Raw genomic sequence first — 72,089 nt, 5'->3', positions numbered from 1 at the left:
TGCCATCACATGCAGTCCAGACAAGACGTTTTCAGTGGGCATGGGTTTCCTATCAGTACTCTAGTATCTTCCCGCAGTGCAAAGAAATAGAAGTTATGCTTCTAAATTTCCCAGAAGTGTAAATCGGTTCGTGACTGACCATCTGTCCAGTGTGTGTACTCTGCTTCTTACCTGATCAGCAGAGATTAGCTCCATATCTGAATTGTTAAAATGGCAGTTTGATCACATGAACTGAGCTGTGCATAGTGCACGCTCAAAATATGCACATTTTTTTCTCCTCTCATTATTTTGAGCATGTTGCAGAATTCTGTATGTGAGAGAACTTCAGTCTCTGCCCTTTGAAAACAGCTCTCTCAGCACAACACATTGCCATGTGAATGGAATGAGCATGGTGAACTATGGCGCCTCTGTATTAAGTGGTATTGCATAGATCAATGTGCTCAAGCTCAGCTGACATCAACGATATTAGGTTGCATTCGAACCACACCACCCCCCCACCCCCAATTAGGTTAGAGCATAGGCTCCTTCACAGTCCCTGGTAGTGTTCTAGCTCAGTTTGATGCAACCATTTGAGGTGACAGTGGAACAGTATCTTGGGTCCAGTTTATTGATCATGTGGTGATTCTCCGCCTGTTACTTTGGTGAGCTCAGAGTGAAAATAGATGCTACATAATTGAGAAAAAGAGGTTGTGGATTGTCTTTTGATTTTCTGAGGAATGCATCAATACCTAATCTGCTCCCCTCAAGGTTTATAATGAAGCCCACTCAAAGTTCACTTGTTCACAAAGGCAAGCTTAGTGGGTCTCAAAATGGGAGCTGATTCCATAGTGCCAATGCAGGTTTTGCTCAGGCTTTGACAGGGGTGACATTCACCAGGTTGTATATTGATGTACCATTAACATAATCTTGGAGACATTATATGATATGAAGGTGTCGCTTTAAGAACAACAACAATTACATTATATTCATAATTAATACCAATATAACAATAGGAACTCTACACCACACACTAAACTTGTAACAACATCTTTATTACCTAACTAATAATATACAGTGGCATGAAATTCTCAAATATTACTCCTTGCTTTGTTACTCTATATTAACTTTACTTGTAATTAACTACTGAAAAAAAAAAAAGCTTTGAAAGCTTCACTCTCCAGACTCCCAAACTCTGTAAACTCTATAATCAATATTTCTCAGACTATATATAATTAGTCAGGTCTTGAATGCTTGAAGGTAACTTCCACTTTTTGAACCTTCTGTCTTCTCCCGTTTATTAGCCACTACATTACAGGTTATCACATCAATTGCAGTGTTATAAATTAGCCTTTAATTCAGATTGTCCTCAATGTCACCACTAACAGATCCTGTTTTTCCTACACCTGATGTAAAGCATCGCCCCATCAATTGCAATTTTGACTAACAAAAGCAATTTGTTCAAACGTATAAAACTTATGCTTTATACGTTGTGGAGTAATAAACTTACATTAGCCAAAATGTTTCCAATACTAAACACTGTGCAACGGACAAATTAATTTTGGTTGCCTTTTATTGACATCATCTGCTTTACCCATGTGTGCTATAACTTCAGGGGCAAACCCCCCATGAAACATCAGCGAGAGGAAGGAGGTATTCTGTACTATTAGTTAGCCATTGTGTTGTGTTGTTTTTTTTTTTTTCATTTTATAGTGTGTACTTGACACTAATTGATCAGGACGAGTCATTGCCATCAGCATGTCAGCTGCAAATGCACAGGATGGGACAAATGAGACAACAAGACAACAATTCCCATGACCCCACACTGCTGCTTCCCCAACAAGGTTTTTGTTTTGACTGAAAAATCCTTAGTGGCAGAATTTACATATTGTGTTTAAAGGCCCCATTATCAAGGCAGAAGTATGCACCCTTTGAGATCCCACTTCCACACACACACAGCCTCTCAGACCCCCTTCAGACTCACACTTTCCATGGTCTTTGACACGGGCTTCATGCCAGTATGGGCTCCGGCACAGGAACCAATCACCCACTGAGGAACCCTGTGGAGCCTACTCATCATATCATACTGCAGCATCAGCAGCTTCCAGCCCTTAGAGAGGAGAAAATGTTGTTGTTCCCTCACTGTCTCTTTGGTTGATCAGATTCACTTTCACTACACGCTGCAGTTGTCTGCAGGGTTTTGGCGTTACACTTTTGTGCCACATCCGCTGAAATCTGAGCGCAGTGGATGGAGCCTGAATAGTAACTACAGACACCTCTTAGCTGGCTCACTCAAACTTGTTGACTTCTCTGGAGTAACACTTGACCATGAATTTTACTAATACTGTCAGCTTTGCTCCGTTGCTTTATGGCGAGAACTGCAGTGTAATGAAAGGATGCCCTGTGCCCACAAATCATTTGGCTCAACATCTACTACAGCAGAATTGTATAAATCGTCCACTTGAACTTGGGGGAGGAGGAGGAGGAAAGGCCCTGTACATTTAAGGACACCCATTCTCAGAGGTTGAAACACCGTTCATTATAAGGGATGAGTGGTTAGTCACAGAAGATAACAGAGGCAGAAGTTAAAGAGAAAAATGCAAGCTGTCGGCTAACGACAGTCAAGCGTCGAGCTGTAAACAGTTGTGCTGCCGCCGTGTGTGAACCCACTCATTGACTGGCCTGTTAGTTATGTGAGTCAGTGTAGTGATGGCCTTTGTTGTGATTTAAGTCAGCCTAAAGCCTTGTTTGCCATGTTACACCAGCATACAGCCTCCCACATTAGCCCTCCTCACAGCATGTGGGAGACAGCCAGTTACATAGGTTGGCCAAAGTGATGCTACAGGAAATGCGGTGTCTGCTCTAATTATCCCTTTAGCCTGGAACAAGACCCACATCTCTTTTAGCCCTAAATCTGAAGAGCAGCTCCTTTTACCATGCAGGACAGTTAAAAGGAGTGGGAGCTGTGTTTTTATGCTTCCCATTACCAAATGACTCATATTTCGAGGAAATGCTGTTGAACTGGCTACATCGATTTTTATTTGGTTTAAATAAAAGTGGAAGTGGTTGTAGTATCGTGTTCTAAGTCTTTCATAGTTAATTAACATTTATGCGGCTTCTTTGGTTTTCTCTGGATTCTCCAGTTTCCTCCCCCAGTCCAAAAACATGAAGATTTGGGGATTAGGCAAATTGGACACTCTAAATTGACCGTAGGTGTGAGTGTGAGAGTGAATTGTTGTTTGTCTCTCAGGGCCGCAGAGACACAACCCTAATGTGGAGGATACAGTGGTAGAAGGTGGATGGATGGATGGATGGGGCTACTTTTGTTCTCATACCATTTGAAGCTTTCAGTTATACAATACGCCGACAGTGTTTCTTAAGAGCTGGTTGCACTGATATTAATTAAAAATCAGGTTAGTATTGTGACAAAATCCAGTGTGTAGAGGGAAATATAAATCTTGAGAGTGTTAATTAAAATGCAAGATAAATGTGAATCAATTCATGTTCATGTTAAGTATAATGATGTGAGAACTTGTACAGAAATTTGACTAACTACAGAAAGAGAACATCACACAAGGTTTACACAGCTTCAGATCCCCAGTTGCATTGATTCTTGATGAATAAATGCCATTATTATACATAATATACTGTTTTTTTTTGATTATGGTGGTGATTGTCCACGGCCCTTGTCTGGCTGTAGATTCAACAGCTTTACAGCCAATTCAGCATATTGGACAGGTGTCCCTGTCCATGTGAGACATTACTGTGATTTGCTGTTTGCTGATTTGCCAGTGAATCAATTTGCAAACAAGAAGGCAAACACCAAGGGCTCATACTTTATATGAACCTTCTTCCATACTTTACTTTCCTGATTGACTCAATTGACACATTTCTTATTGACTAGATTCTATGACATGGTCATCTGGACATGATTAACAAATGTGTACTGCTATGTTGTTTTCAGTTTTTTGCATCTTTGCCATCTAAGACAGCATTGCGGTCAGTCATCGTCAGTCATGCTGTTTGGACAGTGTGTCCAGGGCCAACGCATTGGTCTAAAATGTCCCATAATTTACCCTGGTTTGAGATTTGATGACGAACCAGTCAGTAACACCCCCCCGCCATATTTCCCATTTCACTTTATCCTGTGTTATAGAGCTCATAAAGCTGATTCTTTTGATGTTTCACTTGTCAGTATGTTTCCCCTCGGCCATCATAGAAAAAAGTGGCTGAAATGATGACAAAAGTGAAACCTTACTTTTTAATGCTGAAAAATGCTGAGTAATATAAGAACGTCCTGCTTCCTTTGTTACGTTCTTCAATATGCTGGGCGTATTGTAAAACAAGTTTTCTCTTTGGCTTGATATTTTATTGAACCGGGCAGGCATATAAAACACTTACTGAAGTAAGACAGCAAAGTACATAATGTCCTCATTTTTAGGATGATGGATGACAAAGTATTATTCAGTCTGGAGGCTGATGGATCTCAGTGGTAGATGTGAATTTTTCACTTAAGTTTTGTTAAACTTGGAATAAAAGTGTGGCATTAGTGGCAGAATTGGGCTGGTAAAGCCATAACTCACACAGGTCATTATTTTTAATTAGGCTCATCTTTGCACATCTTTGCAGTGTTACTACCCACTGCTGGTCTTCCCACCAGCACATATCACCAGGTCATGCTGGCATGAAACCACAGGCTTTGGGTTTAAAATAAAATTCAGCAAACTGACCTCATTAAAATGGCACTCATATTTTTGCATTTGTTTAACATGGCATCAAAACAAGGTTTGTCATGAGACATTTGAGCAACGTTCAGTGAAAAGCTGATGTACAGCTGTCACATCTGTAAGTGAGTTTCAATGAAGAAGAACCAGAACTATTACTATTATGAGCTCCCTACGATCTACAATATATATGTTATTACCCCTTTGAAACCCCATGAAAGGCTAGGTTCAGTTTCTGTGTGAGCAGACACCAGGGTGCAGTTACAGTCGTGTCATAGGAAAGGATTAACCGTGTACAAAAGACACAGCAGGGAAAATCCACACTGGATTAGTATTTTTCCCCAGACAAACCTTTGCTAACCACTGTGTTTCTTTTGTCTGGGAGCAGCGTTGTGGGCATTACTACCTTGTTCAGCATGGGTTGCACAGGTCAGCTGGCAGTAGGCCTGCCCAAAAGAGCCCAGCAGGTGCTGTCTTCTCTCATGATCAGTCCTCGTCTACACGGACGGGGGGGCTGAACAGATCAGATGTCAGCTTCAGAAGTGACTGACTTTTAAGGAGGAACCACATGAGTTAGCTCCATGCCTGCTGCGCTCACATCTGCCTGGGGCCACTGCTACACACACAGACACACTCCTGTACACTGAACAGAGGCAGTGGTAAACTATACCCTTGCATTGGAGTATGTGCACAACAGTTATTTATTTATTTTTGTTTACTTCTTACTTTTTTTTTTGATAACACTGACATATACTGAAAAATTTAGAAGCCCTGACAGATTTCAGGCACTCATGTGAGAAACATTCCTTACACAAATATCACCATTAATGACAGTTTCTCCATCGCAGGAAACACTTAAATGTCAGCAGAAGTTGTCAGACAAACGTGTTGCTCTACGCTTTGCTATCCTGACGCGTCCATGTGGAAATTTCTTATGTTGCAGACACTCATATTTTGTCATCACTGTCTCATTAAAGATTTAATTTTCAACTGCCCAACTGTCACAAACATATTCTCCTTGTTGTTTTCTTGATCACCTCCGTTTATCATGCTCCCATTGTCAAGTAACTTCAAATCAGTGGAATTTTATTTGTATAATGCCCTTTACAATATTATAGAGAAACCCAAAAATTCACACAATGAGCAAGCACTAGACATCAGTGGAGAGAAAATACTCCCTTTCAACAGGAAGAATTCTCTGACAGAATCAGACTCAAAAATGTGCAGCATCTGCCTTGACTGCTTATGGGTTATGAGAGGTGGGGGACAAGACAGAAGGGAGAGACCAGGAGCAGAAATATAACACTGGTATCAGGTTATAGGTTCATATGTACTATAAACATGTATCAGTTAGTTGTAGCATAGACTGTTTATAAAAATCACACTATCAATTTTGATTATAGCATAATAATGATGGCTACTACTGCTAATAATAATAATAATAGCCTCAAAGCTGGATCTGGATCCTGCACCGTGCACAATGAGGACACAGACAGATAGAGAGAGAGAGAAAGGACAGGAACTAAAAGCACAAATTCAAGCTTTCCTTCACTATCATATCAGCAACTTCAATTCAACTATCATCAAAACAAAAACCAATCAGCACAGTTGCAGAGACAAATAAACAAGCAAAACTGATCAGGATGATAAAAGAGTTGGCCAGTTGCCATAGAGACGACTTCAATGTTCCACCGGAGCATAAACTGAAACTGTTGTGTGACTTGTTAAATTTTCTGTGACAATTATCAAAACTATCGAGTGATTAAATAATTTCCCTGGAGTGGAATCAATACAGTTTAATCTGATCTAATCTAATATAATCTAATCTGATCTGATCTTTTCTGTACACCAGGCTTGCACTTGAGGCAAATTGTGTTTGGATGTTGGGCTGTATGAATAAAACTGACTTTACTGTATGTTCAGTGAACTGGACAAGCACAAGGCAAAAAGGAAAAATTCAACGAGTCAGTCAGTATTCTCTGTGCTCCTCTCAGCACAGGCTGCTGGTGGAAATATTGAAGGTATCGTTGCTCTTCTTTCCCTCTAACCTTCATTGCAGTCTGAACAAGCCAAGCTCATTTAGACTCTATCTAAACCACTGCCTTGACCTTCATGATCCGCGATGTTGTTTTTTTTTATTCCTAAAAACTCACAAAACTAAGTGAACATTCCCATATCAGCTTCAGCGCTGCTCCATGTTTAGTATTAATTAGCAAACATTTATGTATGTTTTCATGCTAAACAAATGGCGAACGAGCCAATCAATATGTATTATTTGACATCAGCACGTACATTGGTGTCAACCCACTGAACATGACAATAGACTCTTCACTCATTCATCTTCTACCGTTCTATCCTAGCCATAGAGACTAACAAACATCCACTCCCACACCTATGGTCAATTTAGAGTGTCCAATTTGCCTGATCCCCAAATCTGCATGTTTTTGGACAGTTCGGAGAAACCCAAACACACACGGGGAGAACATGCAAACTCCATGTAGAAAGGTCCTTCTTCTGACCGGGTTGCAAACCCAGGTCTGCTTGCTGCAAAGACAAGAGTCCAACAATAGACTCTTAATCTCGTTATTTAGCACTATGCTGGAGAGCAGAGATTTTCTAATGACAAGCGAAGCAACATAAGGACCTATTTGAGTCTGAAAAGAAAATTCTTCACACACCAAGTCTGTCACCCAAGCTCAATATAGCTGAGAACTCACAAGCCCAGATGAATATCAATAAACAAAGCAATGTAGAAGACTTAGAAGAGCATCCGCATTGAATTGTCTGCTGTTCGTTTACGTTGTAGACTAAGGATTTGTCACTAACCCTTAAATGTGGTAACTTTTACTGAACTTGTTGTGTGACTTCCTTAGAGACCCTGTAAATACAGTAAACACTGCAGTATCTCCACATTTCGTCTGATGCAGATACAGCAAAGATGCCAGTAGACGAATAGTTAATATTATTGCACTGCACGTTGGTCAGAGATGCAAAACAAGTCATGCTAATGGGTTTTCTCTTCGTCTCTCTCTCTCTCCACAGTGAACTTTGATCACTTCCAGATACTGCGGGCCATTGGGAAAGGGAGCTTTGGAAAGGTAATGTAACCTTCATTTTCCACGCAGTTGGTGTGTGTATGTGTGTGTGTGTGTGTGCGCGTGCTCTGTACCTTCAATTACCCAGCACAGTAATTATCTCTGCTAAAGAAGCAGCGAAGGCCAGGCAAAGCGGGGCTGTGAGAGATTGCACATGGGACCTAATCATATTATGGTGCAATCATGATAAATAACTTTTCTATTTTAATAACCGTCATAAGTATATGGCTGGTAATTGTTTCTTCCTTTTCATCTTTTGCCAGTCACCTGTTTGCAGTTTTGACCCCTTGTCTCTGTTTAATTACAGAGCGGTATCATACTGTGACTTCAGTTGTCATCATGCACAGTGGTTTGGCTGAATAGAGGAGGGAGGACGTAACTTTGGCATATAGCCGTGTGCGAGCTGCATATTGTGAAAACACATTACTGGGGTTCCTTTCAACCTTGTCACAGGTGCCAATATCATCCTTGGTGGCCATTGTTGATAAAACAGATTTTTTCAGATTAACTAGTGGGCAATTTATCAGTTGATGAACTCCTTTGTGTTCATGTTAAATGCCTGTGTCAGACTCCAGTAAAGAATTCAGTGCCTGTGTGTGTGTGTGTGTGTGTGTGCATGCTTTTTGTCTGTTGACAATTTTGAGCTCATGAGATTGGAATAGTTTATATTCATTTGGAATCCCAAGTATCATGGCTAATATTTGCTCATTATACTTATGTCTGTGCACGCCTTTGCAAATTCTTTCTCCTTTTGCTCTTCTCAGAACATAATCTTTTTCAAAAACATGTCCCTCTGTTATGTGGAAAGTCATTGCCCGATGCTGAATACATTACCATGTGAATTTATGTTAATTTTAACTTATTGCTTTGTTCCCTCAAGCTGTTGTCACTTCCCTTATGATACAAAAGGGAAGCTGCAGTAAGCCCGGGAAATACACTGTGTGCACGCTGGGGTTCAGAGACTGAAGCAGGACAACTCAGATGATTTGAATATTGATTTTGCCCTGATCTTGTTTTCTTACATCTCTTGAAACGGCTTGCCACATGTAAAATAATGTACAGTCATGTTTTGGGGTGTTAGTTTCGAACATAAGGGGTTTGACACAAGGTGCTGTCCTGACTAAAAGAGAAAATAACGTTGATATGACAGTTATGCTGAAGGTAATGCTGTAATTTCTTCAAGGGCAATTCATTGTCTTCCTCATTGGAAGAGACGCCACCTGTTTTATTGAAGACGCTGGGGAAATAGAAATGGTCCGTGTCTGAAGTTGAGATTCCAACATCTATAAAGCAGTCATGTTCATACTCGTGCTTGCAGAGGCACCCTGATGAAATATGTCCTTGTTGGAGGTCAGATTGCCTGTGTTATTTGGCCCACTGTGGACTCACTCTGTTTCTGAATACTTAACAGCGTGAGTCTCTAGTTTCCCGCAGATAACGCCGACGCCTGTTTGTATGTATTTGAGCAGAGATGTTGTCTGAAATTAATGTGATGAGTAAAGCTGGACCTCTAATTTGCATCCATTACAAAACAAAACAAAGCTGCAGTGTATTTTAATGTAAATAGGTTAGAATCACTAATATCAGTCTACAATTAAGCAGGATACAATAAAACCACAACATTAAGACATTGTGTGTGTGTGTGTGTAAGAAATGAAAAGAAAACAGAAAATAGAATTGAGATTCATTTACTGTATCTCACACTGTAGCACTGTGGACCATGGTGAAGGAGCGCCAAGTAATTGGTGTGTAGTTGTATACATATATGTGAGTGTATTGTCTGTGTGTGCACTTGTGAAAGTGAGATTTTGTTCCGTGACTCCTTCTTGCACAGCAGGCAGTCGTAAGGTATGTTGAATCCGAGAAAGAATGCAGAGGATAATCTTATTAAAAAAAAGGCTGTTTGCAAATAGCTAAAACCTTTATTCTGCTATTCCTCACTCTGCCTGTCTCTCACTACCAATATCCCTCTTTCATACACATATAGAATTAGTGTTGCTATTTTTCTTAAGCACTTTTCAGTCTGTCACTCTTACAACAGAAGAGCTGCAATCTTCCCCGGTCTTAAAGCCTGTGTAGGCAGCGAGACTTTTCCAGATCGCTCATAAACTTGTCACACTGACTAATCTCAAGGCTTCCAGTTATACTGCATAATCTTGGCCATCCCAGATAATAATTCACATCTCAATAGGAAGTGCCAAAACTTAAAGTCATCAGTTTAAAAAAGAAAAAAAAAAGGCTGTTCTACTCCAAGTAAGTCCAAAATTGAATGCCTTCAAATGGTTGAGCATTAGTAGGAAGTCAGGTAACACTTTATAGTACAACAGAAACAATATGGTGGTATGGTAATATTTGAAATAGGGAAGCAATATTATGGTAATACCATCATATTTCTAAAGTAATTACCAAATAAGCTTGGCACTATGACAAAGTAATATTATGTAATCATAAACTTTTGTTAAAAAACATTTACATGTGAATGTATTAGGCTCATGTAGCCTATAAACTGTCTCACTAACAAACAATTAACATTTTATTCTTTTAATATTACCTCTTCATTACAACACTATGACCATTGCTATTGGAATCCGAACGTGTCTTTGGCTCATGAATTACAGATGACAAAACAACACTGATTACACTAAAACCAGAATAAAGCACATTCAAATAATTTAAAATCACAGTACATTTCAAAGTAAGAGTACAAAAGTAGAGCAGTCCAAGTGAATGTCTGTGGGTTGTGGGTTACCAAGCCCGGAAATTACATTTGAAATAAAGTTGTATTACCTCTATTTATTATTATTACCTCCCTATATCACATTGATCACAATGAAAACACTCAAATTAAGTTAAAGTGGTTCAAACACTTTAGTTGGAGAGGTTGTTTTTGCAGTCAATGGTTTACACTCCAACTTTTCATCAGTGCACTATTCGCTGCTTCATTTTTCTCTTTTTAATACATCAGGCCTAGTTTCCCTCCTCTGATCCTCTCCCAATTTGAGTCAAGTGTGTTTTCTGGGCTTCGCAGTAAAAAAAAAATCCATGTCAGCAAAGCAATACGGTACCATTCTAAATTAAATACTGCATTTATATTATTCTCTCTTTACTTTTCTTTCTAGGTGTGGGTGTAGAGTGAAGGGGGGGGGGGGTGGTGTTTTCACAGTAGTGGAGGTTATACTCAAGCTAACACATTGGAACATTCCTGCAGAAGGATGGATGGCCATATACAGAAAAGCCCCAGAGTTAGGATAATTGTCTGCTCCCCTGTCGCTCCATTGCTCCCCTTCGACCTTATCCCCATGAGTGACACGTCCAACCCCATTTGTCACCCCATCTTCTAATCTCAGGCTGCACAGGGATCTGTCTATTCCACCACAGTGCAGTTGGACAGGTAAACATCTAACCAGAGATAGAAGAGCAAAAGGGGGAGGCAGGTGGAGACAGACAGCAGGGTCAGAGGAAGTGCAGGAGCTCAGCTGGTGTCCTCTGCATCCTCATGCCCTGTACCATCCCAGTGGGAGTAAACCCTCATTAGGACCCAGTGTGATGGACATGAAGAGACAGACTCGCACAGATACAGACATAGTCTTGAGACTGGAGGTAAAGGGATGAGGGGGAAGAGGTCGGCGAGAAAGGCTGTGACACCCTCATACCAGGGGGAGACGTCAGCATCAGTGGAAAGGTCAACGGATGATGAAGCCTCTGTTGGGTTTTTCTTTGTCCATTAGCCTTGCATTGGCTCCGAGGCAACATACGGAGACTCCTCGTGCCTCTAAAGAGTGACAGCCTTGTTCATAATGACTTCCCTCTCATATTTATCTTAGAGCTGCAGGTGTGAAGAGCTCAGATGGTTCTGCACAGTGTCGCTTTGCAGCACAGCTCAGCTGCAGTATTGCCCACAGCAACCTATTAGCCCAAAAATGTATGCTCTTCCACTACACTACACCTCCCTAGGTTTCACAGTGCAAAGCTCCAGTGCATAGGCTGTAAAAGAAGCAGTGGCCATATGGATACTTTAGCTGCAGGGCTTGTATGCTGTTTTTGTGACTAGATTTTTTTATTGGCTAATCCAGTCTTTTATCCTTTTTAAATTCATTATCGTGGATGCAACAAGCAAAACAGAAATAAAAAAAGACAGATACATACTTGTGCCTAAGGTTCATTTTTATTTGTTAAATTTTACCCAGCTATCTTTTTGCAAATAAAATGGAATGAAGAGTGAATTCAGATCCCAGAGAAAGTAAGAGGCATTAGTATGCCAACCATAAAACATTATGTACATTGTCAGAAATGACAATGGCAACAATGTTCTCAGCCAGAAAGCTGTCACGACCCACTGCAGTGCATCTTTTTTTAATCATCCAAGTATGCCAAAGTTTGTCTTTGTACAGATAAGACATAACTCCACACATTAGTTAGAGAATGTGTCTTGAATATTTAAGCAGTTCCAACTAATAATATGGTCAAATTCATCTGTTTTATTATCAGTCCAACCATGTTTCCCCAGAGAATAGCAGGCCTTGCAGTGTTCACATGTACTCATACTGTAATATTCTCTAAATTCACTGTCTCTGCTAGCCAAACAAGAGAGAGTGGTTTGTTCCACCTCCACATTGTTGGTGTCTGTGCAGCTCAAAGGACAATGAATTTTAGTATCCAGTCTTTTTTTTTTTTTTTTTTAGGACAGGGTTCTTTTATTAAAATCTGCCAGTGAACTTTGATGAAATGACTCTCACTTGGTTTTTTAAAAGTTCAGATAAGAATTCCATCAGTCTGCCAACTCTGTGTCCTTTCAGCATCGGTGCAGCCGCCGTGGGCTGGACATCCGAACGGATGAGAGATTTTATCATTTGAAGATGTTTGAAAATTCTACAAATGGATATTTTATGCTTAAATGGCTGCAATTTCTCAGCTTATCAATTCTCCAATCAAAAGCAAGGCAGTTGTCTGTTAGCAAGTGTCATTGAATAGTCCTGAAGCGTGAGTACGGCACTTTTTAATGCTAGATTTAAAGACTTTAGAGGGTGGTATGTTTTGACTTAGCCTTAGACAAAAGTAAGACATACTGTATTGCACAGTTTCTTTTAGGTCTTGACGCCATGAGGTATTAAACCATTATAATGATATAGAACAAGATACCCGATTACAGCTTTTCTAAATTCCATCATGCTGATGAATATGTATGAGATGTTAATAAAATGTGCACTTACATCCCTAACACCTTCTGCAAAGTGAAAGAGATTACACTTGAGATAAGCCTTGGGGCACATTTTGTTTAGTGTCTTTTACATTCTCTGATGCATATAATCCTCATTATGCTCATATTTCACTCCTTCATACATGACTAGTTTCAAAGTCTGTGCAAATTGGAGACATGACACACACTGAAGGCGAGCTTGTTTATACGCAAGTGCTTTGAGAGCAATTATCTGTCATTTGTTGTATTTGTCTAGAATGTGTTTAGAGTCGTACATCAGTCGAGTCACGTCTGTTTTGTTGAAGGTATTTAGTGTTATATTTAGAAGTCTGCTCTCTTCTCCTCAGAGGGAATTTCTTAAGTTTTCTTCAGTAATTAAAACTGAATGTTAATAATGGATTATAAGCAACAGTTGTAGCAGTCCAATACACTGGAGGCTCAAACTGACTGGGTGTGATACATAACAAGTCCAAACCAAAGTTCATTGTTTAATTAGTTCAACTCAGTCACAGTTTTGATTGACTTGCTACCAAAACTCAGAAGTGGTCAGATCCACACAGTGAGGTGTGCAGGTTTTTAAAACAGACCTTTACAACTGACGTTTGATCTGTATTCATTGTGAGCAAATACTGATATCACAAATGCTGTTTCCAGCATGGTACGGTTTGGTACAGTTAGGGTGCTTTCACACCTACAGCATTTGGTGGACCAAAGCAATCAAACTATAGGTGTGAAAGCGCCCTTAAATATGGTTCGGAATGGTCAGGCTTGCATTTTGACAGGGAGAACTGTACCTTTACTTGGTAGGCAGGTTGTGGGCTGTATCCGATGGCTGTATTGTGTGACATCACACCTGTGCAACACCAACGAATGACGACATCAAACGCAACACAACAGACAATTTTAGGAAGGGTTATTGTAGGACGATAAAAAAAAAAAACAATAATTACTCTTCTAAATCTAACTGAAACTTTCCACTCGATGGAAAACAGCGTAATTGAAGTGTAAGTATTGGGAGAAAAACTCAAACTTGTTGTAAGTCGTACAATTTAACAGGAAACCATTACTCTACTACCAATTGTCGGGAGTTATGGCTTGAGATACTAAAGACCCCTCAGGATAGCAGATTGCCCTGTGTTTGTATATGTCCTTAAATCTTGATGTGACTCCATTGACCCTGTCAACACTGTCTCTTGTACATTGTATAAAATACATCTGTATCTATATGAGATGACTACCATTCTTGTACTACAACTCAAAGCAAAGGGAAGACCCTTCCTTCTTTGTTCTGCCAGGCTGATCCATGCTTGTGCTTATTAATGGTCATGCCTGCCCTAATGGTGCATCCTGGAGCTGTGTAAATGAATGGCAGAACTCTGTAAACACTTACATTTTCTGCAGGCTGACAGCAGCCGCCATGGAGCAGAAGACATTCAGTGGAATGAGACAAATGAAAGAGCAAATTATTCCTACTTCTCCCTAGATGACATGTTCATCAGACCCTGAAAGTGTGTGAAAGTGTGTTTGCCTTGCTTGCCCCTCTCAAAACACTCTTACTCAAATGCAGCATTATGCGAGTGTGCGTGTGTTTGCATGATTTCAGGTTGTCCTGTACTTAAACAGCACTTTTCAATCACTGCTGTTGATTAGCGCTAAAAGCTTCAGCGCTTAACTTTTGGAGATGTTTGTGATTTGATGATTTGTATGCTGCGCCCTTCATCTGAAAACTCATCACAGAAGGCTCTATCAAGCAATACAATCAGACCTGACTGAGGGAGCGTTGTGTGTATACAGCAGTAGCACAGGGGCGGGCGGTGGTAAGAAGAGTTCAAACTATCTGCTGAACAACCAGATTTTATGAGCAGTAAAATTAGCTTGTTTTCAGTCATACCCCAACCTGTTTGCGGCCATCTCACTTTACTAGCACGATGATGCTGTTGTCTTTGTGTGTCTTGACATAAAGTCACTTCCTGTGTGCAGTTGAGAATCAAGTTAATCTTAAAAGTTACATTCTGCAGTTTTACCCATAATAACAGACATCACACAAACTGGAAGTGGACATCTACAGTGGTCACAGTATATTTTCACTGACTTTAAGACTCTTTCCTTTCTTATACCCTTCCTCCATTCAGGCAGTGGTCTTCTATCTATTCATGTTTCAAATTCCTCAGCCAGATGCTCCTTCCCAACTTGGCACTTACCTGACCTAGAAAAAAAAGAAAATCCGCTGCTTCCCCACTGAGTCCACTAAATTTAACACCCAACCTTTTCCTCTTCTCTGCAATCCTCATTGTCCCAGGAGCTTTAGACTTTCTGACAACAATTGATGGGACTGCTAACTATAGCAGAGCAGGAGATGTGGAGGAAGAGGAGGGCATATTGTGATGGTAAACAACGTACAGCTATCCTTAGGATTAAACAGTGACGCGTGTTGCTTTGAAGCACGAGATGAAAGAGCATTTTTGTGCGTAAGTGATATGTTCCACTAATATGCATTTAATAAGTGCACGTGTTCAAGGAGCAAGGAACACTGAGATTAACCAGAAGGAGGTCTGGATAGACAGAGAAGAGCTTGAGACTAAGGCAGCAGAAAGGGAATTTATTTGCTGCAAATCTGCTGCCTGAAAGGCCCTATAGTACACAAGGACAGAGGGAATGAGTACAGGTCACCTCCTCTGAAAACTCACTGGAGATATAATGTTGAAATACTACCCGATACTTCATGAAGGGTGGCCAAGTGGTAAACGAGTGTCACAAGTCCTTGTGTCAACCTTTAGGTTTTAAAAATAATTCAGTACATTTTCCTGCACAGTCAAGTTGAGCTATGGTTGTGGCTAAACTATGCCGTTGAATTGAACTGCAGTCCTTGTCTAAGCGTACAAACGCTAGTGGGGAATCAACCAATTGAATGAAGTGTGTCTGCCTTCAGGGATCGAAAGGCCCTTTCAGTTTCTTAGTATTAGGCAGTTTCTGGTCACTGTTAGCATGTTGAGTCCCTTTCAGTCTTTCGGCCATCCATCCATCCATCTTTTACCGATTTATCCTCCACATTAGGGTCGCAAGGGGAGCTGCGCCAATCTCTGCTGACATAGGGCTAAAGGTGGGGTATTGGACAGTTGGCCAGTCCATCACTGGGCTCATATACTACTAACAACCACCCACTCTCACAATCACACCTACGGTTAATTTATAGTGTCCATTTTACCTAATCCCCATATTGCATGTTTTTGGGCTGTGGGAGGAAAGCGGAGAACCCCAGAGAAAACCCACTCACTCACACTGAGAACATGCTCCGGGCAGCCAATAACTTAAAATTGTAGATAAATTCTTCAAGCGATAAGGCTTTGTGTCCTTGTGTCAGTTCAAAAAAGCACTGTCCTGAATGTTTTTGTTGTGGTTGTTGTCGACTGTTGCTTACTCAATAATTGTAAGGTCTTGACCGTACCATGTAAAGTGCCTTGAGATATGTTAGTTAAACTTTGAGAAATTAGATTTTTATACTTCAGTTTGAATAACATGTTTGACATTGAGATGGCAGTCCTTTAGCGAGTCAAGGACAAGTAGAAGCCGATCAAACTTGTTTTGAAGCCTTGAGAGTCATGATTTGGCTGTGAACAATGTCGATGAGTGTTGTGTCCACTTGAGTGTGCCATGCTGTATTGTGGGAACATAATTTGAATGTTGGAAAACATTTTAGACCATTATACAAACCCAACTGTATGGAGATAAGGGATGACTTTTTGTGCCCCAATATGATATCACAACCCTAAATTTACATCAATACCGATATCTCTTTTAAACAATGTTTGCTGTTGATATGATATTTGTGCTGATGCATTTAACACATAGCAAAAATCAGCCATTCAAAAAGCATAATGCTCCAACTGCATAGTAGACAGTTGCAGCTCCTACTCATGTAAAGCTCCCTGTCTGTGTTAAGTGAAGCCTTAAAGCCATATTTAGATTTTTTTAAGAATCTTTTTAGGGTCAGTGCACAGACTGATCTCTTTTCGACTATACTGTCTATTGTATCCGTCCCTTATGAAGATGTACAATAAGGAATCTACGAAAGGTCTAATGTGCTTGTCTTAAACCAATCAGATAATCTGCATTTAGACTTTCAGCCAATTTTAATGCTGACCTAGATATAATAATGATGTAATAACCTTGTTTATTTATTCAAGGAAACCTCATATCATGTGCATTTTGCACAGTCGACTACAAACAAGAACTTTTTCTGCAGTTCCTATTATTGTAGAAATGGAAATATGGTGTGAAGAAAATAATGACTAATCATGACAAATGTGGCCTGAATGACCAGGCAACAATACAAAAAACAATATCAATCTGATATAATAACTTGTCCTCTAGCTCTCTACCATAAATCTTCTTGCAATGCTTCTAGAAATCACCAACTTCTGCAGTACTTCAGGTTCTGTTGCTGTTCTGTGTCATATCAACATCCTTCATCAAGACACTGCAGTCTGACCTTAGATTAACTGTTTAACTGTGAGATAAATCTCTTGAGTCGATACAGTCATATATGTGTCATAAAAAGCCATGAGTGAGACTGAAGTGGCCGTAGAGGAGTTGTAATATCCCCACTGTCATATAGGAAATACTTTATTAAAGGACAGTAATGAACTTCCAAGCCTGTTTTTTTCTCTGCTCCAGTACTTTCCACACCTCTAAACTCTGCCAGTGCAATTGTTATGTGTCCCTTGGTTAATTAAAGAATATTCAAGGAGCTGTTCATGTTGAACTCGGCTTTTTAAAAACCACATGTATTAGGAGTATTGCTGCCTCTAAACCAGATAATGTTTTAATGGCACGGAGGGAGAAAGCACCTCTTGAGTTTGATTAAACTATTCAAGTAAATGACCTCTTAGACCTAACAATTGGTATTCTTTAGGCATACTGGTACTTTTTTTCTGTTCCAATGCCCTATGGAATCATTATCCAGAGGCCACTCAAATTAGTATCATCCTGTCATCAGCAATCTTGTAAGAAAGCTGGAGTTGGAGCTGGACCGGTCATCTCACTGGAATATCTAATTAGTCTCATCATCTGCAGTAGATGGGTCGTACTAACAGATGGGTCATGTTGAGTCTCAGTGGAATTTGTCCTGGCAAATTTAGAAAGAAAGAAAGAAAAAAAATCTGCTGCTGTGAGAGAGGTTATTCTGTAGAACAATAAAGTGTCTAATTCTATGTTCAAAACTGTGTAATAACTGAAATACATAACACAGAATTTCTTCATTTATTCACAGTGGTGGTGATTCCTTCACTTTATGTTTGTGTTAGAGGCAAATTTTGAACAAATTATACTATCAATAATACAGTTACATTATTACAGAGTGACACAATGCAAGAGACAACACAATAAGCAAATGGCAAAGGCTGCAATATACAGCATGTTACTCTACATTAGACTGTTCTCAAACATGTTGGACACTGAATCTTTTATTTCTCGTCCTTGCAATAGAATATATACTAGGTAATTGTCTCATGGTGACATGCGTTAATGCTCTATTATATTTTAAATCTGTTATACAGTGAATATCGACCTCAACCTTGAGCATATAGTTTTCCCCAAATCCATCCATCCATCCATTTTCTACCTCTTCATCCTCCACAGGAGGGTCACGAGTGGTGCTGTGCCAATCTCAGCTGACATAGGGCGATAAGCGGGTCACACCCTGCACAGTTTTCCCCATATCATTCAGCCCTGTTGTAAATCAGCTTCCAGACCCACAGAAATCTCAGTGATCGTTTGTGGCAGCTACTAATACTCTCAATAACTTTAATAACTTCCAAAACTCTCTGTGTTCTGTGTTTTTGCAGTTTATTTAAACAGGTTAATCAACATGATTTATTGCAGCAACATAGTACACTATGTTTGAATTTTTTTTTGTATCAGTATCCACTATAGCATCATATTTACCCTTTCACTATGGCTGTGTGCAATTTATGATTTCCTGTGCGATCTTTGCTGCTCTGCTAAATATGAAATATTGAATTATTAATGAATTACCGTTGCCTATTTAATGGATTATTGCTGCTTCTAAATTAGAGTTTACAAGTAGCTGCTCCCATCACAGGCTATAGAGAACCTAGCACTGTTGTTCTGTAATTGCTGCTCATATTGCCTCATTAGAGACCATCAAAAGTTTTTAGAACATTTGGGTGAATAACTGTGGTGGCTTTATTTAGCATGGAGGCTGTTTTGTTGTATTGTTCAATTGCAGGAACCTGTCTCTGCGTGCCAGGCAGCCTAGGCTGACCCTATGGTGATTAACTTCAGGAAACAACATGCTGAGCTCCTCATTATCAGTGCCATTCTTCTGTCTTGGCCCTGATTAAATAATTATTCCGCTGCAAAAAAACAACAACAACAACAAACAGCAACAACAAAAAATAACAACAAACTAAGTTTGTTTCACACTTCAGAGCTCAAACCTATTAAATGTGAGCATTGGTGCCGGTGGGGTTGGAAGGAGCGTTTTGCTGTGGGTGCCTGATTAGGATGAGACAGAGAGGTGCTGTCATCATTCTTGCCTTTGAATACCTGCACATCAAATGACTTGGCATTTCCAAAAATGTCCATAGAGAAATCAATGTCCTGCACACGGTTTTCTCTGTGTGTGAGTGCGCGTGTCTGTCCGACCACCTCTGAAAAGCATTCTGCTGGAGGAGAGCAGGTGCTGTGTGCAGCTGGTGGTCACAGATTACAGCCGGCACTGTGACACCATCTTACCTCAGGACAGCACTGTCATCGTCCAGTCCGCCGTGTGTGTGGAGATGTAGATTCAGATGCCAAACATCAACCTTGGACGGATCCGATACGAGTGGACCATTTTCATGTTCTGTGTTGCATGAGACTCCAGCAGTTTGACAGCTGTGGTGCTGAATTCATCGTCATCTGGAGCGTAATAGTGAGTTTAGTTTTTTTCGTGTAAATACAGCTGGTCAGAACGCTGGTGTACATTCAGAGTCTCTCGTCTCACACAGAAACCCATCTGAATTCAGATTCAGTTCTATTAAACAATTAAACACAAGTGCACCCAGCAAGTGATGGTTATAAAAGTACACACCAACACAAAAAATAACATCTTTCTTCGTGTGTTCTTGTGTGGTGTCTTTGTGAGGAACAAAAAAAGTGTGAGTGTGGACATTTTGGTGCCATGAATAAACTCTATTTATGGCACCAGACTATGACATGAAACCTCTTATTACATACTATTATTATTATTATTATGTACTACTATTTTTTAAAGTAAGGAGTAGTAATAGTACATCTCAACAGCAAATTTACTGGACTGGTTGGACGGCCGGGCCACACGGTTGGCATAGTGGTTAGCACTCTTACATTTGCAGCAAGACGACCCAGGTTCGAGCCCCGGTTGCAACAAGGGCCTTTCTGCATGGAGTTGCACTCTGCATGTTCTCCCCGTGTTTGTGTGGGTTTTCTCCGGGTTTTCCGGCTTCCTCCCACAGTCCAAAACATGCAGATTTGGGGATTAGTTGAATTGGTCACTCTAAATTCACCGTAGGTGTGAGAGTGTGAGTGAATGGTTGTTTGTCTCTATATGTGGCTCTGCGATGGACTGGCAAATTGTCTAGGGTGTACCCCGCCTATCGCCCTATGTCAGCTAAGATAGGCACAGCACCCCCAGCGACCCTCTGGTGGAGGATAAAGCGGTAGATAATGGATGGAAGGACGGATGGTTGGACAGCAGATCCTTTCGTGGAAGGATGTTTTCCCGCAGTGACCTAGAGTGGAGTAACAGCACAAAACTCGTCTGGATACAAGGTTATAGGTCACAGGCTATTGTGACAGTGGTTTGCCATCCACTTCTTCTGGCTCGCGGTGTTTCCTTGTCGCCATGGTAGCTCCAGTCTTTTTTTGCTACGATGTCCTGGGGAGGTTGAATATGGAGCTGTGGCAGTAAAAACTAAGAGTAGCGTTTCTATTCTTATTCATGTGTTGTTTTATTGCTACACACTCTGCTGCTGTTTGAATTTGAATTTCCCTTATGGGGGATCAAACAAAAGTACGTCTTGGGCTAACGTTTGAGTCTGCAGATTTGTTCGTCACGTTGCCGTCTATGGTGTTGAATCAGAAATTCGTCCACACTTTGCTTTTTTCGGATGCCGTGGTTTCGTGATTGTCAGGAGGACAGATTAGTTTGTTTGTTTGTGCCCACATTTTAATTACTTCAAACAGTCTTGTGTGCCTCTAGGCTGTCTTTTCTTGACTTGAACTTGAATGTGTTTTTAAAGTTAGAGTTTGAATTTCCCACAATGTCAAACAAATATCCAAATTGGTTAAATATTGACAGCCTTAGCCAGGATATTAAGGGGCTTTAATTTGTCTATTGACAACCACCTTGACTTCCTTTTGTTGGTTTATTGCTGCTTTTAATGTAAAATCCAGAACACGTTTGGGTGAATGTGCCCAGTTTATTAGCCGGCTCTCTCCTCTGATGCACCAGCAGTCAGTCAGTGGAGAAATTTGGCAGCATCCGTTGACACTACCCTCGCTTCCACCCTGCCAGTTCAAAAACAAAATGACCTTTATATCTGGCAAATTTTCACAGGCATTTCGAATTGCTGCTCCCAAATTGGAATTCAAAAATGGAAACCTCACCAGCAGTGTGATAGTAATAGGATGGCTCATGGTGACCATTAGCATTTTGGAGATAATGTTACAGAATTAATTAGGGACACTTCATTGTCCATTACCGCAGAGTGAGCATCACTGGCTGCTTCCCTGGTCTTAAACAGACATGTCAAAAAGATGGAAGGAACCTTCCATCTCAATCTTGGTGAAAATGTTTCAATTCATATGCAAATAGTCTGTAAAAATCATTCAGCCTCTTACATCTTACCTCAAAAACTGTTGCCTTTTTTTTTTTTTTTTTTTTTCAAATACAAAACTAGTCAAATAAATTGAATTGCTAATATTCTCTATGAATATATGAATAAATCATTTGTTAAAGGCATCATTTCACTTCACTGACCGCTCCCTGAGGATTCCAGATAAGACAGTCCCAGTAGGAGACGAGCGACAGTGAATTGTCTTTGTTGGTTGAGAAACTCTTCCACACAGCTGTTACAGTCAGTCGTCTCCGCAATAGAATCAATCTATAAATATCTGTGTATGGTGTGACGTTTGATTGATTTGCGATAACAGAAAATATGATTAGCAGAACAGAAAATCAAGGCCTGAGCATGGGTGTTTTGAGGGAAACTAATGTGATATTTCAGTTATCAAACTTCCCCTGTTGTCTGTGCTGCTGCTTTGAAATCAGTTTTGATCAAGGACTTCAGCCTTATCGCTTTCTCTCTGCCTCTGGCAGCTGTCTTTAGAGTTACTAGAATGATACCAAGACTTGATTCTGATGCTTATATCTGTGCTTTGAGTATCCACCAATCAGATATCTGTATTTTAAGTGGTAACGACTGCCTATTGATCGGCTCTTCGGGCTGAGTTTCACGAGCTTGTTAAAAACATGTTGAATTCCTATATTTTGTTGGAAAAACCTGTAAAAGTGCATGCCTGTATCATAAGAAAGCTGTCAAACAAACACACTAAAAACAACTGCAGATATATGTTTTTATTTATGACTAAAATAATCAATATTCTACAGAGCCTCAGGCATAATATGGGGGGGGGGGGAACATTGTAGCCACACTGTGCACTAAATATTAATTAGTGCACATGAAATAACTAATACTAGTATAACTGTGGGTTTATCATTCTCATCAACAACTTGGAGAGATGGATAAGCAAATAGTGTAACTGTGACACTGAAGTAAAGATATTCACAGATTCAAATGTTGACACTTAAACGAAACATTGTTGAAACACATGCGAGACATATTTTGAATTATAGTGGTGTAGAAAACAAGCTTCAACTTAATTTTAATCAAAAAAAAGCTGTAGAAAGTACATTGATCTTTACGCGCAGTCGTCGTCAATGAGACTAGAGCGCAGGGACCGTGTATTGTCATGTACAGTACCACTGTTACATTTATTGAATGGACCCTTTTTGATGAAAATTAGGTTGTAGCTTGTTCTCTACATCACTATGATTCAAAAATATGTTTCAACAATGTTTCGTTTAAATGTTATTGATCGCCGAATTTTGAATGTCTCCAACTTTACTTCTGTAATAATGATTCCTTGCAATGTCAGTGTTTTTAAAAGTATCTCTGTAACTCATTCCCAACCTAAAATAAAACTCAATCACTAAATAATCTCTGTCCTTCTTGCAGCTTAGTCCTCTAACGCATTTATTTGGCTTATAAAGCTCTCAAGGTAATTGATGGGAATGATTATTAATTAGTATTTCATGTGCATGTCAGGCCTATAGTTCGACTGCTTTTGTCCGCACAAGTCAGAAAAAAGTACAACGTACAAAAGTACCGCCCCTTCATGAAGGTCTCGGGCCGGTTGATTTGGTGCAAATTTCTGATAATGACATCAGATAAAGGCACAAAACTGATGTGTTTTATGTTAATCCAAAGGTTTATTGTAATTCTTGTCCATCTAGAGGTGAAGGATTATTACGGAGCCCCAGACATTACATGGGGGGAAGAAAACTCTAATTTAAACACACCAAATGCTGTAGGTGTGAAAGCACCCTTATACCTACTTCGTAGCCACAAATTAGAGTTTTCTTCCCCCCATGTCATGTCTGGGGCTTCGTAATAATCCTTCACCTCTAGATGGACAAGAATTACAATAAACCTTTGGATTAACATAAAACAGCACAGTTTTGTGCCTTTATCTGATGTCATTATCAGAATTTTGCATTGCTATATACAACGTTTTGTTTCAAGCAGAGCAGCAAGGTGTCATATTCAAATCAATGAATCATAATCTCAGCAACACTAGATGAATTAAGTAAAAAAATAAAAGAATTAAACAACTACCCTTATAAGACTAATACTTAGATGTTGTTTTCTTGTAATTTGTTGCCACTGTCAGTCATGACTACTGAATAAAACACCCACACAAAGTAGGAGAACTTAATGTTCATTCACAGAGAACAACAAAGAAAAAGGGTTTTCAACATATCGTCCTTAAGCTATTAATGCTGACAGTAAAGAGAATGACTTGTTGAATTGGAGCTTGGCAGGCTTTGTCACAACAGCTCCTTTTGCTGCATTAACAGACTCTGGAGTCGTAGTAATTATATTCTTTTTGATCAGGGAGGTACAGCAACCAGAGAAAAGGGCAAAGAGGCACGAGATTGAAATGCTGAAACTTCCTCTCTGTGCACATTCCTGCGTTTGAATGAGTCGACATGAAAAATTCACAGGATAAGAAGGACATTTAAGGACGACGCGTAAAGAATACTGCACTAATGTGCATTATGCATATTATAATAATCATCATCATAAATAATTGTATTTGTCGGTGCCTTTCTTGACACTCAAGGTCACCTTACATACACTGCAAACATAAAAACAGACTAAAATATAATTCAAAGATTGGGTTTGAAATGCGGAAGGGAGTCAGTGTTGCGGAGGTCATGTATGTTTTACATTAGTATCTAAAGCAAGGATTTAGACTTATTATTACACATTTGTCTCAGTGTGCAGTGGCTTAAGCCTGAGTCATGTCCACAGATGTGTGGATTATCAGTAAACCCTGTCATTTCCAGTTGTCCAGATTGGGATCTGATTTCCATCAGCCATGAAAACAGAAGTCTCATGGTTACTGTGGACTGGAGGATTTATCAGCTAGTTTTTTTTGTTGTGCCATTTTTTTAATCACTGGCAATCATGGAATCACAGAAACATGATGCAATGCTGCTTATTGCACTAAAACCTTATGTTTTCTCCCAAAAGTTTTAACAAGTTAAAACAATTTTTTTTAAATTTTGATTACCTGGTCGTGGAGGTGGGCGTGGTTAGCAGTCAGTCACGAGGGTGAGCAGGTGTGACGATGGCTCATGAAAGCAGTCACAGGTGAGCTAATGGTGCCACTTAGTAATCAGGCTCTCTCTCTTTATACGCAGCAGCTCTGTGAGAGAGGACTGACTGCTGCACACAAGAAGAAGAGTTTACGACGTATTTGAGCCGAGCAATGCTTGGAATTTCATTAGGCTGTTTAAGTTTGTTGTTATGAGAAAATCCCAATACTAATATCACAAACTCGAGTCCGATACAGTCATTTTAGAACATTTATGGACTATGAAGCTGCGAACATCACATTTGTGCTGAGTCATTTCAAAGACATCATCCTCTAACTGTGTAACACATATTGTTCTCCCAAAAAGAAGAAATAAACAGCCCAAACATGATTTTTATTTACATCTTTACAGTGTGTGCCAAGCATATTATACTGTATATATATGTAGGTTATTTGGATTAGATCGCTTTTTACATTTTCATCTGGAGAATATCTGTGATCTATCCAGTGATTGTGACTCATGGTGTGTCTATGTTTTAATCTACAATATACTGTATTTGTGTATATGTGCAGAGAGAAAAGGCAGAAGGTGTTATTCAATAAATAAGTTAAGCATCTTTGTAGATCACATGTTATTGAATTGTTATATTTTAGCACAAAGAGGCACAAAAAAAAGAACATATTAACCCCAAATCATTTCCCCTATATATTGACCATCGGCTGCCTTGATTTTTATAAAAACCCCGGAGCGTAACGACCTGTGCCTGAGCTACTGAAAATGCAGCAGTGCCTCTAAAAATGTTCTTGTTCTCAGAAGACGCTGACATGGACAATTGCTTAAACGTAAATGGGTTAAGGTGCTTTGTTTTAAATAGGAAAGACCCTGTGGATTGTGTATGCTTGTTTGCTGGGTGTAAGTGAGTTTATGTCGTCTACCTTTACATCACGGTGCAGATTGGCACAGATTGGTTTGGCTGAGAGCAGAGCAAAACTGGCTCTGTATTGAACTCACTGATGAAGACGGAAAAGAAAATCGCTCGGAGGCTTGGAGTTTTTTTTTCTCATAAGAGCGGAAGAAGAGAAATGATGTGAAGCCAGAGCGTTATGGTTGAACTGCAGGGTGACTTGAAGTCCAGTGGGGTTGATTTTTTTAGATTTGAACTGACAAAAAGGAACATTTTCTGCTGATGTGATGCTGATTATTTCAGTTCAAAGACTGAATATACCCCACTCTCACCATTTAATCCCCAGTTTTAAATAGGTTTTCTTGGATCAAATTACTCTGCAATTCACTTGGGTCTTTATTGACTTTGGTTCCAATTGTCATTAGTGTAGAATAAGATTAATTTCTGCACTTATTTCTTCTTTGTTAGCTTCATTTTCTTTGCAGCAATGGAAATTCCTGTATCATTTCCACACACTAACACATGCATCCATCTTCCAGCAGTTAGTTTTTACAACTTGGGACAGTGCTTAATATTTTTTTAATTTCATCTCCATTTTATCAGCGTCTTCAAATCGTTCACTTGCTGTTGAGTTTGAATGACAGTATCAGAGTAAAAAATACAACACAGCATCTGTAACATTATACCTGAGCTCCACTCTGTGGTTAGAGTTTTCTGTCTCCTTGTTTTCATGACAACACATTTCACACACAATACACCACAGGGCAGACTAATCACCGTTTTTTAAAGGTTAAAAGAAAAATTCCAGGTATACCTGATAATATTCCTGTGTAAGAGGCTTTGGAAACTCACTTTAATCTGACAGTTGATGAACGAGGAGGAGCTTGATGCATTTTCATTGCAGTATGAAAATGAAAGAAGTAAAGGGAAATCTGAGCATAGAGGAGATCCAGATGGAGGAAACTGGAGAGACAGCCAAGACAGACCCGGCACTCATCTGTGAGCTCTGTCTGTGCAGGAGGAGAATGCCACAAACACAGGGGTGGACTTGAAAAATAATTCAGACTTGAAATCTGACTCCATCTGCAGCCAAACTGAAGAAAACTAGATTAGACTACTTAGATATCTAGGGTATGAAAACACAAACATTTGGGGTTAATAAGAGTAGAGAATACACCAAGCTTAGCACATTCAAAAATAAGAGGCTAGACACCGCTTTTACATCTTTGTAGATTTTCTCATTTCACCAGACAGATTTTAGTTTAAACATCTACCTGAAACCTGGAAAATGCTCATTAAAGCTCTGAATCTCCATTTAAGCAATTTTTAAAATGGCATTACCATAATCACTACATATGCATTTTTTATAAGACTCAAAGACTGAACAAATGGGAACATTTCCAGCTTAGATTGGCATCTGATGCAGTACATCACGACCAGAGCGCTGTATAAAACAACCATCTGTCTGCAGCAGGCCGTTATGACGAGTCCTGTGCCTTATTGATGACTCAATCCAGCTCAGGTTTTCTGTCTGTAGGGGAAATGCTCCTGGCAGGAGGGCCGGGGGTAAAGTGGCACACATATAAGGGTCGAAAACAGCAGCTTAAACGGCGGATGACAGTGTGAATTCCTTTCGTGCGAGCGCGTCACGTTGACTACATTTACGCGCACGCGAGACGCCAGGTTAGTGGGGGGAAATCAAATTATGGAGGAGAATCGGAGACTGCACTTACATGCAGGTGGTCGCTAATCAGATTCCATCTTGACCCCTTTTTTTAAGTGCATTACGTGGATGTGTAGCAATGTTTCCTGCTGCCGTACTACCACAAAGATTGTGCACTCAAAGACAAACAGATTTCTCTTTCTTCACTTAAGGAAATCGGGGGTTGTTGTTTATATACGTAAACCTGCAACTAACAATTAATGGGATAGTAATTGAAACGATTAATCATCTGGTCAGATAAAAGTCGTTATACTAATGTTAGTAAACCTATGCTTTAACTCTGCCAATGCATGCCCAAGGTATACCCAAGTATTTGTTCTATAATTCAAAAAATGCTAACACTTTTTTAAAGGAATTTTTTAAGGAACACATAGTCACCATTAACGAGGTGCTTAATAACATGCATATAAATAGCATACTAGCCCTTTATAAATATTCAGCACGTATAAACACCTTATGTAGGAAAATCTTAATTCATATCGTAATATAGGTAGAATAAGGTTATGTCGAATAAGGTGTTAATACGTGCTTATTGATTACTAATAAAGCTGTAGTATGCGACTTGTATATGTTAGTAAGCACCTACTTAAAGGGGAAATATTATGCAAAATCTAATTTTTAATAATTTAATCATCCTTATATTTGGGACTCTGGAGGTCCAATCAGTCGGCAAAGTGGGAAAAAAGATGACTCACTCATGTTTTTATGGTCCTCCTCAGTCTAAGTACAGGAGATAAAACATGCGATGATGACTTCCGTGCTCATTGGGACGTCACAATGCGCTTAATTCCTGGAATTGTTGTGTACCGGAGCTCCGTTATGTCTGTAAAACACGCGAGAGTGCTGGTGAGGGCAACGGCATCCGAAAACTGGAAGTTCTATTCTTGGCTCCACAGTGCAGCACAGAGTCCTACACAAACTTCCAGCCTCAGAGGATGTATCTGTCCAGTGGATACATGTTATATATGACAGCAATGTGCCTGCTAGAGCCTGCAAATGATCACTTTTCCAAATGCTAACTGCTGTTAGCTCCCAGTAGCCTCTGCGGCTGATGTCATTTCCTGTCCCTTAAGTTTCGTTTTACTTTTTTTTTTTTTTTGAAGAGATACTACTATACCGAGCGTTCTGAACAGGGCTGTTTTGGCAGGGTGATTGAACTGCTGTGGTGCTTCATCCTTATTGTATTTTGACCAAAGCATGTCACAGACATGTTCATTAGGACACCAGGGAACTAGGTTAACTTGGAGAGATAGGGTATAATATGAGTCCTTTAATGGTGAATATGTGTTCCCTAATCTAAAGTGTTACCCAAAAAATAATAATAAATAAAACTGAATGAGTGGAGGTATATTTGAGACATGAAAAGAAAATTAAAGAACAGACAAAAAGGCAGTAATGCAACATCTCAGATGTCAACTGCTGTAAAACACCAGCAACAACAATATTAATATTATAATATAACAACATTTAAAAATTGGATTATATGTTCAGGGAGGACTGTGAGCAGATCCATGAGCTTTCTGTGGTCGAACAGTAATGTTCCTCTAATGACTCTGACCTCTCTGGCGCCCCATTATTCTGCCTCTGATCTTTTTTTTTTTTGCTGCTACTTCCTGACAAAACCACGAAACTTGTGCTGAATAAGTAATGAGTTCATTTGTTTGGAAGTGGTTTTTTAGCCACACACTGGACTTCAGTGTGTGGAAATAAAGTTCATTAGAGCTGCCTGGTGTGTCAGCGTTTCATGCTCGTGTTGTAGGCTTTCTATCCCACTGATCACATTAATCAACAGCCCAAAGAGCTATTTTGAAAACATAACAGTGTGTGTGCTTGTGTAGGGCTGGAAATTGGCTTTGGTGCGTTAGCTTTTCAGTAGATATGTGTGTGTTTATATGTGCTTATCTTATACTAATTTGCTTGAATGTGTCTCTTTTTTTCTCCTCTCTGTGTTTCAGGTGTGCATTGTGCAGAAGAGGGACACGGAGAAGATGTACGCCATGAAGTACATGAACAAACAGCAGTGCATAGAGAGAGATGAGGTCCGAAACGTCTTTAGAGAGCTTGAGATCCTACAGGAAATTGAACATGTTTTTTTAGTAAATCTCTGGTGACTATCCCATGTTTTTACACACTCTCAGTGTAGTCTGCTCTGCCTGTGTCAGTCATACGCTTTTTTGTCTGTCTGCTTATTTTTGTGCATTTACCCTCTCCGAACACTCTTTATATACTGTAAGTGCATGTACACTCTTAAGAACTGCTGAAGCCTTAAACTAGATGTGCTCTTTGTAGATTTGATGTCCCTGCTATTGCATGCACTTCATTTTCTACATTTGGCACCGAAGTAAAAAAAAGTTTGGAACAAATCTTCCAGAAACCAACAGCTATTAAGTTAAGAAACTATTTACACAAGAGATATTTTAGGGATATTAATTTTGAGCCTGAGCCCATGAAGCACACATTTGATAATTACTGCAGTTTGAAATGACCTTACTCTTCCCTTGAGTCTAATATGTGGGTGAATGGAGGCTGCTTTCATTATTCAATGCTCATCTCCAAGTGGGACACATTTCTAAATGTAATTGGGGACCTGGCACGGCATTCACGGCATATTACACAAAGCACTTTACTCGTCTGTAATTGGTAGAGTGATATTGCACGTGTCTGTCTTCTCTAAGCAAACGCTGCCAGAATATTCATGCATTCCATGATGGATCGATTATGTAAAGACTGCGAGTAGATGATTCAATACAAAGAGCAGTGTTACTGAGCTCACTCCCTCTCCAAGTTGTGAATGATGTAAGTTGAATCTAAAGGGTATTTTTGCCTGATCGAGAAAGCCGCTCTACTAGAATAAACTAAGGGTGGTCTAATGAGTGTACAGTAGCAGGCTTGTGTATTTTTTATCATATAATTCCCCACAGGACGATATGGCAGCCAAAGCTTTCTGTGTTCTTGTTTTTTTCCCGAGTGCTGTGCTGTGCTGTGCTGCTCTTCTCTCACTCTTTCTCTGAACGTCTGCATACTCTATTCCAAATGCCAATTAGAGACAAAGATCCGAAACTGTGTTGTTGCAGATATTTATAAGTCAGGTTCAGTGAAATGGACAGGCCCGTCTCTGTGGGAACACATAGGAAACTTGATGTTAATCAGCCTCCTTTATCCCAAAGTTGCATTGGTCCTTGTCTGGATAAACCACATGTGCTCAGGTGAGACCATTATAACATTATAGCACTTAATAAGTGTTATAGTCTTATAATTCTAAGGCTTATTTACATGTCAAAGACTTGCAGTGGGTGTAGATTAGACTATTCAGGTTATTTTCTTCAAACTTGATGAGAAGGTTGGGTATGATCTAAGAAAAAAGTAATTAACCTATAAAGCAGATATAATTAATCAAGTATAGGGGATTTATTTCCACATTCTTTATTTCTTTTTTATATTTTAACTAATGTGTATATATATATATATATAAACTTGCTGAGATGTTTGTGAAAATATATCTGGCACATGTGGAGTGCGTATATCTCAACATTAAAATAAGGATAATGACCTGGGTTTCGTTGGTGTAAGTATTAAATACTTACACCAACGAAACCCAGGAACACTAACTTTTAATAATGAAAGATAGAAAAAATATATTTTCTTGTATCTAAATTCTTGTTAAACTGCAGAAGTGGAAAAACGTAAGCTTTAGACAGCTGCTCTAAACCTTCCTCACTGCTTATTTTAGGCCCGCGGGCCACAGCAAATTGCTGGTGAAGATACATGTGACTACAGGTCTGTTTGTGCTGTTCTACTGAAATACAGCGGAGGAAAGAAAGGTGGAAATGGACAAAATCATTTTGTTCAGAACTTTTTGTTATTTGACCTCATCTGGCCCTCGATTTGGACATAGTTTTTAATTTCGGCGCCTTCTGTGATTGAGTTTGACAGCCCTGTGTCAAAAATAGTGTATCATAGGGAGGGGTGCAGGAGCAAATGGTACGTTCCATAGTTGCCATTACCATCAGAATGATAAGCGAGCGATGGCACCTACAACCAGCTGTGTCTGGATGCAGCTGTTTTCTGAGTCGGTTGATGTTGAACGCACAGAGTCTGACTTTTATGTCACCAGACTTGTCCTTCACAAAGCCACCAGAGATAGTAATGAAAGCTTTGTTGACTTACTTGCTCAAGAATACATTTATTTTGGTTCCCCTATTTTGCAAACATAGTGTGATTGGTTACTGGATTCATACAGGGCTGCTCCAGAAATCCTCCACAGGGACTACAGTCCTGTGGATCCTTTTCTGCGCGCAAAAAATGTATTTCAAGGAAAGTTTGGGATTTTCTCCTTAAGCCGCAGAGAAGGCAACGCTCAGTGAGCGATGAAGGAAATCAATTTATAGCTCGAGTGTTTGTTCTTTCTGACCCAGTTTACGCTGACAGTTTGTGAGCACCTGTGCATGACAGCATTGTTGTGTGTTGCATGTGTGCGTGCATCGAACAAAGCTGCTACTTGAGACGGATGCTCAGTCGGGCAGGTAAATAGGACAAATTGAAAATCCTGTGTCATCTTTCTATCACGTCTGTTACTGTATAACAACTCAGTTCCTAATTGGTTAATCGTGTGCTTCAATCGGAACACACACAAGAATCGAGATCTGGATCCTCGCATTCTGGAACCTTGGTGCATTATTAATAGATGTGCAACAGACCAGCTGGGTTTCGTGGGGAATTGCCTTTTCTTAAAAGCAAACTACTACAACAACAACAACCAAGTTCCAGCTTTGATAAGGCTTCACAGGAGGGTTTTATTGATTCAATGCTAGGATTAAACCAAAGAGACAGTTTTTCCCTCGGCCACAGAGAGAATACACCAAATAGCTGCCAGAGGAAGTAATGAATCCTGCAGCCACAAGGAAGGAGGTATCAGGTGGGAGATAAGGTGTGCTCAACACGGCACAAAGAAAGTATTTGGCCTTGATTTGTTTTGTCTAAAAAGGTGCAGACTGGGAGGATTTGTAAGGTTTTCAGCCACCTTTTACCTGCATACGCAGACATATTCTCTGTGTCAAAGCAGGGTTTTACTTTCAGCCAGACATCCTGAATTCTGATGTGACTTTTTTTATTTTTTTATTAGTTCATTAGGAAGCATGTGAAAGCACACACTGGATCCCATCAGCTGGGTAAAGGCTGCTCTAAGCTGAGCGGATGTCAGGTTTGCAGCCCAGGATAATTGCTGTGACCATTCCCTCTCTGTATAGATACGGTGTGTAGGAGTCCAGGGTACACTGAATGGATTTACCTTGGAGGAGGAAAAATGAACTGTCATTTGCTGCGCACACACACACACGCACACACACAAGATGCTCACAAATCCTTGCAAGGATTTGTGACACAGGAGAAAAACACTGACTTCTTTACCAGTACCAAAGGAGGCATTACCTCTTCCCACAATGATGCAGTGAGTAACAAGCATACGGGCAGAGCAATGAATTTGATCCTCTGGTCTATAGAGTGTAGTACATCATTGTGAAAGTAAGATTGTGAAGTGTTACATCACAAGACATCTCCAACGCAGTCACCGATTCTCTTTTAGGGCTCAGAGACTTGACAGTGAATCATCACCAAACAGACACTGCCACGGTGCTGTTGAGGGTTATCGCAGCAACTGTCCTCCCTTGGGATGATCTTGAAGGATTTTAAAGGTTTAAAAACCAGAACAGCGATGAGTCATCTGGGGGAAAGAGCATACGGTGCGGTCTTCTTACGGTCCGTCCCTTCATCAGAGTCAGAAATCGAGTGAGCAGAGTTGTGAGGATGGATGTGCGATGTCCTGTTCAGCCTCCATTAGGAATATTGATTTTAGGACTGAATGGAACAAGGCCTTTGGAGACTGTAGAACAAATTAGCCTCTATTCTCCGAGTCAGCAGTTATAACAAGCCCTATGAGGGGGCTTAGCTTTAAATCATCCTCATAAAAGACAAAATATGGGATGATTCCCAAAAGTACAGGCGTCCGTTTCTCTGATACAGCTTTAAGCATCCGCATCTTTTTTTTTTTTTTTTCCTGGACTTGCATTCTTCAAGGACTTTTAACAAAAGTGCCCCATAAACCACTTTTGGAGAACTTTTTTTGTAGGACATTACGTCCAAAGTGCACCTTGTGAAATCAGGCCAGCAAAGGTGATGTGTCTTAAGGCAAATGCGTGAAGGTTGGCTTAAAGGAAAGGCAGCATTCACTCACATCATTTTTGCAGGAATCCTCCGAGGAGCACACGCGGATGTCTTGTGATTGAGTCGCGCGGCCAACTTTCAACTGGCCCATCCCGCTCATCAGCTGCATCTAGGCCACCGAAACTTTGTAGAACAACAGAATCACAAGCTCTTGTTTCCCTTTCACTTTTTCCTCCAAAACTGTTCTCCTCTTTCACTGTCCCCTTATTTCCCTCTCCCCTCCCTGCCTCCCTGGGCTCATTTGTCACTGTGGCCTTATTATTTCAGCCTGTTACTTGTACTCCTTCCAGCCGGGTAACCTTCCCCTCATAGTCGCTGACTGTCGCAGCCTTGTGCAGTCCTGGCCTTTCCACATGGCCTGCTCCTTGTGTTAGACAGTAAAAGTTCTTTACAGAGTCCAGATTACTGTCGGACATTCATTCATGACCCATTACAAAGCCACTGTTGTGCTCATTTTTCACTATCAACAGCAGCAGAGGATACAGAAAATGAAAATTAGTGGTGAAACATGTTTTGACCCAGTTCAGTTTACCAGCGTGACACGCTGCAGCGAGTGACAACCCACAGACACTTGAGTGCTTGATTGGAAGTATGATGATGTGTGAAGAAGGAGAAAAAGGGAGCTGGAGATGAGAGACATTCAAAACTTGCCAATTTTCTCACAACTGCACTCTGTAATTGCTTTACGTGGGCGTGCTTGTCAGATTTTTCGCTGTCAGAAAACTCTCGGAAAAAATTGTCAGACAATGATCTGTCAAAAAAAAAAAACCTCTGATGAAACGTACAGCATTACCTCGTCAATCTATTATTAGTTAGACCAAGACCAGAATAAGTGACGGAGTGATTAAAGCATAATGTCCCCGCAAAGCTCTTTATGAGCAACCAGGTGATATTGTGTCCTCTTTCAGAGCACCAGCACGATCATTTCAATGTGCCTTTGGACACTTTCTTAATATGTGTCATAATATGCATGGAGAGATGTAAACTATCTTCACATAGTCTTTCAACTCAAGTGTCTTTTACCTCATACTTGTCACTTTTAATGTCCTCTCTTGGGGAAGTATAGGGGAAGGACTGCTGATTAAGCAGAAGAGTCTTTTGTGTCATTTTTTTTTGGACTGTCACATTTTCAGGGCATAACATTGTGTTTACTTTGAACAAAGCACTCAAAAAGCGGCAGTAAAAACTAGGTTCTTCACTTTCCCATCTGGAGTCATAAAGTCGCCAGTGCTTATCACCACTAAAGCTTTCATGTGCCCCCGTTGTCGTCCCCTGTCACCTCAGCGTAATCGGCACGGAAGTGACAACCAGACCGAGCCACTGCGGTTTCTCTCTCAGGAGCCTGGACAGTTTGTTAGTGAATTGGGAAGACTGTTTTTTTTTTTTTTTTTTTTTAGAATAACCGAGATAGCGACTGCTGCCTCAGTGGAAGCTTGTATTGGATACCAGGAATCAGACTGTGACAATGAGGTGATAAAAAGGTGACAGTGAGGATTCCCTGCCAACAGCAAACAACATCCTGGAGCCAGCCATCTGCTGAGGCTGCCATGTGTTTTTTTTTATACAGTAGCTGATCTGTGAAGGGTCAGTGCTTGGTTTACTGTGTCTGCTGTCGGAGCCATTTTCTGTTGGGTGCATTCTACGGAACTGTCGAGTGGCACGGGAGGCAGGGTTTCTCATGAGAAAAATCTTGAGGAATACAAAGCCAAAATCTTGGTATTCACGATAAAGTAAGGCTTAATATAATAATGCATCAGGGAAAAGTCACAAGCGTGCATTTTTACCCGTTATCTATCCCAGAGGCATTTTGGTGAAGTTTGAGAGGCCAAGGGAACTGGCTTTTTCCTAACTTGTTGTAGTGATATTCTGTCATATTAAATTCGAAGAAGTTCGCCGATCAACCTCCACCGTGTTCCATGAGAAGCAGAAAAACCCCAGCTGTATTTAAAATGGGTTTTATACTCTGTGGCAGAACCACCAATCTGTGGATAAGATGAAATGGCTTTTCTCTCGACTGCGCACACGGTCTCCATTTCTCACTTATAACGGAGGCAGGAAATTGCACCTCTACAGGACCAATCAGAATGTCCCCCTGAGTGTTTAGGGCCAAGCCGGAGGATACAGAGAGAACCTGCAGCAACAGAGAGAAGTAATACCATCACAGTATCAGACCTTTAATGAGAAAGTAAAGATTTGGCTCAGACAAAAGCCCCGTTAAACTGTGTTTGGTGAAAGAAATCACTGGGGCTCAGTTTGTTTTCCCTCCTCCGTTCCATAGGGGGCCTATTAGAGAGTTATTTTGCCTGCGTTTCCTGAGATGAAAACATAGATTTTGTTGAACAAAACCTGTCTGTTCACCTGTGTGGCTAATGTTTTGTTCAATGACTGGAGCAAGTGGAACAAATCCCGCACCCCAGATCACTGCAGGGGTGTGTTTTTAATTTGACGTGTGTGCGATCAGTAAGCCTGACTGACAACACTGGTCCATGAGCAGCCTTCAGTTAAGTTACACTGAGCACAGGAACCACTTCCTCTTTTCCTGCTCCCCTTTCAAGTAAGTGACACGTTACCGGGATAATGACGATTTTTACCATAACAGGACAGTGAGTGTGTGTCGTCATCAAAACAGAAACTGATCCAAGCATGCATTGATGTACTGTATATACAAATGCATTATGCATAAGGGCTGCAGATTTGTTTGCGAGGCATGCATTGTTCCTGTGCTCCTGCACAGATGTGGACTTCTGCCATGTTTGCTTGTGTGTATGCACACGTTATGTACTGTGTGAGCTTTGCATTCGTGATGTTGCTGATGTATGCGCTGCATGCGAGAAGCATACAAGCGGCCTCATCACTGCCGTGTTCTTTGTGTTGTCAGTTTCTGTCTTGTTTGTGTGTGTTTTTTTTACTCCTTCACACTGAACAGTGACTGAGCCCTGCATGTGTCTCTCTCTCTCTGCGTGTGTGTGTGTCCCCACTCGTCCCAGGTACTCCTTTCAGGATGAGGAGGACATGTTCATGGTGGTGGACCTCCTGCTGGGAGGAGACCTTCGTTACCACCTGCAACAGAGCGTTCAGTTCAGCGAGGACGCGATCAAACTCTACCTCTGTGAGATGACACTGGCGCTGGACTATCTGCAGAGTCAACACATCATCCATAGGTACATGCTCATGCTTTTTTGCCCTTCTTTCAACTTTCATTTCTCAAACTTTGTAACAGGAACAGCACAGTAATTAAAACTCGGTTCGGACCATTACATTATATGACAGTGATTCCAGTTCCCGATAGACTAGAATAGAACTTTATGTTCCAGCCAAAGCGTGGTTTATTTTTGTCTCACCATAAAAGTATACATATACCCGATTTAGAGCAATAAAAAGTCTCTAAATATTATGCCATAAGTGCATTTATACCAGCAGGGTTAGCAGTTCATCGTAAATTGGACATGTTGTACATTAGGGAGAGAGTACAATAATTACTTAATGTGAATAACTATGATCATTTATGTATTAAGTTCAGTTTTATGATAAAGGCATACATTTTTCTGTCGACCTAATGAATAGAAGTCCGGCACATACATGTTTTCTTTTTGCATTTTACTGCTTTAAGAGGCTGCAACACTGCCTGAGGAATACATTATATCACATGTAGGAGAATAGATATGTACAATTTGCAAAGAATGGACACAATGCTCATCATCAAACTGTAAATGAAATCCTTGGTAGTTACTTATTTGATGTATACTCTAAATAAAACCAGTTTGACATGGCAGACATCTTAATTTAGGGGTATTTATTAAATAAAATCAGAAAATAAGGTTGAAAGGAGATACCTTATACACATATGGATGCATCAATGTAAGTATTTGTGTACTTAGTAAATGTAATTACTGTATATACCAAGCCTCAGTTTTGTAACAAAACATCTTTGCTTTACATAAATGTGTGAACTATCTAATTTCTTTCCAGGGGAAATACTGCAGATACATTAATGTACCATCACAATAGGTTACTGGATAACAAAAGGGCAAAATCCAACAGATTGTCTTTCACTTTACATATGTGAGAATAGACCCCCCCCCCCTCATGTGTGCTCCAGTAATTGTTTCCATCCATCATCTTAAACCAGGGTGTGTTCGCTGTCCGCAGCTTTTTTGTCCAAATATGCTGAATACAAGAGGAAGTGTCTGTGTTGTCCAGTAAGTGAAAGAGTCGGATCCCTGCAGACTGCAGATTTAGTTGCCACAGATGGTTCAAATACTGTTTGAACTGTGATGAAAAAATTTCCTTTGGGCTGCATTTCGTCTTTCAAACAGCGCACACACACACGCGCGCACACACACACAAAAGAAATAGACAGACAGACTCGAAGCAAGCCTACGTGTTCAAACTGTAGCTGTGCTGTCTTGCATGGCTGTGGACAGAGATGCATTCCTGAGGTTTCTACATATTAAGCACCATAGTGAAGTTTTGAAAATACATAGGAATACATGAAGAGGCAGGGTGTGAGTTTAAATGTAATTGTTTGGATTTGAATAAGGAAAAATGTGCATGTTTGAGTCAGAGTCAGGAGACAAAGCCTGTTGTATCCTAGTAACCTCACACTGATGGCCATCGATTCTCACCATTTATTTATCTAATTATTTATTCATTTATTTATTGGTTTACTGGCAATGCATATCAATAAATATTTCAGTGTGCAAGAGTTCAATTTTCAATAGGCTTCTCTAATACGAGTGAAATATACAGTGAGTTATATAACACATAGAACAGCATAATGTTTCAACAAGTTAGTAATGCTTGTTTCAATAAATTGTTATGTTTGTGTTGCACATTAGAAAATAGGTGACACAGACACAGATACTGATCTTTTCTATTCTTACCTTAACATCAACTGTTTGACCTTTGACACAGTTGTGCCAAATAATTCCTGGATATATCCACGGCTGTCTCCAGCTCTACAATTTAGTTACACTCTGTAAGTTTTTGGCAGGAGAATTCTATACAATTATTTTGTTGCACCAACTGAAGGAAGAAGGGGCTCCGGTCTCCTAGCAACAGTCAGCTGCCACCATGCCCAAGGAGGTAAAATTAGTCCTATGAGTAAAGTAGAGACCCTCTCCTCTCCTTTCCTCTCCTCTCCTCTCACCACCAGGTTGCTTCATCTGATGTTAAATGTTTAAAAACTTGACTTGAAATGAACCTCATACATGTTGGTGCAACAAAGAAAAACAGTCACTCTACACGCTGTGTCATGTTGGATTAATGTTTCTGTTCTCCCTGCAAAAAAACTAAATTACATTTTGAACTTCAAACAAAATGGCACGGTTGTATAACGAGTGTACCAGGCGTCCTCCTGTGAACGTATATGTGGTTCCCTCCAGCGCTGCAATGCTGAATCCGTCATCTTTTTCCACCGTTCCCTACCAAGAGTTTTGGCAGGTGTTGTTTGCATCGGCTTTGGCGTCGTGGAGCCACAGCGAACACATGTCTATGGGTTGAGCTGATGTCCTCAGCGGATTGCGTGTGTTCTCCACACCAGTGTGACATGCGGCATAATTAAATAAGCTGTGTGCACTCCGTTAATTGGCTGTGGGGGTCTTAGAGGGGCTGCGAGGTGTCGAGGTGTGTGTGTGCGTGTGTGTGTGGACTGCTGCGAGTGCGTGCCTGAATGTGTCAGTTGCATGCGGTGTAAAAATGTATGTGCCGACAAACCCACGAGAGCCTCGAGGAGAACTGGTGATGGTTGTGTTCTCATGCACTCAGGCAAGGCTTGAAATATAGGAAATGAGTATTTTTTTTCTCCCTCTGGAGCTCTCACTAACACGCACTTACTCATGCACGTGTTGCACCAACATGTAATTCACACATACATCGGTCTATAAACACCACCTCCAGTTTTTCTCATCCACACATACTGTACACATCTTTAGCTCTGGCTTTCCCACAAACTAGCTTGTGTTTTCATTTCACTACTTCAGTAGAGATATTATAGAACAGCAGAAACGCAAGCTCTGCACGTACACAATTTACAAAGACAATACTAAAATCGAAATACTAATTTGCTCAATCTATGTCTTTCTATAGGCTGGGCGATGCATACGTGAACATTTCTGTTTAATTTACAGCTTTATTATAAGAAGTAAAAAATGCTCTTTTCCAATATTACTCTTAATACAATTTGAGGCAAATCTTTTTAAAATGGCTTTTAAGGTAATTTATATGATGTTTGACATGCATGTACATGTTTGTCTTTTTCAGAGATGTCAAGCCTGACAATATCCTGCTGGATGAGAAAGGTAAGGGATACGGAAATAACACTCACCTAAGTAGAATTAAGAAAATAACACTTAATCTTGTTGGACATGGAGTAATATTACACATACTTGCCTCTCAGAACCTTATTCATACATATTTGAATTGGTGATCTGTGCTAACGATCTGACACCTCCTTGTCTCATACCTAAGGGGTACCTCAAGGCTTTATGCTTGGCCCGCTATTATTTAAAATCTTAAAATATCAGTTTTTCATTAGGATAATACTATTAATTCCTTATATCATGGAACATGATGTTCTCTTGTACATTGAACTTAAACCTCAAAATTGTATGTGTTTGTTTCTGCAGCTCTTTACTTATGTGATTCACTGTGTGTGTCTTATTTTTCTCTAATTTTCCACACTGTAATCAGATCTCTGTGCAAAACAGAGCTAGAATTTAGAAAAAGGTTATATTCATCCGGAATGCATTAGTCCTTCTATTTAAAGCTGTGATTATACGTGTTAGTCTACAGTATACTAATAGCAGGGAAATCCAATTCAAGTGACAAGTGAGATGCACAAAAATGACCCGGGCGATGAGTCACATCTGTAACAAGGTCAGCGAGAATGTGCATGTGACACACACACACACACAAACACACAGTCATCCAGTTTACTGAAATGTCTGGGTTTGTTTTGCATGACATCAAGACATTTTTCCTATGGATCAGACAAAATATGAAGTGGATTTTGATTTGTTTGTCTCTTAGGTCACGCCCACCTGACAGACTTCAATATTGCAACAATAATAAAGGACGGAGAGAGAGCCACCGCCTTAGCTGGAACCAAGCCCTACATGGGTAACTTTGATTTGCATGTCTTGTCTCATGCTGGAAGTCTGACTGTCTTTTAACAAGTAAAGATAAAGGAGACTTTGTGTCTCAAAGAAAATGAAAAAAATCCAGAAATTACACTTGTGACATGTGATCAGTCTGAGGCATGTTTGCAGTAAATGAACTTAGCTGCTGCTGCTAGAAAGTGCTAGATTTCTGAATAAGACTTCACACTCTTGTCATTCCATAAAAAGGCCACGTGTGAAATAAATGACAGGGCTTATTTGTGAAGTGCTGAAAGAAAATTTGCAGAAAAGGTCCCCTTCTTGTGTAGTAAGTACTTAAGTTGCCGGTGACATTTCGCAAAAAGCAACACATGCTTTTTATCACATGTACAAAAAGCTTTTTTTTTCTGTTCCTCTAAGAGAGATTTTCTGCGTGTGCTTTCAGCCCCAGAGATCTTCCAGTCCTTTGTAAATGGAGGCACAGGCTACGCCTTTGAAGTGGACTGGTGGTCACTCGGGGTGACAATATTTGAAGTGCTGCGCGGATGGGTAAGGAATGGTGGCAGTTTTGATGTATTGTGTTGCAAATGTTTGCAAAAGTTAAACTTTCCATAAATCCATACATCCCCTCTTCAATGTCTTTTGCTCTCTGTGCCAAACTTGTTTCCACTGTTTCCATACCAGAGGCCCTATGATATTCATTCCAGTAACTCGGTGGAGTCTCTGCTCCAGCTCTTCAGCACAGTCAGTGTGCAGTACAGCCCAGCGTGGCCTAAGGACCTGGTTTCGCTCCTGAGGAAGGTGAGCGGGACACAGTCAGTTACTCTCAGCTCTGTCATTTAAAATAGTTTGACTTCAATATTTGAAATATCTTCCTTCTGAGAGCAAAAACGGCCATTGGTGATTTTGGGGTTGTTTTATATTCCCAATACAAATGTTTCAAGTAATAAAATATGCATGCATATGAAAAAATGGATGATGGATGCAGATATTATTATTTTTGTAGCATCTGCATGATGTTATCATCTCCATTGAGTAGTTATTGGGTTTGTCTATTCTTTGGTTAAACTAAACAAACTTTTAGTTAAACTGACAAATTGCACAGCTCGATTTTTGATTATTAAGTAATGCCAATTAAATCCCAAACACTTCTGCTTTTGTTTGTCTTGTTCATCAAAGTTTATAGTCTGGCAAAAACAAGTCGAAGATGTCTTGTATTGGTCTATTGGAAATCCTTTTTTTTAATTGTCTTATTACATTCCTCATGATCAATACATGAATCAAAAATAGCTCTACTTCTTACAAAGGCATATGACTGATGCTCAGGATTGAATCCTCAACATAAATACCCCCATTGAAGCGATGGAAATGCAAACTGCACTTCATGCTTAACAAGGTTATTTTCACGTTTCACTTATGGTAAAGTGAAATCACCATGAGGAACCAGGAGGAAATGAAGGGTGGGAGAATCGGGGGACATGTTGAAGGAAAGACACCACAGGGCTGAGGATTCAGGTGGGCGGGGGCGGGGGGGGGCTGGAAGGATGATGAGCTGAGACCCTCAGGGCAAGAGAGAAGAAAAATGACAGATGGGAATCTGAGGGATGATGAACAGAAATGTGTGTGTGTGCTTGCGGCTGATTATATTCATCACTACAGTATTCTGACTTCATACCAAGGCTCAAAGTGTTCTCTTCTTATTAGTGACTATTTGCCAGTTGGATGAGATAATTCCCTTGGCGTCAAATGGAAATAAATCTGCTTCAACACTTCTCTTGAATCCGACTCCGTTTCACAGTGACATTTTTTGGCCTTCTTCTCCATTGTATAAAAATGTTGTCAGGTTACACTGTGGTGGAAACAAACGATCTGGCAGCGGCTCTTCCATCATTTTAAGGCTTCCAATTTTTTTGGCAGCGCGTGAGCATGCGTGCATGTGCTGTGTGTGACAGAGTGTTCTGGACGCAGCATCGGTCTCTTCCGCTCTGCTGCTGATCGATTACCATGTCTCTGGACTCCACAGAGACAGACCTAACCAGCCCTGCAGGAGGAAACTGAATCAGCTTGTGACCAAAGGAAGGAATAAAAGCACAGGAAGAGAGAGTTAGCATGACAACAAAAAACACTCCACAGTTTTATTTCCTCCCCGAGGATTAAGTGACTCCTTTCTGTGTGGCTTTCATCAATTCTGATTCAAACATGGTGAGATGATTAATAAATAGTGCCCCCTGTTGGTTGATTTATCTGTAACTTTGTATTTTCTCAATTTAATCACTATTCGTTGAAATAGTTCAGTCATAATTACTCTCAAAGTGTCTCTGCTCAGCAGATACCGACTCATTTTACGCTGTGAGTTCATGGTTGTGTCCATGACCGTGAGTGAGCTCCTATCAGCTATAGCAACAGCAACAGTGTCAGTGTAATGACGTTTTCCACAGCAGACACTGCGGCTTGTTCTAGCATGAAATGGATAAGTGGAATTGATTACATTAAAAAACACTGAATTTCATTTTGGATTCAGATTCTGATTCTGGGGGTTTCACTTACAACTTGCTGTGACGCATTATTGAGTCATTTTTAACAATTTGTTCCAGCTAAGCTTTCCCCAAATTGGTTGACTATATGCAGGCAGGATAGTGGAGAAAATTAAATGTAAAGAGGCTTATAGCTGCAGTATACACGACAAACAACACACACAAAAAAGCTTTTATTTTTACTCTGTCTAACAGAAATTGTACGTGTACTGTATGTCAAGAAGTGTCAAAAAAGGATCTCCATCCTAACAGACACTATGGCAATCAACATAACAGGTTCTTATACATGAAAACCTTTACATTTCAAATGTGGACATAAGTTCAAATGTTGCATTTTTTTAATTCTTCACCCACAATCTCAATGATTTCACCACCTCGCAGAGAGACGAGTCTGAATGTGAGTGTGGTGAGAAGCTGCGAAGGTGATATTACCACTTGCAAGGTGACATGATGTCGCTGACATTGCTGTTTGTTTGTGTGTGTGTGTGTTTGTGTATGTGTGTGTGTGTGTGTCTTCTGTTCTAGCTACTGACAGTGAACCCAGAGCATCGTTTCTCCGGTGTGTCTGACATGCAGACATCTCCCTACCTCGCTGATGTCAACTGGGATGCTGTATATGAGAAGAAGATGGAGGCTGGATTTGTCCCTAATGTTAGTTACACACACAAGTACATGTACGCATCTACACATGCACACATTTGTGTTTTTGGGACTCAGCAGGGACATCCAAAATGTCACAACTGCAATTAATGCCTAAACCCTAAAGCTGGGGACACACTACACTTTTTACAGAGGTACACTTTTTTTTTACTCATGTTGTGGGGACCTAAATGTGTTTACACAATCACATTATGGGGACTTGTCTTCCATATGGGGACAAAAAGCAAATCTCCATTATGCTAATGTTTTACATTTTAAGGTGAAGACATGTTACGGGTAAGCTGGGGACACGATACACAACTTTCACTTCACTTGGAGGACACACTAAGTGACAACACTCTTAGAAATAAGGGTTCCAAAAGGGTCCTACAAGGGCTGAGGTTCTTCCTGGAACCATTTGCTTTTGAGGGTTCAAGGGTTCTTGGCAACACTAATGGTTCCAGTAAGAACCCTTTTGATCCAGAGAACCCTTTAAAACCCCTTTCCTAAATAAAGTGTTTTAAAAGGGTTCTTGGTGGAACCCTCCAAAAGGAGCCAAAAAGGGGTTTCCTATGAGGACAAGAAGCAGAACCTTATATGGTTCAACTTAGCACTTTTATTTCTAAGAGTGGAAGGGATTTTACAATTTTTTTTAATGACAACTGAAAGACTGGTTATCACACCTTTATTGACAGCGTCTGATGAGTCATGATTCGTCAAACCAACTGAAGACAAATGAACGCATCAAACGTCTCAGTGCTATCGTTGTTTTGATATTCCTGCTACTTCCTGTCATCTTCGTATTCTGATGCTATTTCCTGTGTCCCACCTACTCTTTTTCATTCTTTTTCATTGGCTCTCGGCAACATGTTTGTAGTTGTGTCAGATTTCTGGGTCAACTAGCCATGCTGACTGTTCCCAACCAGTACTGACTGGTGCAGACTCTGCCTAACTGTGAATTGTGGGTAAAATCGGCAAAAAAAATCATGTAGTGGTGTCCCCAGCTTAACTCTTACTACAACCCTAATCCAACCTTAAACCATTACTTAACCCTCAGACCATTTAAACATGTTGTGACATGTACACATACTGTATATGCTGTATATACAGTACACAGGCCTGGTTCCTGGTGTCTGCTAATCATAATGAGGATGTATAGCAACTAAATAATGCAAAGAAAATTGAATGAAGCTTCTTTATGGCATCTTACTGTACATACACTTACTGCACATCTGTGTGTGAGTGAGTGTATTCACGTGTGTTATTCGGTGCATTGATCTTTGCATGTATGCACTCTGTGGTGCTGTGTGTGTGTGTGTGTGTGTGTATGTGTGTGTGTACCCTGATTTATGATCCTGACTGTGTGCATGTGTGACTTTCTAATTATCTCATAATTATCTCCTCTGCATCTCCCTCGAACAGAAAGGTCGCCTCCACTGCGACCCCACCTTCGAACTGGAGGAGATGATCCTGGAGTCGCGTCCCCTTCACAAGAAGAAGAAGAGGCTGGCCAAGAACAGGTCCAGAGACAACAGCAAGGATTCACAGTCTGTGAGTGACACCCCCCCCCCCCCACTCTCTTATAAAACACCTAGAGTCCATTACCGTCATTGAATATTGAAAAACATTAAATTATTGGTTGGTTGGTGACAGAGATGGGGGACTTGAGTTACGTGACTTGCCTTAAGTCGTAAATTCAATTACGTGAGACTTGCTTGACTACCGTTGGTAAAAGACTTGGCTTGACTGAAGGTCTGTACGTACTCCTGTGCTGCGAGAAAAGAATGACGTCATTCATTTTCTTGCAGCCCTCATTTGGCAGCATGTTCTTGACACATGATCTGGGCAGAAGTTTTTTTCTTGTGTGGTATGTGACAACTGTTATGTGATTGGCCAGAAATTTGAAGTGGGCCTGGTTAATGCGGAAATGTTGTCATTCCCTATGAGGACTTTCTAGGAGTTTGAAATGTCCTGGCCAGAAATAACGTTGTTCTTGTTCTTGCCACTTTGAGGAAAAGGTCTCATGACATCAGACTCCACTTGGACGTTTTGTTTTACAGAATATTAACATTTTCTCAAATATTCAGGAGTTAACGTTGAGATTCGGTTTTTGAAACATGGAAAACATTTGGTCCCTGATTTGGAGGACTTGCGTACAAACCTGGCAACCCACCAAGGCATGTAACACCAGAGATGGATAAGGGAAGCTACAGATATGGAAGGTGCTATTTAATAAGATTTAATAATAAAATAATAAGATAAGTGGTTATGAGCACTGGTTCTGTGAGAACTGACATCAAGTTTGAGGCATGTTAGAACTGGCTTTGAAATGATGATGTATTTCAATTAAAAGAAAAATTGACTTCAAATGATGTTATAATAATGTAATGATGTTAGGTTGAAGTGGGTTAGATTATAAGAAATGCTATGAAAGATAAAACGTGTGTGGTAAACGTGGAATAGTGGCTTTTTCAAAGGTTAGTTGAAACACAATGAACTGCAGTTATTGGACAGTATCAAAGCCAGTATTTGAAATCTTACTAAGGTGTTTTCAATAATATCTAATATACGTTGGTTTGATGATTCTGGACTGTTCCTTTCGATCTCCGAAATCATAGAGTCGAAATGTTCAAAAATTTTAAATATATAAATGTTCAGCATATAATGTGGAATATCTGGGAAATCATCTTCATCATCTATATTCATACAACTTCATTTGTAACTTGCTTGGCCTGAGCTATGACTCAATGTGACTTCCTTGATGACTTGAAGGTTAAGACTTGTGACTTTCTCCCATCTCTGTCTTGTTCAAATGAAAAAAATAATAATATTGATTTTGCAAGAAACATAACACAAAGAAATGTTCTCTGAGTATTATCTCAAAACACAGACTCACAGACTTATGATTAGGGAATTATCTGCACCTTCTTTCATATTTTAGCCTTAGATACAAGAGATAGGACAGTGGAATGTTTCATAGCCTCAGCATTTAAAGCATTTTTATCTGTAGAGAAGGAGGTTTTAGCAGCTGTGGGGATGAAGGTGGAATTCAAGATGCTGTTGCATCTCTTAAAAGGCCTTTATTCTCTTTGATGAGAAAAGGCTCTATGTTTAGCTTTGCTCACATTTCAATTGCCTTCATACCATGATATTATTTGCTGTTTCCCTATTAATTAAAAATAAAAAATAAAAATTGTCCATGTGCAGAGCAGACCATTATTACATTTTATCATGATACAGGTGCTAAAAGCATGTTGTGATCATTAAGAGGACCCCAGCACGCTTGAATATGTCTGAGCACATCATTAGCTGCTGCACAGGAGGATTAATCAGATACCACACTCTTGAAGATAACAATGAAACTCAGGTTTATCTCGCTCCCTGGTCTATCAGTTCGCATCAAAACTGCATATTTTTAGATTGGCGCTGAGCCAAATCGCAGCATCTTCAGTTTTTCCAACCCCAGTGTATTATTTCTACTCTCGGCTGAATGAATAACTGCTGGTCGGCAAAAAGAGAGACGTTCTGTTCAAGTCAGTGATATTGTGATTCTTAAATATCTTCCATATTCCTCAGTTGACAATACTATTTATTGTCATATTGTATATGTTATGCCTTTACAAAAAAGAATAAAACACAGGCTGCATAATAGAGCTGCTATAGCATGATATTACTAAAAAGGATTTTGAAATTAATGGAATAGTTTGTTTATTTACATTTTTGCTTGCTGAAATTAAATATTTGTTTGGTAAAATATCTTTTAATTCCTTTAAAAAAGGTTTCTGGTTCAGACAGAGTCAAGCTACAGTCACCATTTCCCTGTGTCAAGTCATGATGCAAAGCTGAGCTAAGCTAAGCTAACCAGCTACAGTGTCAAGCCTCGTTTTTAACCATAAAAATGTGAAGTTGCTACAATATACAGCAAACTTATTTATGCCTTGTATGATTCTCAACAAGAGAGCAAATAAACTTTTCAGCATATGGACTGTTAATATCACGTACAAGACATTTTCTGTCTTTTAGCATCAAAGTGACATTTACTAAATTTCAGTCGACTATTTTGTAATTAATTATTAAAGCTCTGAAAATAAATATAAGTCATCACATAGTGGCCTATTCTGATATGTGTGTGTTCTCGTATGGGTAGCTTTGTGAGGACCAAAACAAAAACGTCTAAACCTAAGGGAGTGAGGACATTTTGGCTCGTCCTTGTATTTTTGCACTTAGTTGTGATGGTTAATGTTAGTGTGAGGGTTAGGGAATGTACTATGAGTCTACTACGAATGCTGCACAAACATTTGTGTGTGTGTGTGTGTGCACTCATCAACCAGTAGAACAGGGGACTTCGGTGTCGTTACACACCCACAAAGAGGGGACTCGGGTTAAACAGGGGACATTTTTCGGGTCCCCACTTTGTCATGCCTTAAATCAAGATAAAAAAATTAAAAATGTGAATATTAAGTGTGTGTGTGTCCAAACCAGGATTAGTCTGCATACATTGACCTGGAGTCACTTTGTCTCTTTTGCTTTGTTATGTAGTGATTGAGAAATTATTTACCACTGACAGGAGATCTCTCTCTGTGTATTTATGAGAAACAGCCAGTTCCCATCAGACAGTCATCATGACATCAGTGTTATTATCATTTGTGTGCGTGTGCGTGTGCATGTGCTCCTTATCCATGTGCATCAGTGTGTTCAAAGAGTGTGTACCTCGAACAATTGCAGGGTTATGAAACTTGGTTTGTCTTAGTGTGTGTGTGTGTGTGTGTGTGTGTGTGTGTGTGTGTGTGTGTGTGTGTGTGTGTGTGTGTTCCTGTACTGTGTTATTACCCAGATTATTAAATCATGAAGCCTTCAGTGCTGTTGTCATGGCCTCAAGTGCTTTTGGAAATATGAGCTTCTATTTTTGTCTCAGGCCAAACATCCAATTTGAGGAGGGCTCACAAACAATTCATGACATGTTTAAAAAAAAAAAAAAAAAAAAAAAAGCAATGAAGGGGGAAAAACCGAAATGAGTAATAAGACATTTTCAGAGTTGACTGATTTAAATTTTATGTGTAGTTTATGGAGATCATAACAAGATTGGTAGAGCTATAGAGCATGAGGATGGCAACTAATGATGATGATGTTTGGTCTGTGTACTGCCTGCAGGAGAATGATTACTTACAGGAGTGCCTTGAAGTGGTGCAGCAAGAGTTCATGATCTTCAACCGAGAGAGGTAAGAGAACACGATAGCAAGTGGGACTAAAGCAGAGTCTAAATCATCTCCAGTCATCTAACAGTTGCACAAAACAATACAATACATTCAGTTTCTATGCCTCATTACCTTCATAGCAAATTAAATGCAACATAAACAGTATAAAACTTTTCTTATTATAATAATAATATTTCCATTGTTTCCACCTCCAAGTAAAAGTCTGGCCAACTTGAGGTTTTCATTTTAACCTGTGTATTTATAAGTATAATAAGTAATGACATCTTATTTCTATAGCAATCACTAAATAACAGAAATTGTCTTTTGGACATAACAGATAATGAATTTCAGCTTTATAATAGGATAATCATCATCATTTTGATTCACAAACTCAAGTTTTCTCATTGCTATGCTATTACATGGACATTACTCAGCCATGTAAATATGTAATAATGTATAATAATATAAATATTATAATGTTAATCTGCAGTTATCTCCTTATAATTATACTATTAGCATTATTTGTTATTACCAAAATTAAAATTGCAGTAGAAATTAGATTAGATTTCTATAACACTATCTCTGTATTACAATATAATTACCATTCTAGTGTCAGTATTTTATATTTTATATAACATTTTGCTTCTGTTATATTTTATTGTTCATTGTTCTAGTATTTGCTTTAGTTATATTATATATGGTGATTGGTCCAAGCATCTCATGTTTATTGTCAGTGACAATAAAGAAATCTAATCTAATCTAATCCTGTTACTGTATTGTAATGTAAAAGTCACTCCAAAAAACAACCTAACAAAATGATAAATAAAAACAATAAAAAATATATATATATATAAAGGAAAAGGAAATGTACTCACTGTTATCTGCACTTCATTTGTGACAGATGTGTGTATTCGTCCCATGGCTGACACTCAAGTATCACCTGCTATGTAAAATTGCAGAGATAAAACCATCAGCACAGTATTTGAGGAAAGTTATAGAACTTACTGCAGCAAATATGAATTTATACCCACTTCAAAACAATGAATTTACTGGAATAGGAATTCAGCTGAGAGGAGAGCTATATGTATTTTCATCCATATCACACTCAAATCGCTTTATATCACAGATGATTTAAGGCTTTTAAGAGCCAGCCGGGCCTGTGGTTGAACAGTCGGCATCTATTTCTTTTTATTTGTCAGTAAAGTGTGCACAGTACATCATAAATGAAGAGGTCCATATATCACAGGACACACGTCCTCTCCACTTTGTAAATGGAGGAATATGTGTTCAGTGCTGCTCTAAATTATTGCCTCATTTATTATTGACCGTTTCCTGCCACTGCAGCATTACTGAAATCCTTCTGTGTGGGGAAAAAAAATCTTATTATATCCCCATTGCTGTAATTAATGGCAATCTACTTCTATTTATAATCAGAGACGGTGATATGTGCAATTGTACAGAGCAAAGACGAGCACTATAAAATAAAAGTCAAGCACCTACAGTCAGCTTTTTTTTTGTTTGGTTTTGTGTGAGTATGTTAAGGCTGCACAGTTGATTGACAAGTAGAATATCTTCATCCAGTTTTTTGACAAAAAATAAAATATGTGATCAAACAGCATTATAATGAAATTCTGCATTGGCCAAAAAAGTTGCCCAGTTGTGAAATACATCACAAGTTTTTTGTTTGCTAAATTTTTTGTTAAAATAATGACAATATGACTTTTTTTTTTGTTACCATCTAGATTAATGAACAATTAACCATTTAAAAAAATCAAAATCACAATTTGAAGCAATGCAATTATCAAATCACAAAGGTTGCAATGAATGTATTCTATTTTTGTTTTGTTCTATGTCCTATGCAAATTAAAAAATAATGGGACACAAGACACAGTTCATATATTTAAGTCATTGAATACAGTGAATATTTAACAAAAACATGTGTCTCAAGTCAAATAGCAATCACAATATTTGTCAGAAAAGTTGCAAATGAATATTATTTCCCCCAAATAATTAAGTCCTGTTACATTCTGACAGAATAGAAACGTTCAGAAAACATAACACATGAGTGGATCAACAGGCAGATTTGGCGATGAGGCAAATTGAACACTGTAATTGTGAGTGTGAGAGTGAATGGTTGTTTGTGTCCATAGGGCCGACTGGTTGAACAGTCGGCCCTATGTCAGCTGGGATTGGCACACCGACCACCCGTGACCCTCATGTGTAGGATAAAGTGATAGAAGATGGATGAATGGATATTTTGTCTGCCATCTCAAAGGGTTTAAAAGAAGTTGCAATCACAAAACTATGAGTTCTACACTCTTAGGAATAAAAGTGCTAAGTAGAACCATATAAGGTTCTTCGGCTTATCCTCATAGGAGAACCCTTTTTGGCTACCTTTTTATAAAGGTTCCACCAAGAACCCTTTTAAAACCCTTTATTCAGGGAAGGGGTTTTAAAGGGTTCTCTGGATCAAAATGGTTCTTACTGGAACCATTAGTGTTACCAAAAACCCCTTTCTTCTGGAAAGGGTTTTTCAGAAGCAAATGGGTCCAAGTAGAACCTCAACTTTTGTAGAAGGACCATTTTGGAACCCTCCTTTCTAAGAGTGTATATATAAATTAAAACAGCTAATAAATGGTGCACAATTTAAAATACTTGTGTATTCATGTCTGTTTTTCCATCGGCCTCAGGTTGAAAAAGGGTCCGGAGGAAGGTCAGTCAGAGGCCACTGGCGATGATGCCAGCGGAGACGGGGACGGCGAGGCCGAATCCGGGGCTACCGATGATGACGCACCTGAGCCAGAACCTGAACCTGAACCTGAACCTGAACCCGGTCCCGAGACGGAGCCCGAGTCCTCCAAGCTGAGCATGTGCGGCTCAGTCTGCTCCTCCCCCGGCAGCTGCTAGCACCACATCGCCTCACAGTGGCGATTGCAGGTCTCTCTGGCCACTGCAAGTGTTTGTGCCATACCAGTAGATACGATGGAACCTCTCTCCTCTGTTGTAGCTAGGAGTGAAGGAAACGCACAGCAGGGCAACGTGACACACAGCAGGACCTAATATGGCTCCCACCATTTTCCTTATCTTTGTTTTTTTTGTCTGTAGCATCCTTCCAGTAAGGCATGACTGAAGCAGATTTCCGTGAGAGTCACCACCTACTGTATCCGTCTGCCCTAGAGTAAGCTCTTACTTCTATGCAATGTTACAGTATAGCATGACAAATAATGTATCACTTACTAAGAGGTGTTGTTCAGGAGCCGAAAGCTCCACAGGCATGAAGACATCCTGAGCAATAGCGGTCTGCGGATTTTGTGGGATTGGTGGTTTTGGTGGCGACGTCTCCCCTCGAAGCTTTCCTGTTCAAAACCTAATGGGAGACTGAATTATTCAGCACATGCAGGCTCTCCAATTTATTTGACTGCCTGTGTCTTCTTCCCTCAGCCATTTCCATGTAATATGTGCTCCAATTTAGGGAAAATTGTTTTTTTTCCTCTTTCTCCCGCAGCACCTTCCTCCCGTAACAACACCTCTTCCAAGACACTTTTAAAGTAAAGTATGTGATCATGGCTGTTTCCTGGTGGCCGAGACAGTGCCACTGGTTTCCTGTTGTTTTAAAGTGGTGATAATCAGTTTAAAACGATCATCAGTCTGTGTTAATAACTGTGTAGCCATGGAAACGTTATGCGTAAGAATGCTCATTTGATTTTGCTCCTTTAGCGTCAGCCAACTGTTGATTTGCCAAGCGTTTTAGGACGAGAAGGTGCCGTGATTTATGGGGGAAATCAGTGCAAGAATAAGAATGACAAGTTTTTCTTGTCCCTGTGTCTGCAATCATGCCGTGGTATAAGTGTGTTAGCCTCAAAGAGCATTCAGAAGCTGAATAACTTCCATTAACAACAGTCACATCCTTTAATATTTGCTTCACTAGACACCATCACCTCTTAAAGTGCTTGGTTAATAGAAAATAAAAAAGATCATCTCCCTCCCTCAAGTTTATTTTGGGGCTTAACGTAAATGTGTAGCTGTGTCCTGTTGGTACTTCAAATCGTAGAGATGAGATAGACAATTGCTGTCGTCATGATAGTTGTTACAGTTAAGGTGGCACCCTCGATCTCAGCGTGAAACACCTGGGAACATGTAGCAAAAGTCCGCCTTTAAAAAAAAAAAAAAAAGAAATCCTAAGGCCTAATAAAAATGTAAAACCGTGTACATAGCATACAGTGTAGGTAATTAATCTCACCACAGTTTTATGTGGGACTGCGAACTCGACATATATAAACGAAAGGAAGAGCTGTGTGAAGCTTCAAGTCTGCTTCACTCCTCTCTTCTTTTTCCAAGTGTGCAGGCACAACTTGTAGGCAAAATATGCCAAAGCTTTTCTACCATTTGCATAACCATTTCTAAGGAACTTAAACGTGTGTTAATGTACGTCTCCTTTTTTTTTTTTGTTTCCCTCCCCGGTATAACGTAAAGTCCACGTTCCTTCTTCTGCAAGTGACAAAAAAAATCATTTATACATTCATATTGTGATTATGTATAAAGTATATATTTCAGGTGGTGGGGTGACCTCAAAGTATTGTTTGGTTTTTTTTTTTGGGAAGTGTACTTATTCGCTGTGTTTAGGAGAAGGAAATGAAAAGACATATTACCACTACGAGTGCAGAGCAGATATTATCTTAACATAACACAGGTCTTCTAAAGCGCACAATTGACCCATTGCATAAGAAATGGTGATTTGAAATGATACAACAAGCAGGAAGAGAACATTTCCAGATGTGCTTCACACACGTTATGAAAGAGAAAAAAAGACAAATTAACATTATTCAAACATTTGATTACGATCATTTTTAAAAAAGCAGAGATTTCTGAACTTCACCTAGAGCCAATTATTTAGCCGACTCAAAGGAACAATCAGGCTTTCAGAACGAGTAAAATGGAGGCAGTTAAAAACATGGTTCTGTTATATTTACTCTGACTTTTTGCATGTGCACTGTGAAATCTTATACTGTTTTCAGAACCACAGTGATGAATATTCTCAGCAGTCTACTTGACCTAATTTATCTTTCCTGGATTGCATGTGATTTTTCCTTAATATTAAATGTGATGGTGGTGAGTGAGATACTGGGTCAGTGCTCAGTGATATGAATAATAACTCCACTGAACCTTAATGCCACTATAACAACAAAGTGCTAGGTTAGTTTTTGTCGTGGTGAAGTGGAAGGGAATTGGGCTTGTGCCAGGAGGGTCACCAGTCACAAAGGGTGCCCCTGAGCAAGGCACCCAAACCTCCATTACTCCTGGTTTGTGTGTAGAAAAAAGAATGTAAATGTTCAAAGTCACTATCACTAATTCATTCTGTTTATTTTCATGATCAGTTCGAGTGAGAAACCCTGCTGTAGACGGACGTGTGAAAAGTCCAGTGTGTAAGAATTAGCGACATCTAATGGCGAGACTGCAGAGTGCGATAAACAAAGCACGTCAGGAAACAGTAGTGGCCTTCACATGCCATACTCTTTTGGCCCTTTTCCACCTACGGTCCCAGTTCGCCCTTGACTTGGCACGGCTTGGTTTAGGTCAGTTTTCCACAACAAACCTACTCAAAAATGGGTGGAGTCATCACTGCACGGCTGCATGAAACTGCCTTGACTTCCGTTTTACACACCACAAAAACACAAACGAGTGACTAATGACTTGTAAAGCAGTTGTTTTCAGTGTATCTGAATCATTAGAATCAGTTTGTCCAGTACGTCCTCCATGACCGAAACACATACTCTGCCTGACACAGTCACTGGACTGAAATAGACCAGACTCCGCTGTTAAATATTGAGATTTTAGACATTTCCTTGGTAATTTTTGGAGATAAACCCATGTTTTTCTGTCATTTTTAACTGATCTACTGTTCGGCGTGGTTCGGCTCGATTCTTGTGTTGGACGTCTCTTCCTGTGACAACACTCCAATCACCAATCAGTGGCCGGCAAGTCTGGCGACATCACGCATAGTATTGCCTCAGCGCGCTTGGAACCTCGGTACTATGCCAGTAGAAACACAACTTAACCGTGCCGTGCCGAGACACTCTCCTGTTCTCTTTCTCTCTTTTTCATTGGTTTATGCACAGCTTTTGTGTTCTATTTCGTTAGCCTAATAGCATAGCTGTCATATGAAAGTTTTCAGAAAACAAACAAAAAAAATTTTTTTAGCAAGCACATTGGTAAAGTTAGGCAAATATCACAATTATCAAAAAAAATTACTAAGGCATTCATGCTATTAGGCTAAAGATTTCCATAGTAAGCCTTCAGTGGAAAGCACGAAATACACAATTTGTCCGAGCTGCTCTAGAAGCATGGCAGGGTACGAAGGTGCAAAGCAAGACCCTTCCTTTAAGTACCTTTAAAATGATATATGTACATTTAAAACCAAATGGCTTTAATACATTTATTCAAACAGACTTAACAGTGTTAAAGTCTAAAGCAGTAAAAAACAACAACAACTGCATCTTGTCATTTCATCCTCATAAAGACAGCAGAGAAGCATACTTCCCAAAATCTAGATCTGTTTTTAACAACACTATACATCATGATTAGATTAAGGCGCTTCTTTAAAGGAATATAAGGTAACATCTTCCAAGTTTGCCAAACTATATGAGGAAGTTAATTCTTTCAAGCTTTTTTGCATGCACCTTTACAGTATAAGCCTGTTTTTGCCAAAGCTGTGAGCTTGAGCCTGACCGGGGCTGATTCGTGCATGCACAAGCGTTTGGTAATAGCATACCTTGATACTTAACAGATTACTGACACGGTCCAAATTAGACTATAACTGACCTGTGTGACTATTTCTGGACAGTGAGTTTTGTGGTTTTTTTCAACTGTACAAAGTCGTCTAATCCCAGTGTCACAAGGACTGCATGATATTTTTTAATTTTTTTTTTTTTTAGATATGCAGTATCGTTTGGCGTCCTGAAGTTGTCTTCACGTAGCCTTTTAGAGACTCGTAACCTTTGCTGTATGAGTAGAATGAAGTCAGCCGTGGGTTAAGTGTTGCATTAATGTTCGTGCAGCAACGGGAGAAGACACTGGAACTTTGGCAGGAATTTGCTATTAAAACACTCCATTTGTGGAAAAAGAGCGCAGTAAATAAATCATTAAATAAGACTACACACACCATCGGAATTGACATAAGTTTGAAGTGGTTGTGTAAATTACATGTTATCTGTTCAATGATTAAAAAACAAACTGACGTTGACGGTTAATTTAAGTGTAGCTTTAAGTTACAGTACTTTTTTTTTTTTTGATATTGGTGATTGTTTCTAATCTTACCATATGCTTGCAAACCCTTCGGATGCACATGTTTCTTTGTGTGTTAACGTTTCTGGATGCTGTTAGGTGTTTCAATAAAAAAAAGGCATAAATGTGCTATAGTGTTTTGACCAAGCAACAGCATGTCCCCCCCAACGACTGACGCTCCACAAGGCATACCATAATGTAGATGTGTAGTATTACCTCTGTGGGTACAGTTTGAAACTCAGAGCCCTGTTGAGAAAAGTGGTCGAGAAGAAGGAAACGAGCTGGACGCCGCTCGTTTCCTCCTCGTGATCCTATGATTGCATAATGTTCTTGTGCTGTAGGGTTATTATTATTATTATTATTTTTTATTTTTTGTTAAACAGAAAATCAGTGAACGCGTACTGAAAAATGCTCTGTGTGTTGAAAACATGCTGCTTTAACTGCTTTGATAAAAGAATAAAACTCCTTCCAGTAATTTTACATCTGTGTAAGTGTATTTTTTTTTACTTAGATGTGGCTTTAAGGCAAATTCTATCAATAAACAGCAGAGGGCAGTGAAGAGCAAGGGTAGAAACAGTAGATTGTAGTCAAAAAAATGGCAAAGTGCAAAGAACTACTTCTTTGTTTAATATAAAAACGTCATTTTGATGTAAAGTTACAGTTATAAAACTATTTAAACAATCATGATGTTAAATCACAGAGATCGTCCAAAGTACACGTCAAGAGCCTTGTTGAATCCCTTCTTGAAGGAGGTTTCCTAGTTCAGTACTGGTTCCTCCAATATGTCCACTGTCTTTCCTGTGTTTTCCAACAGGGGGCGCCACTGTGGGTCCTGAATGTCATCTAGAAGAGCAGCGAGCTCACCCTCCAGTTTCCCAACAGTGTCCTCCACTTTCTGCAGGAGACGAGAGGACATACTATGAGTGTGCATGGCATTCATAATACATGAATAAGTTGTAGCATGAATAATAGACTTATTGGTCATGAATAAAACCATTTTTTATGAATATTACAGCTACACAAACAGCCTGTGATATAAAGTCAGAGTGAGTCTGGGGTCTTTGAAGCGTTGTTTTGGAAAAAAGTTGAATCACAGAGTCGTGGCTCTGATAACATGGCGTCTCTAAAAAGGAAAATTTTACCTCAGTCTCTAATTGTAGACAAAAAGGTTGACAATTGATAACCAAAAAACAAAACACATACTCAATCCTGTTGATTTCAAACTGCTGAATGAGGCTGAACGTGATCTACACACCTTCTCCACAACATCCAGCCGGTTGTGAAGGTTTGTGTGCTCTTGGCAGACGCTTGAACGCACCATTCGAGGCAGAACATCAGGCTCGGGACCTGAAAAACACACCGGTACAAGTACAACGTTACTATAGTTAATGTAAACTAACAGACTGACAACTAACTAATAGAGAAAACTAAACTGATTTTGTTAACTGAAATAAAACTAAAAACTAGAGAAAAAAAACTGAATTGTGTCTTTAGAAAAATAACTAAAACTGTAGTTGAAAATGTGCTTAGTTTTTCGTCCGTGTGAATTAATTTCATACATAATCCTTTTGGCTTCATATGAAGTGTATTTATTTTTTTCTCTGCCGGCAATTTAGAAAGGTTTTATTTGAGACCGCTCTGTTTTTAATTGTTATTTGTTGACAATGTGAGACTTAAGGCTCTGCAAGTTAAACACAACATTTGTTATGTAGTTAACTGAGTTGAGCTCATCTAAGAGAATCAAACCTCTAGTGTTTTATTGGGTTTTTCCTCAGATTGAGCTCCTTAGACTCCTGGTGATGTGTCTTATGAGGGTAATTTATTACCATTATTTATGTTGTTATGTTGATGTGTGTCTTTAGTCTGTTGGCTATTTGATTTGTTTTACATTTCACACTAACTAAATCACACTAAACAACCTCAGCATTTATGATGCACATTTTGCACTTCAGGCTAATGTCTTGTAGACTGTCATATTTGATTCAGCGATGGCTGTTCATGTCCTTATACATTTTTTAAAATGGTATCTTTTGCTGAGATTTATATAATTACACTGACTCATTTCACATCCCTTCTTTCCTCCGTGTCATGCCAATCAACTCATTTCCCTCACCTGGTTTTCCCCGCCCATCTCCTCACCTGCAGTCCATTTGCTCATCAGTCTCTCTGTGTATATAAACTCACCCATTTTCATTCCACGGCTGCCACACATTGCCACATGCTCCAGCAGTTCTAGTTTGCCTTCTTGGACTTGGGATTGGGTTAGGGTTAGGGACTGCCTGTAAACTGCCTGTAAACTGCCTGTAAACTGCTTTTTCCTCTACAACTTGCCTGCCTCGTTGTCGTGCTCTTGGTTTCTCCCTTGCCGATGGCGGCCAACGTGACAGACAACACTTATTATGACCTACGAATGCACTAAAACTCATGAATAAAAACTACTATACAGGTATCAGGTTTTGAAAAGAGTGAATCCTAACTGCTACTTCTCAACTTAGACCCGTTTTTTGAGCACAGTGAGAAAGATCAACTTTTCAACTTTGCGTCTTTAAGCTTTTCCTGAAACTCTCACAGCTCTGTCATTACTCAGTTTGTCCTCTCCTCTGTGTGTTTTTTCCTTTTGGAAAACAGAGCTTCACATGGGTGCACATGTGGGAAATGTTAATGTGAGGACAAAAACACCTGGCATTCAGTCTGCTGTCAAGTAAACACAGACAGCGCCGAACTTCCCCCATGTTCACATCTGAAGTTGAGCAAGTATACGATCAGGTCGAGGTTATTAAAAGACAGATTTTTCCTCATTTTACTTGAAGTAGAATCTCTGCCTCCAAACAATATCCACATTAATAAGTCACTAAGTGCACCACAGAGACATTTTGTTCCCTGAGCAATAAACAGCCTGAAAATGATTCTCATATCTAATTCTGCACATTGTCCTCACGTGTGCAGCCGTGCCCGTGCATCACTCTGCCCTGATTTTGCCACGATATCCCGTGGAAACATTTTACAAGCTCCATTACACCGGCTGGAGGGGTGCCAAGCTCACAACATGCAGGAAACAAGGTGCAGTAAAATCCACTGGGATTCTCACTCGGGCACATTAACTCCGTTGGACAGCAACAGATGAATAATCAGGAGTCGGAGGTAGATGATGTTTTTTGCATCATAATAACAACAACAACAATCTTCAGCTGTAAGAGAATGTCCTGCTGGTTTCCACATCAGCTTAAACTGGGCTCTAACATCCTCTTCTCCCCCCCCCCCTCCCACAAGAAAACCACAGCTGTGCTTCCTTATGAAGTGTCAGTGTGCGTTTGTGTGATTAGTGCGTGCAAAAACACACAATTTACTCCTTAAAGAAGGGGACATGGTGTACGGAATGAAATCCAAACGTGATTACTGTGACATGGCCGATATGGAGGCGTTTGCTCCCAGTTCTGTTTTCTTGTTCCTCCCGTTCAGCTCGTATGAAGACTTTACATTCCCACTCTGCCGCACACACAGGCGAAAGCAAAATGTATGATGATCTAATTCACTGACTCCACCTCAGATGAACGACGGTGTAAACGGACATAACTCTCTGCAGGAGAGAGGACAATATAGTCGAGTCCAGGACTGAGAAGTCGGTGAAGGGCAGAGCTTTAGCAACGACGCTGTTGTGATCCGAGCAGGAGATCAAATGTGTTTAATGTTCTTTCCTCAGATTTGCAACTCGGGAAGCAAAACATATACACTACCGTTCAAAAGTTTGGGGTCACCTGTACAATTTTGTTTGTGTTTTCCATTAAAAGTCACCCTTTTATTCATCAAAAGAGTTGCAAAATGAATGGAAAATACAGTCAAGACATTGACAAGATTACAAATAATGATTTGTATTCAAAATAATCATGTTGCCCTTTCATCAAAGTACCAGCAAAACTGTTTTCAGCTGTGCTAACATCATTGCACAAGGGTTTTCAAGGGTTCTCTGGAGAGATGGTTGCTGGAAATGAGCCTCTATACACCCATGTACATATTCCATTAAAAACCACACGTTTGCAGCTACACTCTTAGAAATAAGGGTTTTAAAAGGGTTCTTCTACAAGGGCTGAGGTTCTACCTGGAACCATTTGCTTCTGATGAACCCTTTCCTGAATAAAGAGTAAAAGGTAGAAGGTAGAACCTTTATAAACGTCCCTTTATAATTCAGTACAAAAGCAGCGACTGGTTGTGAAGCCTCCAGGATCTTGATTTGGCCATCAAGTCATGTTTAATGTCTGGGAATCACAGGACGATACGATACATGGTGCACGATACCAATAATATTCTGTGATAATCGATAAATCGCAAGACAATTCACATATCACGATATCTGTCTGACTGAAGACACTTATGATGTTGGTGTAGCGTTGGGGGGAAAATGACATCCTCATATTTATATCGCTTTCACTATTCTGTACCCGTGTCCTCACTGGCGTCTTTATACGACACTCGTCAACGTCCCTTTAATTTGTCCTGATTATTGTTGATATTTCCCGAGATATAAAACTTGACGGGCATTTCAGCCTCCATATGCAATCTCCATATGCAAATGAGCTGTTTGCACATCACTTAATCTGCATTTTGTCGAAGTGCTTCAAGTGCAGACTTCACTTCAGTGTCGCCCGGAGGCTTCGACGTGTGTCAGCATTCATTCTGACATGCTTCAGTTGCTCACTGACTCAAAAGCAACAGTTCAACACCTCTACTTCAACTCCAACCCCCAGTTCACGGCATGTTTTTAAACCTTTGGCCAATAAATCAAGTCCCATTTTAAAACTGACCCTTCAACAGCACTTGGCAGAGGAGTTCATCTTCAACCACGGTTTTTACAAGCAAGGAATTTACAGGAAAACGAGCGAGAGTTTCACATCTGCAGTTGTTGTTGTTGTTGTTTCTCGTTGCAGATCTGTTTTTGTTTCACATAATGATCTCGAGGAACAGCGAAGCTTCAGATCTCGATGTGCTGTGACTTTTAAGTAAAAATAAATGAGGCTTAAATGCTTGTGTGTGTGTGTGTGTGTGTGTGTGTGTGTGTGTGTGTGTGTGTGTGTGTGTGTGTGTGTGTGTGTGTGTGTGTGTGTGTGTGTGTGTGTGTGTGTGTGTATGTGTGTGTTGCTCCCTGAAGTCTGCCATTCTTGGAGCATGAAGTCAGTGTAAATCACACTTGAGGCCGTCCGTCACTCACAGATCTGGCTCTGGAGATGATTGATGCACATTTCCCTGTGTATTTCTACTGGATTATAATGTTGCTGGTAAACAGAACCAGTGAAGCTGGGCCGTGTGTGAACATAACGGATGAAGGGAAGAGCGAGTGAAACTATGCTGACTGTATATTAGATTAAGTGTGGCCAGAGCTGCAGTTAAATTAGGAACAGATGTTCTGGCCCAGAACACACACAGATCCTACTTACATTTGTGTTTTCAGATCGTGAAACACAGAACAAGAAAAAGAGACTCAACAGAAGACACTGATCGATAAATCATCTGCTCTCTGGTAGAACATCCTCAACACACTGATGCACACACACAGCTGTGAGTCCTCTGACCCCTTTCCCCTCCTATGACATGTGACCCCTGCGCAAACCTCGGCTCTCTTACCTGCTGCGGTGAAGCCAATCAGGAGGAGGAGGAGTCCAATCAAGAAGATGGGGGTTCGAATCATAGTGAGGATGAGGAGGAGGAGGAGGAGGATGAGGAGGAGGGGAGTGAATCACAGCTGGTGACAAAGAGCGTGTGCGAGGAAAGCAAACGAAAAGCGAATTCCCAAATCTCTTTCAGGAACAGGAGTGAAAACCAAACGATCTCACTGCTTCACAGGTTCCCCTCTGTTTTCCCTGCGTTCCCTCTCTCTCTCTCTCTTTCTCTCTCTCTCCTGCTCTGGTTGCGCCCACTTTCCTCGTGAAAACATTAGTTGAGCAAGAATCTCAGCGTCTGGGAAGGGGCAAGGGGGACGGACTGGGGAGGGGACTCAGATCTGAGGGTTAATGCAGGGGAACTCCAGTTATTCTTAAATGATGTTGCACTTTTTTGCCTTTTTTTAAACATCTTTATTTGTTGTAAATGATGTGTGAAAACACATTAAGTGCTAATAAAAATGATATTAACAATAATGGGTAACACATTAGGACACACATATTCACCATTAACTGTGCTTACGAACATGCATATAAGTAGCATACTAGAGCTTTATTAGTAAATATTAAGCATGTATTAATTTAACACCTTATGTAGGACAAATTTTAATTCATGTAGTAATAGATGTAGAATAAGGTGTTAATAATATTAACACCTTATTCTACATCTAAAGTAATCTAAAGTGTGACCCAATAAGGATACTCCAATCACATTCATATATTAGTTATATAATAGGGTTTATATCATTTAATGTTTATTCCTAAATTCATACATTCACAAACAGGATGACTGCTCTCTGTATTTTATTTCCAATTCATATTTGTAAGAGAAAAACTAGTTTTAAAACCCTCACATTCGCCTAACAAACAAACTCTGCAACAATAAAGTTAAAGGTGACATATGTAAGAATGTGGCCAAAAACGGTTACTACATTAAAAAATTCAAAATACTGAGGCCTTTTGGGTTTCGTTTCCTGACGTAACGGCAGCTGAGACTCTACTGACTGCAATAATCGGTAGACGGCGGTAGGTGGCGCCACATGCCAAAACATGATTTCAAAACATAAACATGATTTGCAGTCTGCAAAATATATTTTTTAATGCAAATATTTTGGCTGTACTGTTGTTGTTGGTGAGTTCAGTTTGTTATATGAACATTATTCCTGAGTCTCTGTGACATATTAGGAGGATTTTATGGCCAGTTGCTTTAGATTTATTACATAATGCACCTTTAAAGTCACCTTCTCCATTGTAATACTTGTTTCAACCAGCGTGCAACAGTTGGGTTGTTGAAATATCTCGTTCAGCATGTAGGAGACACAAATCTATCATTATGAGTTGATTCTTAGTGTGTAAAGTTAAAACATGAGCTAAAGACGAATAATAATTGAATATTCAGTTCACGGTGTCACGTACAAATGCAGAGACAGATGCAGACAACCTTCCGTTTGACTTGAACTGCACTTTTTGCGATAAAATCAGGTCGAAATAATAATAATAAAAGGCTGTCGAGCGTCTCTCTCTGAGAAAATCAGACTCTATTTTCTGTTCCGCAAGAAGTCTGACAAATCTAAATCAATTCAGAAGCACAGAACGCCCTTTGAAATCATATTGATTGGTTCCTGTTATTCCCACTCTCTCTCTGTTTTTTTTCCGTGCGTACGTCTGAGCGACTCAGGCACAAACCTTCCCACACCCGGAGAGTCAAAGCTATAATGAAATAAACGTGGTCATCTGCATTCATCCAGCCTGTCGTCAGGGTTGTGATAAGTTTTCCTCTTTGTCTGGTCTCACCATTGGATCTACACTCTTAGAAATAAGGGTTCCAAAAGGGTCCTTCTACAAGGGCTGAGGTTATACCTAAGAACCATTTTGATCCAGAGGATCGGAAAAGGAAACGAGTTCTCGGCGGAACCCACCGAAAGGGTTCCAGGTGGAATCTTTATAAAAAAGGTTCAACCTGGAGCCAAAAAGGGTTCTCCGATGAGGACAAGCTGAAGAACCTTATATGGTTCTACTTAGCACTTTTATTTCTAAGAGTGTACAGGTCACACACAAAACTGGAGGAAAAGTGAGAGAACGGACCAGGGAGGACATTTTCAATAATATAAGAATGGATTTAATGTGATAAACGTCACACAATAAGGAATTTGTAGGTGTTTTTTTCTTTATATGATGGACGTAAAACCTCATTAGAAATGAATGAAATTATTTAAACCAAGAACACCATTGCAAATAAATGTATGTGATTTTCATGAAAACCAAGTTTTCATAATTTTCCAGTAATTTTGGAGCATTTTTATATGGTCCCCTCGTGATGCTTTTCTTTCATTTTGTTAGACATGACACAGTTTACAATAAAAGAACACTACTCAAATTCGTCATGTTTTGATATATTTTTATGACAAGTACTTTTAATTAGGGTGTATTTATTATCTCAGGTAAAAATCACCCAGCATTAGTGATGGTGTTTTGAATTTGAGCGATAGTGTTCTAGGGTTAATCTTGATTATTTTATAATATGTTCATTTTAACTCAGTGGATCAAGTCAAAAAGTAAGAAAAACACATTTTATTTGTCATTATATTGATACAGATTGATACAGAATTGCTACTTTTCAATTGTAATCATCATGCAATCATCACAATATGAACTCAACATTAAGCTCCATTAAAACATGCAAATTACAATTAATATTTAGTGATACATGCATGATTTATAACCTCCAGAATGTACAAAACTGAAATGACAAGTTGTCACTATGTTAATGGTCCTCATGAAATAAATAAAGTTCATCCTGTGACCCTTCATTAATGTATAAGCTGTTCCGGTTAAAGTGGCAGACTCGTGCCAAAGCACAGAGTGTCTACGCGCACACAGAGCCAAAGGATCATGGGACGTCTTCCGTCACGCCGGAGGCTGTGTGACCTTTTCACCAAACTAATTCTGTCCTTTCTCCTGTCTGTGTTTGCTTTTCCACCTGTCGTTATGACGACCCAGCGTCCTCACAAGCATCGACAGAGGACGAGAAGCTTCCGTAACATCATCACCTTCATATTGGTCTCACTACACCTTGTTTATGCCAGGATGTCCGCTCTGCTCTGTACCTGTGAGAGCGGCCTGGCCAACACCAGCTTCCTGTCATTTCTTAAGGAGCTAAATCTAATTTGGGTGATGTGTTTGTTGTGTGTGTGGGTATGGGTGAGTTGTGTGTTCCTCCAACAGTGGATACAAAATAACCCCTGTGCTTTTAAGACAAGGCATTAGTTGACCTGAGGGTTTCTCTGCGCTGTGTTCTAATCCTATTGTGGATTTGCTGTAGTCACAGAAACTATCAGCATCAGCAGCTGAACTGAAACTCTGACTCTAAGTAGAAGTCATGACCAAGCACAGTGTTTCAAGTTTATACTGGACAATATATCAGTATATATCATATCAATATTGCTCCCTGATATAGAATGGCATCAGTGCAGTAAAGTGCACATATGGCTATGGTTTTACAGATCAACAGTAACAACAAAACATTCCTCTTCAAACTACTTTTGTTATTGATTACATTTGAAGGTAGATGTTTTCCATCCAATTGCATGAATTATTCATACTAAATAAATCATTTGTGTTCCTGACTGGTCTTAATTTCTCTGCATGAACAAGACCATGACAATGTCTGTCTTATTTTAACCATAAAAGGGCAAGAGAATGTACTGTGACTGCTTTTGCCCATTTTTTTTACAGAATAACTTTAAAAATCTAGCAGTTAGATTTGTTAAAAATCTTACAAAAAGTTTTATTTAGAAAAAAAAAACAGTGCAGTTGTACATGAACGCCAGATTTTGGGTGTTAAATTTGAAATTTAAGAAATATAACATTATAGAGTCTTAGTCACAATGGATTTTTTCCAACTCTCTCCTCTCTGGTGACAAAGACGCTGATTCGCTGGCTTCCTGCAGTGAAATCACCGTAATAACCACATGTTGGCTTTCACTGGAAATTGCTCACCTTTCAGAAATTGTTGGAATTTTTCCAGTAGCACAAACTGTCACATAATTACGGTAATGTAAAGTGTACTTGCGCATTGTTGTCTGTGATATTCTCGGTGTTGAAGGGTTAAGCTCTTAAGCAGGGGTCACCAACTATAATTGTTGAAGGGCCAGATGTTTTCTTGACACTGATACTTTGGGGCAGGACATTCGAATAAAATGAACTAAAATTTAAACTTTACATCAATAAATATTGAAGATAAGGTGACAAAAACCAATGCACCCAGGCTATCGCCAATAGCCAAGATATGAATTCATCACCCAACTCTACATCACAAGATTCTTTGCATCTTTTTTTTGGAGTTCAGTCATAGGCCAGATTGGAAGTTTTACGGGGCTTCGCCAGTTGATGATCCAAGCTCTACAGATGTGGCCTGATGGACACAGAAACTGTTTCCAGGACACATAAAGAAACAAAGACAGAGAGTTAGGGTTATCCCATGATGAGCCAGTATTTGCCAACTTTTAATGAAGAAACTTACTGAAATTGTACCATTACTTCACACCTATACAACATATTTTTACAGCACTACTGCCAACACTGCTCATTATATACACATAACACATACCTCAAGCTGTAATGGAGGTGATGACATGGGTACACGTGGCTGAATAAATCCAGATATAGTGGAATCTAATGTAAAAGTGTGGAAATAATGTGGGAATAATAATGGCTCACATTTTCAGATAGTCTGTGCTTAAAGGCATTCAAGGTCTCACAAAAATGCTGCATGAAATTAGTGTGCACATTATTTCTGCACAGAAAATTGTGTTTTTGGTTGTGTTTGTCTGTCTGATTTTCTGGGGATGTTGTAGGGAAAAAAATGACTAGATTTTAGTGGTGATCTGGATTCAGGATGTTTTTTAAACTACTTTTAACTTAACTGAGAGATCAGGGGATGTGTTAACAGCATGGGAAGAAAGGGAACTCCGAGTGCTACTAAAACTCTAAAACTCAAGTCCATTTATGCTTATAATCAAAACTATGCAAAGAATCTGCAATTTCAAAGATCTTATAGCAACACTGGGAACCATCAAAATGATATACTGTGAAAATTTGCTTCAAGATATTCTGCAGCACGTCTGGGTGAGGGTGAGCCAGAAGATTCAGTTAATGACTTGACACAATCGTGACAAAGGATTTCAGACAGTCGCATAAAACTGTGAACAGTCGTCAGTTCTCTGTGACCGGTGCGGAACTTGCTGAGGCAGAGAACTCCGCTTTATATAACAGTCCATTCACTCCGCTCCGACGTATCACTTTTTATTCATGCTGTCTAATGAGATGTGATGTGATTATACATATGACTGCGTGGTGATCTGAGCTGAAGCAGCGCTCTCATGACTATTTCCAGTGCCATTTCTGCTTTTCTGCTCCTCAGTTCCGCTGGACGTCCAATCACGGCTGAGTAGCGTCTGGACTTCCTGCCGAGTTCAGTCGAGAGCCAATTTACTTCTCCTCCACTTTCCTGAACAGTCTCTGTTATCTGTCAACTGTCTGGCAGCATGTCCCTCTCCATAACGTGAATATTATTATTATACATACAGTTTGTGTTTAAATTTAGCTTGGGAGAAGACTTCCTGTTTCACTTTTCAGTCACTGCTGCCCTCTATGTGGATGTTTTTTTGGCGACACTAAAATTAGATTTAGACATATTCTGTGCATAGACCTACTCATCTTACCACCCCCCCTTCATCTCTGATCCTCCGTCCATAGTTGTACCCTCAGTGTGGTTGAGCCTCCAGATCACTGGTCCCTAGATAAACCCTAAGTCTGCATCTATCTCCTTAGACCGTCTGATTAGCACTAAGTCTTAGAAATGGGAAGTAATCCCAGTCTGGGCCCGGGAATAGAGACCTGGGAGTGGCCAGGTCTGTGGAGTGATGCTGCCGGGCCACAGTGCATGTCTCCCTGGGTAATCCTGACTTAAAAAGCCCATGGGAAGGTGAAGAGGGAGGGAGCTAAGTCGGGGGGGAGGTGGGTGTTACACCGTGGGAGAAAGAGCAGTCAGTGTCCTGTCATCCCTCGGACACCCTACACCAGCTGGCACAAGAGAGGGATTCAGAGAGTCTTGTTGGATTGCAGCGGACAGTTTTTTTGACCAGGATGAACTTTGCTGCACAGTTATTCTACTCGAGCTACTTGAGCGAGCGACTTGAGCGTTTGTACTCGCCGAGACCTGCAATTAAAGACAACGAGGAGAATGACCCCTTCTGGCAAAGGTGGGGAAATCACCACACGTAAGCTCCTGAATCCCCCCCAGACGTGTCTCCCTTGCCCCTGATAGCACCCTGTAGTGACAAAATGTGGGTTTGACTTCCACAGAGTCAGCGCCTCTATCTTCTTCTGTCACTTCCATTCCTCCTCCACATTCTTTCCCAAGCAAACACATCCCTTAAAATCTTCTCGTTTCTCCCTCTGCCACCTACGCCGCGCGTGTAGGACAAAAGAAAACCAACAAAACCACTTGTTCTTCAAATCCAAATATAGCTGTTGTACTCAAATCTAAATTCTATGAACGCCTACCTCTCATGTTTCCCACCAAGCTTCTCAAACTCCATCCAGGTCAGCAGAAAAAGTCCTTCCTCTTTCTTGTCTCAGTAGTGGAGAGACACTCCTTAGTAGACTTCCTGCTTTGCCTGGTCCTTCACCTTCTTCTCCTTAATGTTCCCAGGTCATTTCTTTAGAGAATTGCACTGTTCCACTGCTGTGTGCAATACAGAAACTACATTTCATCTAGGATCAGTGTTTGTCTTGAAATAAATATATCATCACTGCCAGGATTCAGCACAAGAAAAAAAGAAATGTGGGTTATACATTTGAGTACATATAACAAGCCTGATAAAGAATGCAAGACGGTTTTTGCAATCTGGGCCTGAACAACAGAAAGATGCACAATTGCACAATTTATAACAATGCAGTAAAAATAAACTGATTTCTTTCCTCGGATGAAAACTGTCGTAGTGGTACAGCAGCCAGCTGGAATGACATTAAAAAAAAGTGCAGATAGAAGGAAGATGAAAGCCTGGTGGACTAAAACGCTTTGCTTTTCGATGATGTCCCTTCTTTTTTTGCACCATTTACCAAATGATATGCACACAAGTTTGCACCTATCAGCTCTTTATTCCGTCGTGCCTAATTTTTTGAGGCTTTGTTCCCCGCTGTCATGCTGCCTCCTTAACTCTCTGATGTATTTTTTTGAAACGACAAACCCACCGTGATCACAGGTGCAGACTTCTCAGGCTTCCTCTGTCCACAGCTGCGTTTTATGGAGCAAACTCTGTGGATGAATATGGAGCTGAAAGTGGTTGATGGGGTGGTCCACAGGGGGCAGTAATGGATCCAGAGGATGAGGTGAAAGGTTATGAGTGTGTTTATGGCAGATCATTGGGATATAAATAGACAGGGATTTTCTCTGTGTGCTGGCAGCACTGAGGAGGAAAAAAAAATATGCAGCGTCTTGTGAAAGCTGCTACAGTCTTACTCCAGCATTTTCTACACTGGGTTCTTTCTTTTTAAAAAAAAATATTTTTATTCTTAAAAAACTTACTCAGCTCTATCTGGACTGCAGCGAAACCAATCTTTCGGCTGCTTTTTGCTCGCACAACCGATACCAAAAAAGACAGTGGCCGATCCGTCTCCACTGGACAGCCTCATTCAAAGTTTCAAACTTACTTGTTAACCATTTGTGATCCACTTTAGTGACTAAGTGCCAGGGTTAATCTCCAGTGAGTGTAATCCTGTTATAATAGTTCTACTGCATAGAGATGTTCCTGTTCAACTATGAGCTATGGGATGCACCCAAATGAAACGAGTCTGGTATTTAATTTGGTTTTGTGCAACGTCATTCGATGAAATGAAACGGAATTCAATGATTTTTATTCTGCTTGATTTTTACACAATGTCCATTTACTGAGCTGCTATAACTCAACCTGTCCTGCCTTTGGGGCAACATTTCCACTTTAAACGCTGGATTATATAGAAGAAGAAAAAAAAAGAAGCTGAATGACCCAATGAATCATAAGTTGACTAATAGATGTGATCTGTCACATTGAGTGGAAGCAGGGTTGACAAGAAAGGTGAACCGATTCATCTTGTATGAAGGACTGGGCTCGCGTGTCGGCTCGTTTACGCACCTTCACACGAGGGTCGAGGTCAATTTGATTGAATTTTTTTCCCTGAGTTTGAGAAAGAACATCTCGATTCGTAAAAATTCTCTCGAGGAGCCTTGAGGAGTGATTTACCTGCTGTCTGTTTATATCTAATCATTCTTGCAAGAGGTCAGTTGGAAATACAACCTAATATATGGCTTTCACTTTATTACCCAGAGAGGAGCTGGATCTGGGGCCCAGTCACTGCAGCGTCGTTCACAAATATGGCCCCGTCAGTAATGGCACCAGGGCCCGCAGACCCACGCTCATTGAACCAGAACGTCTGAAGGACTTTGGCGAGGAGGAGCTTCTTAATGGCGACGTGAAGGTCCATCAAACCAAGGTGATGGAACGTCCTGAGATCATGCTCATGGAGCCCCAAAAAACCCGGAGGATCAGTGAGTTCCAGATTGTCTCCAGACCTCAGCCCCAGTACCTTCGCTTTGAGGACATCAGTGCAGCGGCCTTCAGGATCCAGTCAGAGATACAGAAGACACCCTGCACGGTACACTCATGTAAACCATGAACACAAAATATAGTTTGTTCTTTTTGTTTATGCATAGCCGGGTAGATTGCAGGGCAGTACTTCTGTGCAGTTAAGTTGTCTCTGTGTGTGTGTGTGTGTGTGTGTGTGTGTGTGTGTGTGTGTGTGTGTGTGTGTGTGTGTGTGTGTGTGTGTGTGTGTGTGTGTGTGTGTGTGTGTGTGTGTGTGTGTGTGTGTGTGTGTGTGTGTGCAGTACTCCAGACTGTCCAAACAGTACGGGATGGACATTTACCTGAAGAAGGAGCATTTGCACTACACAGGCTCGGTGAAGGAGAGAGGAGCGCTGTACCTCCTCACCTCCCTCACACAGGTAAAACGGGAGCTGTGCACAGATTTTGTGACTCCTTTAGAACCTTCTCTAGTTTAAACACTAACCTTATCAAGACCAGTAGTCCTCATGGAGACCAAAGCTCAGTCATAATGAGGCAGAAACTAATTTCTGAGGTCGGGATGAGGATGTGAAATTGTGGTTAGGTTAAGGTTCATGTTCGGCATTATGAGACGGGTTAGGCGACAAATGGAGAGAATTCCTCCCTTTCCCAAAAGACCACGGGAAATATTGGTGGCCTTCAACTACCAGAGAGAATGTTGTCGCCAGCAAGCACATACAGCTGTACTTCAGCTGATGAGGTTTCCATAGATACAGATGCTTTAAAGTCATGTTAAGTTTGTCCATCTGGACTGCTACGTAGAACCATATAAGGTTCTTAGGCTTGTTCTCATAGGAGAACCCTTTTTGGCTCCAGGTAGAACCTTTTTTTATAAAGGTTCTGTCCGGAACCCTTTTAAAACTCTTTATTCAGGAAAGGGGTTTTAAAGGGTTCTCTGTATCAAAATGGTTCTTATTGGAACCATTAGTGTTACCAAGAACCCTTTTTCAGAAGCAAATCGTTCTAGGTAGAACCTCAGCCCTTGTAGAAGAACCCTTTTGGAACCCTTATTTCTAAGAGTGTATAGAAACAGGGTGGTCAAACTTAGTTAACTCAGTTAAAACATGTCCCTTGCCTAAAGTATATATATATAATAGGCTTATTGTAAGGCAACAAAAAATAGTATTTATTTAAAAGCAGTAACACATGTATACAAACATGCTTATGGTTAGTTTTCTGCCAATAAACCCTTTAAACCCTCCTACACATGGGACCTTTGACTGGTTTTACTTAAGGTTAAGTATAATGTTTTGTTGGCTGGC

The 72,089-nt window shown here is 40.0% G+C and overlaps 3 protein-coding genes across 3 annotated transcripts in view; 2 read left to right on the top strand and 1 right to left on the bottom strand.

The window, feature by feature from the left end:
* Positions 1-29,518: 29,518 nt before the first annotated feature.
* stk32c (serine/threonine kinase 32C) lies at positions 29,519-52,136 on the top strand (the record flags this gene model as incomplete). Its single annotated transcript, XM_083897777.1, has 10 exons — positions 29,519-29,652; positions 36,752-36,925; positions 40,026-40,063; positions 40,794-40,883; positions 41,307-41,410; positions 41,546-41,662; positions 43,921-44,046; positions 45,457-45,585; positions 49,186-49,253; positions 51,920-52,136. The coding sequence occupies exons 1-10, from the start codon at positions 29,534-29,536 to the stop codon at positions 52,134-52,136; spliced, it is 1,182 nt and encodes a 393-aa protein (XP_083753903.1). The 5' UTR covers positions 29,519-29,533.
* A 4,981-nt stretch (positions 52,137-57,117) lies between these two features.
* LOC310934398 (placenta-specific protein 9-like) lies at positions 57,118-62,372 on the bottom strand. The gene is made up of 3 exons (XM_083898116.1): positions 62,127-62,372; positions 57,766-57,857; positions 57,118-57,405 (listed from the first exon to the last, which is right to left on the bottom strand). The coding sequence occupies exons 1-3, from the start codon at positions 62,188-62,190 to the stop codon at positions 57,268-57,270; spliced, it is 294 nt and encodes a 97-aa protein (XP_083754242.1). The 5' UTR covers positions 62,191-62,372; the 3' UTR covers positions 57,118-57,267.
* Positions 62,373-68,308: 5,936 nt separating this feature from the next.
* LOC310934198 (L-threonine ammonia-lyase) overlaps positions 68,309-72,089 on the top strand; it is a gene marked incomplete at both ends in the record, with an annotated part of 8,220 nt that continues 4,439 nt past the window's right edge. Inside the window, 3 exons of the mRNA XM_083897869.1 lie at positions 68,309-68,424; positions 70,531-70,858; positions 71,091-71,207. Of these exons, the coding sequence (XP_083753995.1) occupies positions 68,309-68,424; positions 70,531-70,858; positions 71,091-71,207 (561 nt within the window). The remainder of the gene's footprint in view (positions 68,425-70,530; positions 70,859-71,090; positions 71,208-72,089) is intronic.

This window comes from Microchirus variegatus (assembly GCF_963457635.1).
Source record: "Microchirus variegatus genome assembly, chromosome: 11".
Lineage (NCBI taxonomy): Eukaryota > Metazoa > Chordata > Actinopteri > Pleuronectiformes > Soleidae > Microchirus > Microchirus variegatus.
This window is presented reverse-complemented; position numbering and strand designations above follow the sequence as displayed.

Excerpts from the sequence above, each read along its gene's own strand:
- LOC310934398 (XM_083898116.1), bottom strand. The coding sequence starts at position 62,190 with ATGATTCGAACCCCCATCTTCTTGATTGGACTCCTCCTCCTCCTGATT. Across the intron at positions 57,858-62,126 it reads GATTGGCTTCACCGCAGCAG|GTCCCGAGCCTGATGTTCTG; the intron begins GTAAGAGAGCCG and ends TGTGTTTTTCAG. Across the intron at positions 57,406-57,765 it reads GGCTGGATGTTGTGGAGAAG|AAAGTGGAGGACACTGTTGG; the intron begins GTGTGTAGATCA and ends CGTCTCCTGCAG.